At 41.8% G+C, this 72,089-nt stretch overlaps 1 protein-coding gene across 2 annotated transcripts; it reads right to left on the reverse strand.

The window, feature by feature from the left end:
• Nucleotides 1-16,253: 16,253 nt before the first annotated feature.
• On the reverse strand, nt 16,254-41,590 carry FASLG (Fas ligand). Of its 2 annotated transcripts, XR_010840217.1 has the most exons (5): nt 40,741-41,586; nt 40,118-40,163; nt 35,831-35,887; nt 33,669-34,368; nt 16,254-16,321 (listed from the first exon to the last, which is right to left on the reverse strand). XR_010840217.1 is itself a non-coding variant. In XM_059079658.2 (4 exons), exons 1-4 carry the CDS (start codon nt 41,029-41,031, stop codon nt 33,974-33,976), a joined length of 789 nt encoding a protein of 262 aa, XP_058935641.1. In that variant the 5' UTR covers nt 41,032-41,590; the 3' UTR covers nt 30,211-33,973. The 2 variants fall into 2 exon arrangements, 1 of the variants encoding a protein (XP_058935641.1); XM_059079658.2 differs by lacking the exon at nt 16,254-16,321 and having other exon boundaries at nt 30,211-34,368; nt 40,741-41,590.
• Nucleotides 41,591-72,089: the final 30,499 nt, after the last annotated feature.

Here is a 72,089-nt window from a genome sequence, read left to right on the forward strand (position 1 = left end):
TTATGTTTTTAAAATATCACTCTGATCCCTAGGGTGAAAATGGAGGCGCACATGAACTATGTAAACCAATTTCTCTCTTAAAAGCTATTAACCTCTTTCAGAATGAATTTTGTTCAATTATATAGAGCAATTTTACTCTATCATATCAGTCTTCAAGGCTTGGGTGTCAAGTGTAAAACAAGGATAGTTCTCTACTAAATGAAACGGGTTTGCCTTTTTTTATCATTTCATTTTATCTTTCAACCTGAAGGGGAAAGTACTCAAATACTCTTGACTACAGAATGAAGCTTGTCTATTGGGAAAATGCAGCCCCAACTGTTGAGGTTGAAGCTTCAGGAGGGGTATACAAAGAGCCACTATAAACAAAGAAGTTACCCCAATCAGCCAGTCCCACCTGCTGAATCAGTGAGTCCCAGAATCAATGAGTATGCATGTGGGGAGAGGCACAGACTTCAAAGCCAGATTACCCTCTCAGGCATTCTGCAGCTATCTTTTAAAGGCTAGGTTAGCAGAAAATAAAAAAGCAATTTTCTCATCTCCTCTCCCCTGCACCTCGACCTTCAACCTCATAAAGAGGAGACAGCTCAACCTGCAAAACTAACATGAAAAATACCCATCAGATCTGCAGCTAAGGAGCCCCAGAGACACAGTTATTTTAATCACCAAGGACTCTGCAAACATTCTCAAGTTATCTGATTATGCAGTACTTGGAACAATGAATAAGATTCCACCCCCATGGGGTTGCCTGCTTAAACAAAAAGTAAAAGTTGACAAATAGAGGGAAAGAGTGACACACTTTTTATCTATCTGACACACTGCAGATAGATATCTTCTATCTGCAGTGGAAATCAATGCTCAGCAAACGAGGTGGGGAAATACTTCAAAATGGGAGCGATCAAAAGTAAAAGCTCCAGCGGTTTACTTTGTTTTAACCCTGTCAGCTGAAGCAGGTGCCTTCTCACTCAGAAATCAGTATAGAGCAGGGAATACCCACGGTGACCCCCGCCTCTTCCTCCTACTCGGAGAGAAAACTTTTACTTCAGAAGAAACAAATTTCCCCAATATCTTTAAAGCGCTGAATTGTTTTAAAAACAACAAAATAAACACAGGTAAAAAAGAAGATGCAGTCTAATCGAGTTATATGCAGGAAAATTTAAAAACTGACAAGTCAGAGAGAATGAGCTCTAATTATAGACATATTCGGAACCTGATTCCCATATCTCTGGCCAGGAATACTTTTTTTTTTTTTTTTTTTTTCGATAAGCCACCAACCAAGGATCTTCACTTACTCGTTATTGTCTGAGAGTAAGTCATTCAATGATAATTAAGTCCTAGACACAGTACTTGCCACTTTTATCCCTAAAGCCAACTGCTGATTTACTATTGAGAACTCCCCACCCCCTTTCTCACCTCATATACAACTCTTTTTTAATTTAAATGTTTTGCCGAAGTAAAGGATCTATACATTAACTATTGGTTCCAACAGACTCTTGAAAGAGCATTAAGTCTCTTCTAACTTAAAACATGAAGTTTAAACTCAGTGTACTTAAATTCAAAGTATTTTGAATTTACCTAAAGGAGAAAATAAATGCCAAGTGCTGCTTGTTTCGATTTAGAACCTAAGCATCTCCGTATGACTCTAAAACGAACAGACCGTAGTATTTTAAGTGTCTAGAGCAGCCAAACATTCAGGAAGCCTCCGTACCTCTTTCAGGAAAGGTGAAGCAGGCCTGCGACGACGGAGAAGGTCACGGAGGGGACTTGACCATCGGCTGATCTGGGAGGTAGATCCGGGCAATCAAAGGCTCCTCACCCCCTCCCCTGCCCTTGAAACCTATATCCGCCCACAGTTCCCACAGGTGGAACCGTTTTCAAGGACGCAGCCTTGAAAGGGTAAGGTGTTATTGAGACCATCTGGATTGAATACGTCACTGCACCTCATTAAGGCCTCATAAACTTTTATAGCACCTGGCAGGGAGGTGGGAGAGCTACTCAGTTGCAACCTTCCAAGACAAGCCTTGCAAGTTCCCTCGCTTATTAAATTAAACCTACCGCCTACCAACCTGGAGTGGTCTGCTTCTTCCCTCCGTCTCTCCTTTTCCAACGTGCAGGGGGCCTGTTTACAAACGAGCAGTTCATTAATAGCTCTCCTTGAAAAGAGGACTTTCTCGAAAGTGCTTGAATTTGAATCCTTGGGAAGAATGGGAGCAGCCTGAGGGGAGATTTTGCGGCACACTCATTTTCTTTCACTTTTAAAAATTTAGGGGCTTCCCTGGTGGCGCAGTGGTTGAGAGTCCGCCTGCCGATGCAGAGGACGCGGGTTTGTGCCCCGGTCCGGGAAGATCCCACATGCCGCGGAGCGGCTGGGCCCGTGAGTCATGGCCGCTGAGCTTGCGCGTCCGGAGCCTGTGTTCCGCTACGGGAGAGGCCCACGTAACGCAAAAAAAAAAAAAAAATTAATTATTTTTATTGAGGTATAATTGACATACACTATTATATTGGTTTCAGGTATACAACACAATGATTTGATACCTGTATGTATTGTGAAATGATCTCCATGAATTATTTATTTTATAACAGGGAATTTTGAACTTTGTGACCCCCTTCACCTATTTCATGCATTCCCTACACCCCACCCCACCCCACCCCACCCCACCCCACCCCGCCCCCTCTGGCAACCACAAATCTGTTCTCTGTATCTATTAGCTTGGGTTTTTTTGTTTGGGGGTTGTTTTTTTTTTTTCAGGACTAGGGCCTCTCACTGCTGTGGCCTCTCCCGTTGCGGAGCACAGGCTCCGGACGCGCAGGCTCAGCAGCCATGGCTCACGGGCCCAGCCGCTCCGCGGCACGTGGGATCTTCCCGGACCGGGGCACGAACCCGTGTGCCGGGTTCGTGAGAATCGGCAGGCGGATTCTCAACCACTGCGCCACCAGGGAAGCCCTTTTTGGGGGGGGGGGTTTAAAGGAGGCCTGAGAAGTCCTCACTGAACTGAGAAAGTGATGGTCAACACTTTATTTCAAAGATAAAGGACAACATCTAAGTGCTAGTTTTTATGGAATCTTGGGCGGGGGGGGGGGGGGTGTCTTTGAAACCATAGCTGAATTAGCAGCACGGGAGGCAGGGAGCGCCATGGTCAACGTTTGGAGCTATTTCTGCTCTGGAAGTCCCAAGCCTGCGTTCCCTGTAAAGTGTCCATGATTGTGGTCACTTCCTTCTCAGCCTGGCTGAGCAGCGAGGCAGACTCTGGGAAGTATCTGACAACCACACATGGCAAGTGACCCAAGAAGAAGCCCTGCAAGATAGGAAGCAGAGTGGAGAGGTCACTTACGACCCATATGGGCTGCTAAATCAAAACAAGTCTGAAGTCTGCCCTGACTCTGAACTTTCTAATATGTGAAAGAATTACAAACTGTATTTTAAAGGGACATTTGAGTCTGGGAATGCTGCTACTTGCTGGCAAGCCATCCAGATACAGAGTGTCAGCATGAAGCAGAAGATTTTGGGTTTTTTGGCTCCTCCTATGTGTCAGGCACAACCCCCAGGCACTGGATCCAGAGCAGTGAAAAGAAAAGGAACTCCCCTTTATGGAGTATACAGTCCAGTGGAGAAGACACAGTCTAAATACACAAACACAATTCAGAAGGTTCTAATGTGCAAATACTGGGGACTAGAGGAGCTAATAACTAGGGGGCCGAACAGTCTGAGGAATCAGAGAAGGCCTTCCTGAAGAAAGTGATGTTTAAGCTGAGCCCTAAATAGCAAATGGGAGTTATTTAAGCTGAGGGTGTATGTGCGTGAAGCTGAGGGGGAGGGAGTAATGGTTGATAATTTCCAGGTAAAGGGAGGCCTGGAGGCAGTGAGAAACTATCTGTCATCTGTCATATTTAAGGAATTGATAACCATCAGGTACTGCTTGGAGCAGAGAGCCTGGGAGATTCACCTGGGGCTGGAGGGTAATAGTCAGTGTAGCTACACAGGGAGCTGGAGACCAGAGCAGTAGGTAAGCCGTGTTAAGAATTTGAAGTTAAACCCTAAGTCAGTGAAAAGCCATAGTAAAGGAGTGAGTGGCACAACCAGGTGTGTAATTTTAAAAGAATGTTTCGGGCTTCCCTGGTGGCGCAGTGGTTGAGAGTCCGCCTGCCGATGCAGGGGACACGGGTTCGTGCCCCGGTCCGGGAAGATCCCACATGCCGCGGAGCGGCTGGGCCCGTGAGCCATGGCCGCTGAGCCTGCGCGTCCGGAGCCTGTGCTCCGCAACGGGAGAGGCCACAGCAGTGAGAGGCCCGCATACCACAAAAAAAAAAAAAAAAAAAAAAAAAAAAAAAAAGAAAGAAAGAATGTTTCAATAGCAGGGTGAGAAATGGCTTGCTGGAGTTCAAGAGTGCAGCAGAAGGGCTTCCCTGGTGGCTCAGTGGTTAAGAATCCACCTGCCGATGCAGGGGACATGGGTTTGAGCCCTGGTCCGGGAAGATCCCACATGCCACAGAGCAACTAAGCCCAAGCGTCACAGCTACTGAGCTGGCGCTCTAGAGCCCGCGAGCCACAACTACTGAAGCCCGCACGCCTAGAGCCCCTGCTCCGCAACAAGAGAAGCCGCCGCAATGAGAAACCCTTGCACCACAACGAAGAGTAGCCCCCACTTGCCTCAACTAGAGGAAGCCCGCATGCAGCAATGAAGACCCAACTCAGCCAGAATTAAGTAAGTAAGTAAATAAATAAATAAAAGAGTGCAGCAGAAGAGCAGGGGAAAACGGACCAGGAGGGGAAAGTATCTAAAGGGATGGAAAACATATAAATGGTGGACTTGATAATGGGTTGGATGTAGGGGTGATGGAGAAGTAGTCATCAGAAATGACCCCAAGATCTCTGGCCTGGGCAAGAAGGGAGAGGGCAAGGCCATTTACTGAAACTCAGGACAGGGAAAGTAGAGCAGGTGACAAACAGCTCAGTCACCATGAGATCAGTTAGAGGTGCATGAGAGACAGTAAAGTTTACTCTCTTTGTAGAAAACTATGTTGATCAAAGATTAAGGGGGCTCAGAAATCTGGGGACCTAATTTACAAAAGCGAATCTGGGCACTTGAGTTAGTCAGACACAGAACTGATCCCCAAAATCAACACACCCACCTGACCCTTGTGGATTTCCAGCTGACGCAGCAACTCAGCGGGGTATGGGGACCCATAGTATGCTGCACGTCCTCTTTCCTGAAGATCATCGAAATGACCATAGTACAGGGACCCTGCACTGCTGAGATGACTGCAAGTGATCTTCAATGAGGTCAAAAATTAAAAATGAACCTAAAAAGGACTCTATCCCACTGCCTGAGCTTCTCATGTTCAATACAGGTTATTTCCCTCCATGAAAGTCACATCATCTTGACAATTATTGTTTATTCTGTCCCAGAGGGCATCGCAGGCCATCTCAGCATGTTACCTTTCATTGGTCCCACTGTTAAGGTCCACACAGGAAGACAGAGCAGCCACAGAAAATGGTGTGGATACTTCACATTTTCTCTTGAGAGTGTTCACTGGCACAATTAAAGAACATGTCTATTGCATCAAAGAAATTCAGTTTCTAGAAAAAATAATTTCCCAAATTTAAAAAGAAATTTCATTTATCAAATAAAAGAAGCAAAATTGTAATATTTGACCATGCTAGTTTTGCATTACTCACATAATTATACATAGTTTTTCAGAAAAATGATTTCTAAGTTTAAATATTTATACCCAATTTCTATAATTAGTTTCTCTAAAGAAATGAAAGCATAAAAATTACTATTTCAAAGATAAATGTTCAGTTTCTAGTAACTAGACTTGCCACATCTATTCTGGCTGAGAAAAGGAAGTATAGATTAAACCTCATCTAGTTTTAACAGACTTTGTGTTTTAACAGCAGGTCAGTTTACTGGGATTTATTTAAAATAAAATTATCAGGACAAATCATTAATTTTATTTGCAAATCAACACTTAGATTTTTTTTTCCTGTGTGTTTCCAGAAGTATTATCTTACACAACCATTCAAAGCATCTTCATGCATAAAACAAAACAAAACAAACAAAAAAACATTACACTCTCAGCTGGGGAAAACCTATGTCATTTATATTTGCTGCTGTATATATTTAATAACTATTGATCACTATACACAAGTTACAGGGACACACAAATGACCTGAATTATGTTTTCCGTGAGAAGGAAAAAATTGAAAACAACCATCAACCATGTTAAAGTGTTACAAAATTCCTCTAATCTAGCCATCTGAAAGGAGTATCCTTATTTATGGCATATGTTACTTGGAATCTAATTGGGTTTTTAATGTGATATTGGTAGGGGAGGGTAGGAGGTTCTGGGTTTTGGTTTTTCTTTGGTCCTTTTTTATTCTTTTGAAGTAGATGAGGGGCACACAATGAGTAGTTGTGTTCGTGGGAGGAGAAATCTATCAAATGAAAAACAAACAAACATAAAAACCTCTGTTCACACTATCACATATAAAATAGATAAACAACAAGGACTTACTGTATAGCACAGGGAACTACATTCAATATCTTGTAATAATCTGTAATGGAAAAGAATCTGAGGAAGAATATATCCATATGTATACATATATGTGTGTATGTATATGTATATACATACACACATATATATACATATACATATCCAAATCACTTTGCTGTACATATGAAACTAATACAATATTGTAAATCAACTATTCTTCAATTTTAAAAAACGATTCATTAAAAATAACTCTCTTTTGTCCAGTAGCTATAGCCATAGCATTCATTATAAGACAGAGAAGATTGTCTGACTGTGATTTCTCCAATAATACTCACCATTTTCCTCTTTCTGTTTAATCTCTTGCAATTATGGTAAAACAGCACCAGAGCGGTCAAGATGAATCATCCATCCCCCTAAATGTCTATTTAGGAGTTGGCAGAAGTTACCAGAACCAACTCTGATCTAAGCCTATCTACTTATAGCCCTTGTTAGTTACAAAAATTTTTGAAACCTCATCCAAAACCTATCTTCTGACAAGACCACAGCACATGGACAGGAAATGCATTTTCACAGGAGGGGGCTCACACCAAAGCACTTTTCCTTTGCTCTGGAAGGAAAAGTGCATTTGGTCACTCAGAATGAGCTCAGAAAGGTAAGCTAGCAGGAGAAGGAGCGGTCAGGAACTAGAGGGTTGGTTTTGCCAATCTGCTCATCCTACATTAGACAAGCAGAGGCTAGTTTCCTGAAGTGAAGTCCTGAAGGGTAACTGAAAGTGGACTTGGAAGGGGTCAGGGTAAGGGGCATGAAGAGATCACGAAGAGTGCCTTCCAGGCTGGGAAAGTGGCAGTGGAAAGGGGCAAAGCCAAGGTCCTCTCTTTGCATCTTTATTCTGGACATTGTGCCCATGTTCCTTTCCTTCAGCACCTACACACGCCCATGCTTGTTCCTCAGGCTCTCCCAGGGCGCAAGAGCTTTGCCTGTGAATCACCTGGGTGGCTCTGAGCTGCGTGAGCCAGCAAGCTCCTCCTGTGTCCCTTCTCCTTATACAGTTATCAAAGTTACAAAAGTGGAGAGAAGGTGCATATATTGGTTACGCCATGGCTACCTTAATTAATAGGGGCATTTATACATTTGACTGACCTGCAAAAACCCCTTCCCTCTGCATGCCAGGCAGGCTGTAAGACAGCCCAGGACCAAGGAGCACTGTCTTAAAAGTCTAGGCAGACAGCAGGCTCTGACCCCGACTACCAGCCCAGGGCATCACCCTCTCTTTCTCTCTGCCCATCTCTGGGTGTGCCCTGTCTGCAAGTTCTGCTTACAACAGGGAGGAGCTGGCATGGTTGGCTTTGAAGGGATGAATGATTTCTTAGTTTTGTTTCTTCTTAGTGACTCAGTTAAGGGTTCATTGAGGGGAAATATCACAACTACTGACTCATATGAGATCCTGACAGGATCTATCAGCCTCACCTGTTAACCCGTGTCCTAACCTTTCCCTAACCGTGAAACATTGGCTCAGCCATAGTGAGAGAGGGATCGATTATTGGTCCTTGCACACACCAAGACCATTACTGTCCCTTGCCTTTGGCCATGTCTCTCGGCCAGGTCCACTCCTGTCCATCTTTTAAGGGATATGGGTACAGCTCTTGACTTATATCTTCTCTGGAAATGGCTTTTACCACCTCATCCCATTATGATTTCCCCTTCCTGTAATTCAGAGCAGGGCTGATCTAAAACTTCTACTTTTACATGGCCCTTAGCAAGCCTGGGACTGCCTTGGTTCCAACTATTTTGTGGTCATCTAACTTTTTATATGTAAATTCTGTCCTACCAACTTGGCTGTAAACTACTTAAGAATTGAAAGGCAGCACCTAGCACAGTGCTGATTGTTCTAATAAGGGTGTTTGGGTAATATTTAGAAGGAAATGATACTATGAGGAGGATCTTTAGAGATTATCAAATCCAGTCGCTTCATTTTACAAATAAAATGTAAAATGAGGTGATTTTCCCAAGGTCACAGTGACAACCAGAAGATAATCTTAAGCCTCCCCCTTTACCAATCCATGTCTCCATTCTAAATTTTTGAGTGAATTGAGTCCTTTTCTATCCTTGTACTCCATTACAAAGAACAAACACTCTAGAATGCAGGTATAAAGAAAGCTGTGATTCAATCCAGTCAGGATCCCATATTTGTAAAAGGTGACTAGTTGACCATCAGTTCCAAGTAAATGTGGAGAAGAACAAGGTGCCATCGTCCTGAATAACCAAGACAGTTTAAGGAAAGGGGCTGAGGAGCTCACTTCCATCAGTCAGAAACAGCTGTCTTGGGTTGGCTGTGTCCTGTCATATAGTTACTCCATTTACAGGAAAAGAAATGACTTCCATCCAATACCATTTTTGTCATTTTTGATCAAGTGTAAACATTTAAAGGTGCTTTAACACTCCTTGGAGGTGTGCAGAGGTTTGGGTAGGAAATTTTGTTTTGGTGTTTGGAATTACACACGGAAAGCTCAGTAAAATGATGCAAATATCACCTTGGCTACCTATTATTTTTCTGCCAATAAATAAATTTCATCAATTTCGTATTCCTCTTTACTCTTCATCTTGCCTTATAGCACTGTTTTCTTTTCTACTTCTCTCTCAAATTTTCTCACATGACAGTGTCTTTCAATAACATGCTATACTTTACTACAAAAGTCCTCAAGCAAGTCTCTGTATACTATCTCTAATTTTTCTTCTCTTATTCTTTCTTAAGCTCATTCCTAGACATTGGTCCTCATAGCTCCCCAAACCTGCTCTCATCAAGGTCCCCAGTGACAGCCACTTTGCTGGCTCCCTTGATCAGTTCTCAGCAATTAACAGTTCTCATCATATTTGACCTGTCTGAAGCATTTGACCTACTAGGTCATTCCCTACTCCTTGATATATTTTCCTCACCTGGTTTCTAGGATCCCACATTCTGTTTTTCTCCTACATCATGGGTCACTCCTTCTCCATCTCCTTTACTGGTTCCTTCTCTTCTTCCTAACCTCTTAATGCTGGAGTATCTCTCCCAAGATTGAGTCCTTGGTCCTCTGTCCTTCTCTATCAACAGTCACTCATCCAGTGTCATAACTTTAAATACCTCCTAAATGCCAGGCCTCTCAGATTTCTGTATCCAGCACAGCCCTCTCTCCTGAACTCCAGAATCACACATCCACAACTGCCTACTTCATATTTTCACTTGGAATTCAACAGAAACAGAACTCTGCATCACCTCTCAAACCTGAACCCCTGCTCCTTCCCCTCAGATGTTTCCACCTTAGTTAATTGTTACTCGATCCCTCCAGTTGTTCAGGTCAAAAACCTTGGAAGCATTTTTTGACCCCCCTCTTTCTCTCACAACCCACATCCTACCAGTCTGGGAATCCTGTCACCTCTACCTTCAAAATATGTCCAAGATCTGACTACTTCTCACCAAGTGTGTCCCTAACACTCTGGTCCTGGTCACTTGGATTATTGCCATAGCTCTTGACTGGTCTCTCTGCTTTTGCCTTTGCCCATCCACAGCCTATTCACAACACTGAAGACAGAGAGATACTTTTAAAACACAAATCAGATCATATCACCCTATGATCAAAAGTCTACAATGGCCCCTATTTCACTCAGAGCATAAGCCAAAGTGCTTACAGAGTCCCACAAGGACCTACCTGAATATTTCTTCACCTACTCCCTTACCTCTCTGACCTCACTTCCTATGACTTTCTTTCCTCATCCTTTATTTCACTCTAGACACACTGACCTCCTTGTTGTCCCTGGAGTATTCCAGCCACTCTACTGCCTCAGGTCCTTTACACCAGCTGTCGCCTCTGTCTGGCAACATGCATGCCCCCCAGATCTGCCTGGTTTACTCCCTTACTCCTGTCAAGTCTCTCCCCAAATGTCACTTTTTCAATGAGACTTGCTCTGACCACCCTATTTAATATTATAACCTGCTTCCACCTCATAGTCCCATATTTCCCCTACCTCATTCTACATCTCCTTTTTCTTGAGCCCTTACACACTTGTAGCATATAATATACTTATTTATTTAATTTACTATTTGTCTCCACCAGCTGCAATAAAAGCTCTATGAGGATAAAGGTCTTCTTTGTTTGTTCACCAATGTATCTCTAGTCCCTGGAATGATGCTCCCACAAATATGCTGAAGGAATGGACGAATGTGTTCAAGAACCCCCTCCATTCCAGAGCAGTAAGGAACTGTCTGCTGCATATGGCCCTAAATGAGAAAAGTCAAACCCAAAAGAGACTTGACTGTTAACCAAAGTAGAAGTTCAAGTCTTAGGATTTCATTTTCCCTTTCCTTCTCCTACATAGGTTGCCTATCACTCTCTTCATGTGGGTAACTATATAGAAAAGAATTTTCACTTTCCTGGAATATGGACTCCACTCACTTACCCCAGAACTGGGAAAGAATGGAAGACTGAGACTATGAATTCTTACCTACTCTCCCAGGCAAGGACCAATTCTCTTCCTTCAATAATCATTGAGCTCAAATCTGTGCCAGGAACTGGAAACATGTTGGTGAGAAGGATAGGAAAGGACCCTAATCTCCTGGAGATTAAATTCTAGTGTAATTACATATCCATACCAAGGTCTGTGCCCAGATGTCAGTTATAGAACTTATTTCCCTTGTTGGGGAGAGAAGAAAAACCTAGGTATTCTACGTTACATTCACCCTTTAGAACACACAGCTCATAGTGTGGTCCCCAACTAGCAGCATCAGCTCACTTGGGAGCGTGTTAGAAATGCAGACTCACAGACCCTATCCCAGGCTTATGAATCAGAAACTGTATTTGAATAAGAGCCCCAGGTAATTCTTATGCACAGAAATGTTCGAGATGCACTGCCTTGGAGCTCTCCACTGACTATGAGCCCATTGGTATCACGTGAATTGTGGCCAAGGGAAATTTGAGGCAGAGAAAGGAGAGAATTCAGTTCATTTTCCCTTTTGCTAATAAACAAGGACTATCACTTGACGCCATGGATGATAGTAGGAATTGTAGTAGAAGATTCTAGATTAATGTCCTGGATTATTTAAAATTCCACAGCACACAAAGCTGATCTGAAATAAATACATGAAAATCATCTGCTAACACTTTGAGCTTTCAAACACATTCAAGAGGCAGTATTTAAAAGTCTTAAGTAAATATGTTTGAGTAGAGGTTCTGAAGCCAGACATCCTGATCTCTAAGCTGTCACTCTATCACTAGTTGTGTTTCCTGGGCCAATTTGCTTAGCTTCTCTTAAGTTTCAGTTTCCTCTTCTATAAATTAGAAATAATAATAGTACTTACCTTCTACATTTATTATGAGGACTACATAAGGTAATGCACATAATGAAGTAAGCATGCAACACACATACAAACTTTCAGTTATAAGATGAATAATTTCTAGAGATCTAATGTACAGCATGGTAACTATACTTAATAATGTATTGTATACTTGGAACGAGTAGATCTAAAGTGTTCTCACCACAAAAAAAAAAGGTAAAGAAAAGAAAGAAGCATAATGCTAAGCATATAATAAGCACTCAATAAATTTTAGCTTTTATTATTATTATTATTTTGTTATTCTGATCAATGTTTATTCGATAAATATTTTAGGAATAAGATACAATAATAGAGACAATCAGGTTGGAGTATGAAGAGCCTACTTAGATTAGCTGATTAAATAAGACCTCTCTGGGGAAAGAAGGTTGACATGGAAACCTGGAGGATAAGAAATAGCCAGTCACATTATGAGTCATAGAGTCAAGCTGGGCAAGGGAAGAGCAGTTCAAGATAGGTACAGATCATATGGGGCTTCAGAGTCCAGAAGAGGGGGTTGGAATTTATTCATCATCAGTGGAAAGCTACTGAATCCTTTCAGACAAAGGAGTGAATTAAATAAACATAAATGTCTATTGGGGTGCCACTGGGGGCAAAGGTCTGGGAAAAGTCCCTGGGACATATGAAGATGAATCAAACATGGGGTCAGCTTCTAAGGAGCTGTCATTCTAATAGTCTGGCTGGAGACTTAATGCCAAAGACTCCTTCTCTCATGTCCTCCTGCCCTTCCTTTTGCTCCTGAGCCTTCCTTGTTGAACACTTCCAGGGACCCGCTCACACTTAGCTCCTTTCTGGAACTTGTGCTGACCTCTGTCCCCTGCACGCCTGGTTCCTCCGTCTGATCTCTCAGATCACCTGGCACACACCTGTGGAATAGAGCCTCTATCTCGCGTGGTTGTAATTAGCTGCATGCCTTTCTATATTTATTTAAGGCTAAATCTACGCTTTCCATTTCTGTAGTCTTACTACCTGTTATAATGCCAGCACGTTGGCACATGGTCAGTATGCAATAAATGTTACTGTGAATAAAAGAGCTAGCATTTGTCTGCCATTTCTTTCTTTACTGCAAAAAAAAAGTGTGCCAAATTCAGCTTCTGAATTTTAATGACAAACCAGAGACCCCTAGACTGGGGGTGTTCTTGAGGAGAATTACCTCTTTTAGTGACAATCCCCTGCAAGAGGAAAATCTCAATTTGAAATGCATTTTACTAATACGTGGATGTGTATTTTACTCACCTTGCAGTTTTTTTTTTTTAATTCAGCCGAGAATTATTGCCATAGAAACTACAGAAGAACATATCCACCACCAGTGTCTTGGTCTATTTTTTTTAGTTTTTCCTCCCCATAGCCCTTTGGGGTGCTTCTCATATTACAGAAGGGGAAACTGCAGCACAGGAAGAGCAGGCCACACAATGAATCAGTAATCAAATGAGCTCTTCCTGTGAGCGGGGTGCTTTGGAGGTATCTCTGAGGCGGCCACACTCAACCCTGGCATCACTCTCACCTCTCTGCACTGCTTTCTCTCCTGTGTCTCCTCCCAGACATAGCTTCAACTCTTCCCTTGTGCTGTCAGTCTGGGCCTGTGTCCCTGTTCAACCCCAGAAAACCCAGCCATGCCCACTCCAGACTCCTCACCTGGACAAAACTCCTTTGCTGGCCCCCTATCCTGCCTCAGAGCTGCTCACGTCCTCCCTTGCACCATTCCCTCCCTGCCACCCCTTCCCCTACCTGGTCACAAATACTCATTGGATCTTCCAGCTCTGCCTCCCTTACCCTTGAAGTCCTGCTCTTTGAAACAAATATAGAACCTCAGGTTGACAAAGAACTGAAGGGTCATCCAATCCCATCTACTAAGGCACCTTCCAAAGTAATAGCAGCTAATCTGATCAACCAGTTTGTGTTCATGGGAGGTTAAAGGAAAAGAAAAAAGAGCTAGCACTGAGAGGGGCTAAAATTAAGTAAGGTTTCAAGAATCAGGATAAGTTAACTGCTGCCTCTGCTTGGTCATGACCACCATGCTAACATGTTCACTGGACGATTTCATCTCTACCAAAACTATTCTTGGGTCCAAGAAGATGGCAGAGAAGAAATTCTCTTATTGATGAATCTGTTACATGAACTTTGATCCTTGCTGGAGAAGATCCAAGTTTGCGCAACCAGAAGCTTATATAATATACAAAATGACAAATATAAAAGTAGGTCCAAAAGTGAGCATTTCTTTAGAATGAGAAGAGAGATCATAACAAATTGCACATTTTTAAAAAGGTGATAAATATCACAAATATCGTAAAATCCAAAGCATCCCAGGGCCAGAGCAATGAGGAGCCGTTGAGTTTGTTCCACCAGCGTAAGTAACTCTGACTTTAATCCTGGATTTCTTTTTCTTCTTTGTTTCCTGCCAACATCTTTTGAAAGGTTGTCTGTCTTCCCCTCCTCCATTTCCTCACCAATGAATCCCTCCCTAATCACAGGCACTTCATTCCAGTCCACACCACTCCACTGAAACTATCTTCTCAAATGTCCCCAGTGGCTCCTCGTCACCAAATCAGACGGCTTTTGCTCAGCCTTTGTGCTCCCGGTCTCTTTGTGGTGGTGGACTCACATAACTGAAACCAAGTCCCCCTAAACGCGAATTCCCTTACGGAGTTTATGATTAATCTTTCTCTCCAAAACTTTATTCCCTTTCTTATACCCTCTGACCTCAATCCTGTGCTAACTGAACACTAATCAACCAGAGTCAGATGACTAAGATTGCTGTTGTCCCTAACACTGTTAATGTGCTAAAGTTGCTGTTGTAGATTTCATCACTAATGTACAAACTCAAGTTGCTTCTCCAGGACAAGGTGAGGTCACAGACCCCTGAGCCATGGACCGCCTGGCCAGAGAATCATAAACTGGAGACATCCTGACTCCTGAAACTATGATTAAGAAATGTCACAGAAATGTCACAAGAGGATGATTAATCCCAATTTCTTTGATTTTCCCCTTTAAAACATCCCTAACTCAAAGACCAAGATGGAATGGATCTGAGACTTGTCTTCCACTCCCTTGCTTGGCGCCCTACAAATAAACCCTTACTTTGCTGCAGATACTTGCTATCAGAATTTGGCTTTTGGCACTGCAGACACACAAGTCCTTGCCCAGTTACACAACCATGCCTACCTTCTCAGAATTCTATCTGCCTTGACATGCACAAGGCTATATTGTCACAATTTGCCTACCATATGTGCTCATCTTTTTCTTCATTGGTTTTACTTCCTCCATCCATGCACCAAATCGGGTATAACCCAAGCTCAATCTCAGCCCTTGCTTTTGGCAGTCCACGAGCTTCCCCATAGCCTCTCAAAGCTTCAAACATACAAGTAGTGCCCAGATCTGTAACTCTGGCCCTGACACCTCTCCTGTGTGTCAGTCCTGCCAGTTGGACATCTCCATAGGAAAGTCTCCCTGAACCTCAAACTCAACGTGTTCAAAGCCAAACTAATTACATGCACTTCAAAACTGGATTCTGTGCCCCCAGAACTCCCTAGACTCTGAAATTCAATATTTCTAAAATTAAATACATCATCTTCCCTCATAACTAGCTGTTTATCAGAACTTCCGCCTTTCTGTTAAAGGTCTGAACTAAGTGGATGAGTGTCAAGTCATAATCTCAGCAAAGGAAATGACACTATCTTTCTCCTATCTTGTCTGCATAAAGTAATTTATTCTGGTTTGTTCCTCATGAGAACAAGAAATTGCTCTGAAATGTTGGTTGGAAGAGAAAGCATGTGCAACCACTTCATGAAGTTTGGTTTACATGCAATTCTGTGTCTGTCTCTACCTAGACTTAGAGCAGAGGCTCCAGGCCCCAGTAGAATGAGAGCATTTTTGTGGTCAGTGATGCTACTGTGATTCTGGCAGTTAACAGAAACCATGGCATTTAAAAGATGAACACTGTATCACTATAAAAACAAACAAACTAAGAAGCAGAAAAACATGCCTTTATACTGTGGAGTTAGGACACAAGAGCAAAAACAACTGTTAACCCTCTTCTTATACCTCAAGAAATTAGAAAGTGTCATTACAAAAAGGAGCAGAATGGTGGAGTTCAGGCAGAAAAGTTCAAGGAGAAGAGAGAGGAAGAAGTAAAGGAGAGGAGAGGGAGTGGGGAGGAGGCAGAGAGAAAAAGAAAGAATGCTAAAATAAAACAGGAACCTCAGGGCTTCCCTGGTGGCGCAGTGGTTGAGAGTCCACCTGCCGGCGCGGGGGACACGGGTTCGTGACCCCAGTCCGGGAGGATCCCAAGTGCCGCGGAGCGGTTGGGCCCGTGAGCCATGGCCGCTGAGCCATGGCCGCTGAGCCTGCGCATCCGGAGCCTGTGCTCCGCGACGGGAGAGGCCACAGCTGTGGGAGGCCCGCGTACTGCCAAAAAAAACCCAGGAACCTCCAACCTTTGCAGAATAAAATAGATGTTTCAGTGCCCTAGAGCAAAAAAAAATAAAATCTTCTCAACTGAATATTGAGGAAAGAGAAATAGAAAGTGACTAATCAATCTCAAAGATTGACATACAGAATGGTTTCTAATGTAAATTGACCTGGAAGTCTGGAGAGATGTTTTGTTATAGATGCAAAATCCAGCCAAGCAAAGAAGCTGGAATCAGCTTCAAAATCAAAAGAAACAAGAGCAGGGCCTCCCTGGTGGCGCAGTGGTCAAGAATCTGCCTGCGAATGCAGGGAACACAGGTTCGAGCCCTGGTCCAGGAAGATCCCACATGCCGCAGAGCAACTAAGCCCATGTGCCACAACTACTGAGCCTGTGCTCTAGAGCTCACGTGCCACAACTACTGAAGCCGGTGTGCCTAGAGCCCATGCTCCACAACAAGAGAAGCCACCATAGTGAGAAGGCTGTGCACTGCAATGAAGAGTAGCTGCCGCTTGCCACAACTAGAGAAAGCCCGCACGCAGCAACGAAGACCCAATGCAGCCAAAGATAAATAAATATTAAAAAAAAAAAAAAAAAAGCAGCAAGAGCAATTTACCTTTAAAATCAAAATATTAAGACCTACCCTGGGAGAGAAAGTGTCTTATTCAGGAAAAAAAAAAAAAATTACAGATTGCTATTTTATGTGGGTAATCCAGAGTCCATGTGTATATTATAGCTCTAAGTGACTGGGTAGCATATACAGATAATTCTTGTAGTATTATATATCCTCATGTATGTTTTAAATTAGATAATATCACCACAGAGCAAAATATCAATACTCAGAACCAAGCATGTCCAAATGTCAAATTGTCAGTATGTTAATAATTCCCAGGGTTCTGTCTTTGGTCTTTCTTTTATTCTATTCTTTTTCCCTTTGTGATCTTCTCCTCATTTTGAGAACTGCATATCTACATCCATACTGTGTATTTTCATGTGGGTGTCCCTCAGGGTTTTTGTTTCCATCGTATTGCCACATAACAAACTACCATTCATTCAATGGTAAAGAAACATTGATTCTCAGACTCATGAATCTGCAGACTGACTGACTGCAGTTCAGCTGATCTAGAATGGGCTTGGCTAGGCAGCTCTGCTCCAAGCTGAGGGTTAGGCTCATATCTGCTCCATACGTGTTTTGTTCTGCGACCCAGAATGAAGGGGGTTTTTATTTTCATGGCAGGCATTAGAAGCTCCTTCTCTGAGTGGAAATATACAATGCCTCTCATGGCTTAGGATCTGAAAGGGCAGCTATCATTTTCATCCACATTCTGTCTGTCAAAACAAGCCATGCACCCAAGCACACCAACAAAGGCTCAGAGAAGAGCAGTTTTCTCATAGAGGTTGAGAAAGAGGAAGTGAATATTTGCTGAATGATATTTAATCTGCTAAGCTTCTCAAACTCAGTGTCTCAAAATCTCTCATCCTCCTTGTTGTTCTCCTCTATCTAATGACTGACACCATTATCCACTCAGTTAGAAAACCAAGAGTCGGACTTCCCTGGTGGCACAGTGGTTAAGAATCCACCTGCCAATGCAGGGGACAGAGGTTCGAGCCCTGGTCTGGGAGGATCCCACAAGCCGCGGAGCAGCTAAGCTCGTGCGCCACAACTACTGAGCCTGTGCTCTAGAGCCCGCGAGCCTGCGTGCCACAACTACTGAATCCTGTGCGCCTAGAGCCCGTGCTCCCCAGCAAGAGAAGCCACCACAATGAGAAGCCCACACACCGCAACGAAGAGTAGCCCCCGCTCACCGCAACTAGAGAAAGCCCGCGTGCAGCAACGAAGACCCAACTCAGCCAAAAATAAATAAATACATAAATTATTTTTTTAAAAAAAAGAAAACCAAGAGTCACTCTAACTTCTGCCTACCCTCAGTAACTGTTTATCAAATCTTATTGATTCTCATTTTTACATTTTTAAATTATCTGTACTTAATTTAGGCCTGTAGTGAAAACTATAATGATTTTTCTGATTATTCCTACTGTCTCATTCCATAGCTGGTTGTTCTATTATCCTAAAATGAAAAATATTAGAGAAAGCAAGTAAACCTAGATGATCATTAAAAGCTCTTTTTTAGAGAATTCCATCTAATAAATGTGGAAGAAATGATAAATTTATAAATCCTAATGAGCTATTGACTCAAGGAAAGATCATCAATAGTTGAAGCCATTAGATCAGGGGTTCTCAACCTCAGCACTACTAACATTTCTCATCATCAGACTTCTTATTGTCTTTTTTCAATTAACTGACAGCACTCAGCCATCTAAGTTCATTGTCCTTATAATTTCACATCCCTTGGACTTCTCAAATGCTTGAGATACTGCACCTGCCAGCACATTCCCTTCACCTGTATCCCATCCCAGCTCCCAGCAAAAGTTTTACCAATTGCATTACTCACCACATGCCAGAGTCTATCAGAACAGTAGCAACGGGATCCTCATTGCCAGCTGGTCGGTGGGCTGTAAATCCTATTTTGTAGTCTGCTTCCTCAGACCAACTTTCTTAGGTTGGGTTCTCTGGGAATTGACACCAAGAGAGAGATCTGTGGAAGATCTATTTATTAGGGTTAGCTCTCAGGAACACCACATTTGTGGGACTGAAAGAAGCAGGACGAGACAAAGGGAGAAATCAAACTGCAATGAAGTTGCAACAAAGGCCACTACCTATGCCATGGGAAGCTCTAGAAGTAGGATGGCCCTTCAAAGTTGTTCTAAATTGTGGCAGTGACATTGTACCATCACATCAGCCAGTCACTGGATGCAGGTGCCTACAGGGAGGGTGTGAAACCTTGCACAAGGGAGCTGCCTTCAGCTGAGGGCAGTTGCCTTCAGCTGTGAACCTTCAGTGGCCAACATTCTCACTGCTGGGAAATGAGTGCCTCGGTCCTGAAGGGAAATGTGGGCAGTGCACTGCATTATCCACTACACATGTAAGCATGCTCTAAGGTTTGGACAGAATCAGATTCAGCATGTTTTGGGGGGCGGGGGTGAAGGGCATATTACGTCAGGACAGCTGAGGCACATAATATCTGCTTGTTCTACCCTAAAAACCTTTTATCTCATGCACTGGTTCTCTACAGTCAATTTTGCCCCCACCAGGGAACATTTGGCAATGTCTGGAGACATTTTTGGTTGCCACAACTGGGAGGGTGGGAGTCAAGGTTGCTACTGGCCTCTGATATAATGCTGCTAACCACCCAACGGTAAACAACACAACACCATCCCCAACAAAGATTTATCATGCTCAAAATGTCAATAGTGCTAAGGAGTGAGAAAGTCAGAGAACCTCCTGGGCAACATCAAAGAGACTCTAACCCCTGAAGCTGGAGGGCAGAAAAATCTGAGAATCGGGTTCCAGACTTAATTAGTATGTTGCAGAGCAGTTTAAAATCTCTGGCAAGTCCACTATGCCAGAGGAAGGACGCTGATTAGAAAGAAATGGTACCTTGAGACTGGGAAATGTGACATTTGGGTCAATGCACTCAAAAGCCTTGAAACATCAGATACCCTTGACCTTTCTGGGCCTGCAGAAGAGGCTCACTCATCTGTATTAAAGGTTAACATTCCGCCTTGTTTGAAGATGACACAGAAGCCTCTGCCTTGCAAGAAAAAAATACTTTCGAAAATCAAAATTACTTCCACCTCCACCTCTTAGCCACCATCAACAACTAGGGTCATTCACAACATGGCATATTATGGTGGGAAGACCAAACTCTACCACCATCACCCTTCAGCCAAGATAGTAAATCAAAACAATCTTGTGTGCTAGGGGGTGGAATGGCAGGGGTGGCAGTCCTCATCATGTTTCCATTGAATTCACCAGTCTTACTCACAAAGAAACCATATGGAGCCTAGAGAATGAAAATGGACTGCTACAAACTCCATCAATACTACCTCTAAGTGCAGCTGTCGTGAAAGATATGCTATCTTTGTTAGAACACATTAGCACTGTCTCAGCTACAAAGTACATACCATTGATCTGGTCAATGAATTCTTTTCCGTCTTATCAAGACAACAGAGCAGAAACAGTTCACGTTCCTACGGAAGAGACAATAGTATGCATTTATGGTTTTCCTCTAAGGCTATATTAACTCTCGCTCTCTGTCATAATATAGTCTAAAGAGACTTGGACCACCTGAACACACATTAGTGCATTCTACAGATGGCACCATATTAATCAGCCAAGATGAGCAAGAAATGGCAAGTATTTTGAAGGCCTTGGTAAGATACATGCACTCCAGAGGGTGGGAGATGTATCCCATGAAGATTCAGAGGCCTGTCTCATCAATAAAAAATTGTAGGGGGGCTTCTCTGGTGGCGCAGTGGTTGAGAGTCCACCTGCTGATGCAGGGGACACAGGTTTGTGCCCCAGTCCGGGAAGATCCCACATGCCGCAGAGCGGCTGGGCCCGTGAGCCATGGCCTCTGAGCCTGCGCGTCCGGAGCTTGTGCTCCAAAACGGGAGAGGCCACAACAGTGAGAGGCCAGTGTACCGCAAAAAAAAAAAAAAAAAGAATTGTAGGGGTCTAGTGGCCTGTGGGATAATTTAAACAACTCCTTTACTAGGATCTTCATCTCCCCTTGCCCTTTTATCCTTCCACCACAATTCATGCAGACTTCCAGTCACCTCTGTTCTTTGTTTCATGAATGACACCAAAAGCTATGTATCCAAAACTGAACTCATAACTTTCCCCAGAGATCCTGGCTCCACTCCTGTATTGAATCTCTTGATGAATGTCTCTACCACCCATCCAACTACCCTATATGCCCCAGCTTTATCTCTCCCTTTACCCCAAATCCAATAAATCACTGAGTCCTAAACATCTCTCAAGTCAGGCTTCTTATCATCTCCTCCACTGTTAATTACTCTAATTCAAGCCTTCAGCATCTCTTTCCTGGTCTGGCACTGGAGACAAATATTAGAGTGGAAAGAAAACCAATTTTGGAAACCTGTTGGTCTATTGACCTAAGTTTTAATATTCATTTTACCCACTCTCTGCCTATATGAACTTGGACAAGTAAATTAACCTAACAGTTTCTTCATCTACAAAAAGAGATAATAAATGTCCACCTCATAGGTTGGTATGAGGATAAAATGAAACTAATGTGTAAATTGCCTGCCATAGAGGTCAGCACATTTTCCTAGAAGGGTACACTTCATAGAGTAAAGCAGTCATATTCCCCCCAAAATTAAATTATAATAAATTTTATGTAATTCTAATCAAAAGTCCAGTAGGATTTGGCAGGGAAGTGGGTGGGGGGAGAGGCATTGGAGGAGTTGATTATAAACTCTATATGAAGAGTATATATGTGTGTATATATATATATATATATATATATATATATATATATATATATATATATAAAGTGCCAACACAAAACATCATAAAGATGCAGTTATTAAAATACAGTGACTAGTCCAGTAACAGAAGAGAGAGTTTAAAACTGTTAAAAAATAAAATTCAGCTGAGTAAATTTTCTTTCTAATTAGCTTTATTCAACAACTCATGAATCGGGCAGGATACCATCTAATAAACAGAAGGATTCTCCAAGAAGCTGTACAAAATGGAAGGCTTTTACAGAAACAGAGTAGTACAAGGAGGTTATTAACAAACGAAAAGAAAGTTTCAGGCAAGGTTACCTCACTAGTACTGACCAAAAATTTCCAGAAATTCCACTCCTGGGAGAAGTGGAAACTTCAATTAAGTCTTGGTTTGCTGTTCTGGGGACAAGTGGTTCCACCTTGGGCCTATTGATTCTTTTTTCTTCCTTTTTATTTTTTTCTAACAGAAACAAACCCAAGCATAAAGGGAGCTTTGTCTAAGATTGTGCTGTCCCTTCAAATAAATGTGAAATTAAAAGATGGTGTTACTTATGTTATCCACTATCTATTTTGAAAAAGTTGTTTACTACTTATCTCACACTATATAAAAATAGATTTTTAAATACATTATGGAGCTAAAGCACAATGAAAGTTTTATATTCTAAAAAAACAGAGAAATATATACCTATAAGCATAGGGTGAGGGAAGTCTAAGTGTGACAAGAGCTATACAGGAAACAATAGATTTGCTTTTAAAAATTAAATATTTCTGCATGGAAAAAGTTAACAGACAGATGACACAATGGGAAGAGATCTTTGTAATACATGTAACTGACAAAGAGTTACGTTCATACCACATAAAGAGCTGCTATAAACCAGTAATAAAAAGACAGCAGCTTAATTTTTACGAGTAAATTATATTAGGTAATTCACGGAAGAACTACAAATTGCAGTAAATAAAACGAAAAATAAAAGTTTCAACTTCAAAAATATTTTAATGCAAATTATGGAGACCATTTTTTGCCTGCTGGTGTTGTAAAAATTTTTACAAATGATCATGTAAACAGGGCTTATAGTATAGAGAAAAGGCACTCTCACCTGGTGTGGGTAGGAGTGAAAATCAGCACAACTTTTCACAGAGCAATTTGATAATACTCATTGAAAGTCATAATATTTAGCTTATGCCTAGACCTTCCAATTCTATTTTTCTATCCTAGAGAAATACTAGCAGAAATACACAAACATGTATATAAACATAGTCATTATAGCATTTATTTTTGAAACAGCAAAACTTTGGGAACAAAGTAAATGTTCCTTCATAGAGAAATGACTGAAGATGTGCTGATGGTCTATGTACCCAGCCATTAAAAAGAAAGAGGTAGGTCTGTATGTATGGAGGAAGAGATGTTCATATTGTTTTATTCAATCATTTTTTCAGCACACTTTTATTGAGTGCTAGAAAAAAAGTAGACATGGATCTAATTGGAAAAAAAAACACAAAGGAAAAAAAGTCTAGGAAATCATTACAACAGGTGCTGTAAAGGAAACAGAGTAGAAAATAGTAGGTGTAATCCTTGATTCATCTCTTTTCCATGCACCCAACACCCAATCAACAGACCTGAAAATTCTACTGCCAAAAGTAATAGATCAAAATTTTCCACTTCTCTCCAATTCTCCTTCTACTATGCTTTTCAGTGGCTTCCACTAGAACTAACAATAAAATCTAAAGCCTTCACTGCAGTTTAGAAAGCCTTACATGATCTGAGTCTCTATTAACCTCTCTAGCATTATCTCTTGCCGTCCCCAGACTCCAGCCCTATGGTCTTTCATGCTATTCCTGCTACATGCCAAGCTCATTCCTGTTTTAGAGCCATCGCTTTTGATGGTGGTTTTCAACAAGCAGGGAGGAAGGAGCCACTACAGAGGGAAGTTTGGAAACATTGGGGGGCTATATTTGGTTGTGTGAAAGGATTTCAATCTAAAATGGAACTGGAGTGTATGCAATGAAGAACCTCACATATGCGCCCTCAAAGGAATGGAACTTAAGAACCGAGAGACTGATTTCCTATAAATGCCTGGCTTATGGAAGACTGAGTCTTGTCTCCTGACCGATGAACATCTGCCAAGAATCCCTCTCCATCCTCAAGCCAAAAAACGTATTGCTTGGACTCTGCCTGAACTTCCCCTCTTTGCACTGCTTGCTCATAAATACAGCCCACCCCAAACCTCCCTCGACAGACTTGCCTGTAACTTGCTACAGCACATGTTTCCTGAATAGCAGTTCCTCCACTATTCTCAAATAAACCCGATTTCTGGTAACTTGAGCTTGCCTCAGTTTACCTCTTTATTTAGGTTGACAGTCGTCACAGTGACTAGTGGACCTACTGGCATTTAAGCTCTTAAGAAAGCTCAGCATATTGCTAGGTGCATTATGGTTTCAAAATACCATAAGCAAGCCATAAAAAGTTGTTGCCTCTGCTTGCAATGCTCTTTAGCTTAATCTCTGCATTCCTGGCTCTTGTTATTTTAAATGGTACCTCCTCAGAAAGGCCTTCCCTCTGATTTAGACTAGTTTAGAATAGTTTTCTAGTCTCTCTTTACCTTATCACCTTATTTTAATTCTCTACATGGTGCTTATCTGATAACTTATATATTTAGTTGTTTGCTTGTCTATTTTCTCCACCACCCACATCCCCAATTCGGATGTAAGTTTAAAAGAAGCAAGGAACTTGTCTGTCGTATTCACCACTCTATCGCCTAAACAATGCTTGGCACCTAGTAGGTGCTTAATAAATGTTTGTTGAATGAATGAAGGGTATTGGTATTATAATGGGGTAGTATGACTTTGCTTTAGGTAAGAGTCCTTGGATCGTAAAAGCCTGGTCTTGAATCCTAGCTCTGTTACCCTGTGACTTTGGGAAAGTGACTTAACCCCTCTGAAACTAAATCAGTTTTTGGTCACTTTCAAAATGGACTTGTGGAGTTGTTGGGGGGATTAGTAAACATAAATGTCGGGTGCTTTGCATAATCCTCACAAAAAGGAGTCAATAAATTACAACTACTATGGCTATTTATGTACTTCATGGTTTGGCTTAGGGCAAGAATAAGTCCTGTGATAAGCATTCCATTATTTTTAAATAAAAAGTTGGGTATTCTTACCCAAGACGGGCATCCACCTTGTGAGCCATAAGGTATGACAGTGTGGACTTGGCTGTAGAGCAGAAAAAATCATATTCATCTCCTCTTCAAATGTTCTTCCAGCTACCTGGCCACTGAATGTATTCTGCTTCCTTCCCAGAGCAGAGCAATCTTTCCGTGTTCTTCTGGAAAGTTAGAAAGAGCCAATTTGCCATCCTAAACGAAGTATCAACCACCTCAGCCCCTGCATGGTGTTCTTCTCTTTGCCACCCTCCCAGACCCCTGCAGAAGCCTCCAGAATTTCTTAGAAGCCAGAACACACCCCACCAAATGATGCAAAGAGGATGCTGAGGTTTGAGCTGTCTTCCCTTGTAGCTCACACTTTAGAGTTCTGTTTAACACCTTTATGTCTCTTTCTCACCATCTGAGCCAAGGCTGTTCTCTCTTCTCAGTGAAGACACGGGGTGAGGAGAAAAAGACGCATTGCATGTTATCGGAATCCCCAGTTTCTTCAAGCTGCGGTCTTTAATCTGTTACGAAGGTCTAGAATCTTAGTTCATTTACTTAAGGCCAGAGACCTTTGTAGCTTCCTGAATCTTCCACCTGCCTTCTCTTCCAATCAGGAACAACTTATAGAAGCTTCCCTTCCGGAAAATGTGTACCAAGTTCCCTTCCACAGACTGGAAGTACTGCAGGCGTGTTGCTGCTACGGTGGGGTGTGTGAGAAAACTGAGACCTAAACCAAGTGAAACTAAAAGATCCTTTGCCCAGAGAAACTTCTGAGACACCAGTGATGCCTCTCCAACTCTCCAGTCTCCTTTGCAAAGGTTCCTGTCTTGCATATGGTGTCTTACATGTGCGGACACACTTTCAGAGTTCGATAATGTCAAGGGTGCTTCTTACTAGCTCACAGTCTTTGAAGTGGTTCACCCACAGAAAGCCAGAGCTATGACAGAAGAACCAAGAGGTTCTATCCCTTCTGTGATGAGCAGCCAGAGAAGGTGGGTTTCCTTAGCAGCTCACATCTCCTGAGGCAACCCTGAGTGAAGCAGAGGGTTTTAGCTATAGATAAGGATAGCAAAGACCTTATAGTGTTATATCTCACCAGTCAAAAGTTTACACATCACTCTATTTCATTATATTTCAGGATTTAAAAAATAGGCATCAAAATGGATCACACTAGGCTGTGAACATAATGAGCACAGACTATATTCGATATATTCAACTAACTTTTATAGAGAATCTGACACATGCCAACTGCTTTTATGTGTATTACATCATATATTTTTTAAAAACAATAAAAGCAAGAGGCATGTGAGAAAATGTTTTAAAGGCTATGAAAATGTAAGATATTATTTCATTTTTATACCTCAGAATGAGATTTACCTACATGTTGCTCCTCATTAGTATTTTTATGTGTGATGGGATTCATACAAAATATAGTAGGATTATGAATAATCGATTTTGTAAGCACGTAAGGATTTTTTTAACAGTGACTTTATCAAGAAAGTTGCCGAGGGATATGACAATTCCACTGACTTACTGTCAGGAGTGATTTTCCAAGTCACAAAGTAGCCTCACTCCATTTGCCATTAACAATATTCCAAAAAAATCATAGGAAAAGGAATTGGCATCCTTATTTTACAGAGGAGACAACTGAATCTTGAGATATTCATGTCACTTACTTAAGGGCCCACATATAGCTAGTTGAGTAAAAGAGGCTGAACTCAACCCAGGCTTTCTGACCCTAAGCTCAATCTCTTTCCTTCTCACCTTATTAAAACTAGGATGCTACTTGCTGGTAGAGGGACAATAAGGGCAATTCAGATGGAACACAGTAGAGAGAAGAAACAAAAGAAGAATCTAAGAGAAAGTCTCAACACTGAAAATCTGTGACCTCTATCTATAGAATTACATCAATATATACATATGTTATATATAACAATAAATATAATGCAGAGTATTGGTAATAGGCAAAGTGAGACTCACACTGAAATGCAAGGAGCTAAGAAAGCACTGAAAATTAATGGGATGAGGCTCATTTTGAGCGCCATTATATAAGATACAGTTCTAAGAAGTCTCTTTGCATGTGGAAAGAACGTAAGACATAGGGTTAGACAACTAGAGTTAAGTCCCATCCACCATCTTAGCCACATCACCTTGAGCAAGGCTCACAACTTTTCAGTGTTTCAGTTGTTTTTGTGTATAAAATGAGGATAACAATCTACCTTACAGGGTTTAGTGAAAATTAAACAAGATAATGTACATGAGAGAGCTTGACAAGCCATAAAATTCTATAGGCGTATTAAGCAGCAAAGACTTATGACAAATGTGTAGAGGATTTCAATTAAATCTAAGAAAGAACTATCTACAATGTAATGTAGGCCAGTACAGAAATGGGTTCCCTCACAGTTCAGGGAGCCCTCTCTTCCAAACATTTCCAAATAGAGAATATGTTGGAAATGGGTTCCACTTGTTGGAAATACGGCAAAGAGGAGTTCTACCTTAGAAGAGAGGTTGCCTTATATTATTTCTAAGATTACTTATAACCCAAGATCTGTGATGAGTAATTTTTGGCAACTGGGGCAGTTTCAGGTTTATATATGGCAATCTTAATACACACAGTTTCCTTCCTTCTTAAGGCTGGTATAGAGAACGTCTATCCATGAGAAGAACTCAAGCAGAACTCTAAGGCTGGTTGGTCTCTGTGCCTTTGGCTATTAGTGAAGAGTTGGCCCTTGTTGGTACAAACCCAAGGATGTGCAGCAGGAAACAAGAGTTTTCTTCCTCCGTCATAGACTATGCCTCTTACATGACAGCAGTAAAACTATAATACAGTAAATGGCACCACCAGCCCCCCAATTGCTCAGACCAAAAATGAGAGAATCATCATTTCTCTCATGTCCCACATCCAATCCATCAGCAAATCCGTTTAACTCTAACATCAAAATGACTCTCAATACCCTGGTTCAAGCCATTGCCATCTCTCATTTGGAGTGCTGAAGCAGCCTTCTACTGGTCTCCCAACTCAGAGGCTGTTCTCCATAAACAACTAGAGTGTTCCTTTTAAATTGTAAATGAGGTCACGTCACTCTCTGTTCTCTGTTCCCAGCCCTCTAGCAACTTTCTATGACACTTAGAAGAAAATCCACACTCCTTTCCGAAGCTTCCAAGGCCCTACATCATCTGACCTCTGGCTACCTTTCCAACCAGTTTTTATCAAGCTCATTCCACTCTAACCATATACCAAACATACTAACCTCATCTTTGCATTTTCATTTCTCTACTTGATGTGCTCTAAGTGGTGTGCCCTCACCACTTATCAAATAATCCCCTCCTTTTCACCACTCTCTACCACCTTACCTTGCTTAAATTTTCTTCATGAACACTTACTACCATATGACTAATTAGGTATTTATTTGCTTCTTTTTTGTTGTCTATTCACCATCTCTCCATTAAAATATAACTCCATATGAGGCTTTATTTTTCATCATACTCACAGTATCTAGGGTAGTTTCTGATATATGGTAGATATTAAATAAACCGTTTTTGAATGAATGAACTTATGCTTCCTTTCAAGTATTAGGGTTTTGGGTGACACACATAAGGAGATAATTGTGGCAAATTTGGCGGATGATAGTGATGTCTAACACTCAATTTTAGGTATAACTTACACTGTGTGTGTAATGTAATCTCTATCCATTACCCCCAAACCATCAGTAAAGTTTGTCTACACCCAGCAAGTTGTGAAAGTAGTGCCTTGAGGGAAATACAGGTATTCCACAATGGGAGTTCCTTAGAGAACATCCACTTCCAGAAACCAGGTGAGAGCCAGGAAACCCGTTATCATGTGGACTGCCCAAAGAATGGAGGTATTTCCTGAAATTTTCAGAAAACTTAGAGAGAAGACAACTTTCAACAGAATGTGATTGAGGTTCATGCCATTTTACTGAGAAGGAGGAAAAAAGGGTGACTCTGTAGAGCTGAAGGAGCCTCCGAATGAGAGAGGAGAGACATATGCATTGCACTTTTCTCTAAAGATTTATCAGTCAGAATGGTGAATAAATGTCTCCCAGCAAAGGGAAAGCTTTAGCAAAAGTAAGAAAATCATCACTGAGGTGATGCTTTTCTACCCTCTGGGTGAACTGCGAGGAGCAAAATACCCACGTAGCTGTGTATATTTCCAAGGCTGGTTGGCTTCTAGATGAATCCCAAAGAGTCCTGGCTACTCTCAATAGTTACAATATTTCTGAATAAGGTCCATTTTTGAGTCTGAAAACCCTAAGGAATTGGCTTTAATTTGGCTCTCCTAGGATCACCTCATTCTGCTTCTGGATGATCCAAAACCAGGGGAAAGAAACACACACACACACACACACACACACACACACACACACACACACACAAAGTAAAAAATTTATCTCTACTAACATCACAACTTAACCAAACTCCTATGAAAAAATGTTATTTAACATGTGTAATTTAACATGTAATTTAACAGCACACTTTCTTAGATAAGGACCAGGGAATGTCTATGGCTTAACTTCCTTAAGGAAATCTTATAGTCTGGCTTTGAGGAACCAGGCTTCTCCTCCAGTTCAACCTTTTCCAATGATCTGTTGTTTCAAATGAGTCATTCTCACAGTGATGATTCCAGTAAAGCTTTTTTCCTGTTAAGCTGCGGTAAGTCAAAAGCTACTTCAGAGAATACAAAGTCACCACTCTGGAGGTGGGGGGGGGGGGCGGCTAAGAAAAAAACATGGTTTTCTGTGTTTTCAGTTGTTTGAAAAGAAAGTAAACCTCAACATACTAAACCAGAAGTGAACCTTTTTTTTTTAAAGTGCTCTACTTTGGGTTTAGCATTTCATAAAGGAACAATGATTGACTCTACTTTTGATGAGCACATTCAAAAGGTTTTGAGGTTTTGACATTCCTTGTGTTCCTGCTTAAAGAAAAAGAACTAATCTTCCCTGAAACCAGTACTTAAAGCATAGTAAGCTACAACCCTGTCTTCAGAAAATCCTGAAGGCATCCTAGCAGAGCTCAGACTTAGATAGATAAAAGTACCAGTAGTATCACAACTAGCTAATGGCATCAGTCATCTCAGGATGCCCAGCACCATTCCTACTCCTCTTTGCTCTAATACCATTATCTAGAAGGGCCCACTGACCCAAAAAAATGGTCCAGCAAACTTCCTGTGACCACTAGAACTGGTGTACTTGGATGGACGGAGTCATATGAAGAAGAAATGGATGAGGAGAATTTCATTGTGAGGGTTGGGAATACAGACCATCAGCCAAAGGAAGGGTGACTACCTCTCTGACTTTCTCTATGAGGTACCTGGTCAGAAATCTGACCACATAGAGCAGATTAATCAACAGAAGAGTTTCAAGGAGAGCAGGTGACACATTCCAACATGGACTTTTAGTTTTGTTCATTAATTTATTCAACAACTATGTATTGTATATCTTCTAAATGACAGTTTCAGCTTTAATTACCTAGAATTTTTCCTCACCAGTCTCCCAAAAGCTCCTAGTAATGCCAACGACCAAATAGATCTTTCTTGTTTTCTGATTCTATGAATTAGGGTGCACTATTTTTTTTCATCTGTAGCCTCAAACTCCCATTGAATAATCTAGTCAAAGCTAGATAAACAAACACACACGTCCTTGAGGCAACACAACTATAGATTCACTACTCTGAAAAACATACCCACTGAAAGACTTTTGCCTTATAATGAAAGTTATTTAGTCAACAAATATTTATTGAGCACCTAATATGTGCCAGGCACTGGGTTAGGTAATGTGAATACAGTGGTAAACAAGGCAGAAAAGGTCTTGCTTTTAGAATTTTTTTCCTAGCAGAAAAAAAAAAAAAAAAAAACAGATAATTTTAAGTGGTTAAATAAATAACAGGCAGATTCCTGGCTTAAAAAATGGAGCCCATGTGTGTGGAGAAAACCTTCTCAGATGTTTGTCTCTATGGGGAAAATGAGAAATGCAGCCATTTCTGGAGGAAGAAGGCTAAAGAAAGGTTTGGGGTTTTTTTTGGTTTAGTTTGGTTTGGTTTATCTTTCACTGACAGGGGATACTTGACTATATGTACATGCTGGTGTAAATTATTTCATAGAGCTAGCTTGAAGATTTAGAAGAAAGAAGAAAATTTTTAAACAGGTAAAGTAGGGAAGAGGAAATTAGTGCACACAGAAGGTCCTCTTCCTCCACTGTATCAGATGGAAGAAAGAGATCATTCAGACACAAGTGGGTTTGTGTTTTGGTGGTAAAAGTGAGGTTCCATGGTGGGAGGAGGGGATGAGGTTGGTTTATAAAAGGAAAAGACATGATGTAGTTGTCTCAAACAGTGAAAAAAACATGCTTACCAGGGAACTGAAGAAAAAGTGCTGGGCTGTGTTGAATGCCTATTTGAAATCTGTGATCACTAATGTAAAGCAGTGGTTCTCAGCCAGGAGTGATTTTGTCTCCCCACCTTCAGCCCGGGGACATTTGGCAATATTTGGTGATATTTTTGGTTATCACACATGGGGGCAGGGGCATGGTACTGGCATCTAGTTGGTAGAGGGCAGGGTTACTGCTAAACATACGACAATGCACGGGCAGGACAGCCCTCACAACAAAGATTTGTCCAGCTCATAACGTCAATAGAACCAAGGTTGGAAAACCCTGATGTAAAGTGATGTCATATTTATGTATAGATCATCTCGGAAAAGCTACAGAAGGAGACAGTGATCCTCCTTGTGGGCAGAGATGGAGCCACAGGACAGGATGAGAAGAGGACTTATTTTCATCCTATATCGTTGTGTACCTTTTAAAATTTGTGCTATGTGCATATATTACCTATTCAAATCTATCAAAAGACAGAAATAATTCACTGATAAATAATTGATTTGGCCTTCCCTGGTGGTGCAGTGGTTGAGTCTGCCTGGCAATGCAGGGGACAAGGGTTCGAGCCCTGGTCTGGGAAGATCCCACATGCCACGGAGCAACTAAGCACGTGCACCACAACTACTGAGCCTGCGCCCTAGAGCCCGCGAGCCACAACTACTGAGCCCATGTGCTGCAACTACTGAAGCCCGCGTGCCTAGAGCTCGTGTTCTGCAACGAGAAGCCACCGCAATGAGAAGCCTGGGCACCGCAACGAAGAGTAGCCCCCGCTCTCCGCAACTAGAGAAAGCCTGCGCACAGCAACGAAGACCCAACACAGCCTAAAATAAATAAATAAATAAATGTATTTTAAAAAATTGATTGGATGACTTAAGTAGATGATAGATAAAAATAAAAATAGTCAATTGGTTTGTGTCATTTTTCTCCAGCAACATCTGGTTGCTAGGATGCCAGCATAAAGAGAATGGGATTTTTACAAGAGGAAAACAGGGACGATAATAGAGTATTTTGGAATTTAGGGTCTTTCCAAGGTACTTATTGTAACGACAGATCGTGGAACCGAAGCTGGATAGAAAAAAGAGTGAAGATAGAGAAGGAGCTGATGGATATATAAGAAGATGATAGCATGTATTAAGTAGATGTCACAACACAGTAAAATATATATACATATTTTTAGGAGAGAAAATGTTGGACCAACTGAGTTGGAAAAAGGACATGATGTTGTGAAAATAAGGTGTCTGAAATCAAACTTCAGAGGAGATGTTGTTATTTTTAATGATGACAGAGTCTAGGGAGAAGTCATGGTAATGAGCATTTGGAGAAAATAGGAAGAGGTTATTGTGAGACCAAGGTGAGAAGGCAAGAAACCAGGTGTTTGAATGGATCCCTCAGATCAGTGGCTTCTTCTAGAGAATGAAGTGCCTCCTACAGATTGGCTTATTAATAATGGCAGACACTATTGTTTGACATTCTATGATGTGTTACATACTATAAGTACATATCAGCCCCTTTTTGTCCAAAACAGTCAAGTGATCTGTCCAGTGATTGCATAGTTAGTAAGTAGAGGAACAAAGATTCAAATTCAGGTTTTTTAGTCCAAAGTCTATGCCCTTTCCACTATGCCACATCTCTGCCCCCAGGAAAAGACAAATTGTCATCAGATCTATGAGAAGTTGGGTGAGCTTAACACTGGCAATAATATTGGTAATGGAAACTCTGGATAGTGGGAGATGGAGGGGAAAGAGAATATAGTGAGGAGAGGAGAGCCTGGCAAAGATGCAAAGATTTGCCTCACAGCTCTTCTCACCCTAGTAAATTCTTCTTAAAGTGGACTTAAGTCATAACGAATGAGGAAGCTATGGAAGAAAAAAATAATAAGGAAAAAATCCAGATCTTAGTGATTTCCAAAAAGGACACTCAATGTTTATCTGTACTCTAAAATAGTTTTTGTTACATGTATTCTGTTCATTAAAAATGCACAAAATATATATAAATATTAGTTATATTATGGGAAAACAGCTTTAATAACTGACAATCAAAGAGTTTTGAGGACTATTAGAGTCGGTTGCCCAAAAAGCATTCAAAATCTACCACCAAATGCAACCCATATTTTCCTAACGTGTCCTTCCCAATCTCCACGTTCTCTCTACTTATGTAACTCTTCTAGTCATGTGCGCACACACACACACGCACACCCCTACAATTGCACTGGAAATATACATGCTATATAGGGAATGGACTGAGTCCTCAAAAGATCTCCCTTGCTTCTCTGTTAGCATCACCTGATGACTCAGGCTATGCATTTAGAAGTAAAGATGCTGCCAGTGGGACACTGGTCTTTTAGTCTCTTTAGCTTATCATGTAAGCTTAGTCCTCTTTTCCCACCCCTTATACATTCATGTTGCATCCATATACGTGAAAGACAGCCTCCCCTGAGGTAGACAGTAGACCCACCCCAAGAGGTGAGTTAAAAGGTGTCATTTTCAGTGTACCAAAGTGTGCTAGGCCACTTAAGATGAGTGTAGAACACCCTGGTAGCTGCTTTTCCCTGCCTCTGCATCTTCACATGGCAGCCCAGAGTTTCATGTTCATTACTCCTAGTCTTCCTCCTGTCTGGCTCGTGGACCTTATGTGAGATAAGGAACTGTAGAACCGCTGGACCCTGTGGTCTCAAGATCCTCTTGGTTCATGTCTTCTCTCTTGACCTCAAGTGGACTTAAGAAGACCCTCATTCAAGACAACATTCTCAGTGCCTATAACAAGAAACCATAATGGAGAGAATCCCAGAGTGCTTTTCTTAGAGCTTATATAAGCCAAAAAATGTCTTAGATTCCTCAAAACTGACCAGAGAGAGCTCAGATACATTGACATATAAATGGTCAGCACTGGTGAGATTGAACACAGCCCCCAGGTAGCTGCTGCGGGCCCACATCTGGCCAGTAGTGCAGTAGTTCATCATCTTCCCCTCCATGAGCACCAGGTCCTGGGGGTACCTAAAATTCCTCGTGTAGACCTTGTGGTTCAGGGGCTGGTTGTTGCAGGACTGACCCCGGAAGTACACTTTGGAATACACAAAATACAGCCCAGTTTCATTGATCACAAGGCTGCCCTTCTTATACTTCACCCCAGAGACCAGGGCAATTCCATAAGTGTCTTCCCATTCCAGAGGGGTGGATCTTGAGTTGGGCTTGCCTGAAACCAAACCAGAGAGGAGCTTTCAGCCAGGAATGCTCATGTATCAACAAACCAAGCTTCCAAGGCAAAATTGTGGACCATTCCTTGAGCAAATGCTTTGTACCCCAAATGACATAGCCCATATTGAACCAGGTGATGGATCAGGCCTGACCTGTTACTGAATTTCTTCACACATTTATCAAATTGACGTCTTCAATGTTATCATCCACACAGCTGGGACAATAGCATATACCCCTAATCAACTGCAGTGAGAAATGACTGGGATGATTTTAGCTCTCTGGAGCAAAGGTTCAGAACTAGTACCAAAACTACTAGGGTTTGAGGTCCCTTCATGAGGTGAAAAGTCAAATCCAAGGAACTCTGAAGTTCTTAAGTTGGGAAGGACATTAGGGATCATCTAGTTCGATCTTTACCTGCACTAAGGATTCTTCAGTGTGGGCGAAAATCCCCTTTCGTTTGTATCCCCACAGCATTATGTACATTCTTAAGCAGAGAATGCTGGAATTATTGCTTATGCACCTGTCTTTCCCTGTTAGATTGTAAGCTCCTTGAAGGCAGGAGCCATGTGTGGTTCATCTCCATGTCCCTCAGGCTTGGCACACAGCATGTGCTCAAGAAATGTCTGTTTATCTAAATTGAATCATTTTGGGCTTCCCTGGTGGCACAGTGGTTGAGAGTCCGCCTGCCGATGCAGGGGACACGGGTTCGTGCCCCGGTCCGGGAAGATCCCACGTGCCGCGGAGCAGCTAGGCCCGTGAGCCATGGCCGCTGAGCCTGCGCGTCCGGAGCCTGTGCTCCGCAATGGGAGAGGCCACGACAGGGAGAGGCCATGACAGTGAGAGGCCCGCGAACCGCAAAAAAAATAAAAAATAAATAAATTGAATCATTTTACAGCCCCTGCTGAAATAAGTTCAGGGACAGCAGCATACCACTTTCCGTGATACTTATCCACTTTTCAGATATTTGTGGACTTTACACTGGGAGTGCCCATACCACCTTGCTATCAAATCATTTCACTCCACTACACGACCACTAGTGCCAGGACTGGGCCTCCCCTCTCCTTTTTCTACTCATGGACAAAGCAGAGTAAAGCTCTTACAGAAAACCAGGGAAACACGTACTAAAATAACTCATCATTCCCCATCTCCCCAGCTCTCACCTCTTGGATCTGTGCCCCAAATTACCTAAGGGTCATTGGAGTGAGTGAAAAGAATGAGCTCCTTATGGGCAAGGATCATGTCATAAGCAGCTCCATTTCTCCAGTTTAGAACAGGGCCCTGCCCAGAGTAGGGGCTCAATGTGTGTGTGAGGTTGACCTGACTAGAAAGATGTAACTACTCTTGGGTTTCAAATACTGTCACTGTAAAGTATCAACTCCTGCAGAGCACAGTCATGGAGACCAACCAGCTCTTCTGCTTTCTGCCAAAGGCTTTCTCAAGCCCATCTTCCAGATACAGACCTGTTAAATGGGCTGCCTTTCTCAGCTCCGTTTTCTTAGAGGACGGATTGGGGTGACCTGTTTCATAGAGAGATGAAAGATATATGTAAAAAATGACATAACAACTATTCTTTTTGTGGGACTCTAAGCAGGGCACTTAAATAAAAGAGGTTTTATAAGCATAAATGGCAACAGTCTAACATAGCCAACTCATTCAAGTCCAAATTGTAGGAATTACAACAGCCTGTATTTCAGAAACAGAGAGGTAAAAAGGAACTAAATTAAAATAGACACATGCATAAATTATAATGTTACAATAAAATAATAGAAAGGTTAGTTTATAAAGATATGTCATATAAGTTATTGCATTTATAACTGGCCACAACTCTTTTAGGTAGAGATTACTGTCCCATCTTACAGATGGCAAAATGAGCTTAAAAGTTGGGTGACTTGTATACGTATAACTGAATCACTTTGCTGTACACCTGAAACTAACACAACATTGTTAATCAACTATACTCCAATATAAAATAAAAAGTTATTTCCTGAAAAAAAAAAAAGTTGGGTGACTTATCCAAGAAGACCTGTTTAGTCAGTGTCAGAGTGGGACTGTCACTCAGGTCTCCTGAGTCCAAATTCAAGGCTCTTTCCTCTTTGGCTCAGCTGCTCTTAGGACTCTGCAGGACAAAGGCTGAAGAAGACTGCTAATCTCCAGGACACTAGGTCTTCCCCAATGGCATTCTACAATCTGCCCCAAATAAATTATCCTAAGATCTCAAACACCTTGAATGATCCTCATTGAACGTGTAATTATGTACAAGTGTCCCCCACCATGTGATCTCTGTCTATCTGTCCAGGCTTACCTTGCTTACTCACCCACACTAGACATAGCTGCACAACACTTCTGAACACACCCAGCTTCCCTGCCTCTGTGCCTTTGCCCATGCTGTTCCTCCTGCCTGGGATGCCCTCCCAAACAGATCTCTGTGCTAAATTCCTATCAACCCTGCAAATATCATCTAAAATACCTCTTTTCTTGTAAAACCTTCCCAAGACTTTCTAATCAAATATGCTTGTTCCCGCCTTTGAAACCTAGAAGCACTCTGTCTTCACCTCTCTTGTCAGTTTTGACTCCCCTTTTTCTGTGGTAACTGTATAATTCATCTTACTCCCCAAGTAAATGGCAAATTCCTTACTATATGTTTAATTCACCAGAGTAATTAGCTCAGTTTCTACCCCAAGGCATGTGATCAGTACATGTTTGCTAAATTAAATTGAAAGATTTAAAATAGACAACAGTTCTCAAAACAGGTATTATTTCTCTGACTTCAGATATTTCAGTGGCATAGCTCTACCACTTAACTAATGAATTTAGCTAAGACGTTCAAGAAAGTTTCATAAAAAGGCGCTCACCCACATCAGGCTCCTCATGATTAGCCTGTAAAACTCTATATGGCGTGAGAATGCTCCAATCAGCTGAGAATATGATATAAGCAATTATTACCTCTGTAGGCACCCAAGACCACCCACCATGAATGAGGTGAGGTGTTAGTGAACAGGAAAGGCAAAACTGAGTCTCTTCTATATTCCTACACCACAAACGATCTGTGCAGCTGATCTGTCATTCAGCCATGAACTGACAGGAAATGGAACAGAGAATCACATGTTGCATATCCCTAGCAGTGTTATTCTCATAGAAGGTACTCAATAAAATATCTGCTGGATAAATGCTGGAATAAATAAAGTAGAAATATATCCTATGTTTTGGTGATGACTGTATCCTGCTCCAGGGTCTTTGCACATGCTGTTCTCAGTGCTGGAATGATGTTCCCAGCCTCCTACCCACCCACATACATACACACATCCACATTAACAACACCTCCTTAGAGGGGTCTTTCCAGACCACTCACTCGTAGGTCACACTTAGTACAACTTAAAAGTATGTTGTCTGTTTGCTTGCTTTTGTTTATCTTCTCTAGCACGCTAAGAGCTCCATGAGGGCAAGCCACTTGTCTCTCGTTCTGTCATCACCCACTACCAAACACCCAGCCTGGCACACAGGAAACACTCCAAGAACATTTGTGAATGAATAAAAGATTTAATGAGTTAACTGTGGAAAAATGAAAGTGAACCAAATAAGAAAGTTTAAATAACCTACAATAGCACCTTCCAGAGAAAAATCACAGTTACCTGTTGGAGTATAAATCCTTCTAGATGTTTACTAAGAATATAAAAATATGCATATGTCAATATTAAATGAAACACACGGCTTTAGAATTTGTCTTTTTTCCAACAATATAGAATGCACAATCTCTATGGCATTAAATGTCCTTCTAACATATAGCTTTTAGTTGCTGCGTATTATGCTCTCATCTGAATACACTGTAATGTATTTAACTAATATCCTATTAAGAAGCATTTAATTTTCTTCTGACTGGTTTATTATAAATAGCCTTATAAGGAAGTGATGAGCATCCTTATTACAAATTTTCAGGCACATTTTGATTATTTTCTTAAATAATAAAGGCTTAGTGATGAGATTACGAGGTAAATTAACAGATTTAATCCTTTGATATCTTTTTCCCAACTGCTCTTTAGAAAAGGTGCAGTAATTTACATGCCCACTGACTCTCAACTGTTGAAGCAGACTTCTCTCACATTTTTGCCAATCTGGGTTTGTTTCTTTTTTTTTTTAAACTTCACTAATTTGATGGATAAACCTGGGTATCCCCCTTTTTAAATTTGCATCTCTTAGCTCATTAGTAAAGTTGCTAATTTGATTTCTGTGTGATAATTCACCAATTTCTGGTCCATCTGGGTTGATCTAGGAAAGATACTTGATACTTGTTTAGTGGGACAAGTGGCCCTGACTCATCTGTTCACTTGACTTTTGATTACTAAAATGACTCCAGAAAGTGGGTGAAAGATGAGTAATTAGGTACCCATCTTACCAGCCACATTCCACTGATTTTCAAAGCTATCTTATTTTAGAAATCCTCCAGAGGCTTTATTTTTCTAACAAATGTTTTTACTCTGCTTGGGTACATCTGAAATTTCTAACTCTTTAGGGACTCAGACCCAGAACTAGAAACCAGAGGATCCTATGGATGGCTCCTACAAGAGCCTACCTGCTACGGCAATAGGGTGACTTGGGTTTCTCAGGCATATCCTGAGAAACTGGAACAGGCTCCCCTTACTGGGTAACCAGTGCTATCTACTGTTTTCTTCCCAATTTCTAAGGATGAGATTTAACTGTTGTCTTTGCAGAGGCATCGTGCTTGTCATCTTTATTCTCATTCCATGGCCATCAGAAAGAGACAGGAGTTTCCCTATGTCATGAGGCACCAGAGCATGTACTGGGAAGCACTATAAGTGACAAAGCATTAGAAGCCTATGTTCCTTCTCACCCCAGTAGTCTTGGGCACATCACCTAATCTATCTGGTGTTTTGTTTCTCTTCTGAAAAATGAGATGACTGGACCAGATGTTCTCTAAGCTCCCTTCCAACTCTTACCAAATCTAAAGTTCAGTGAATCTTAGTTTAATGAGTTGCAGTATTCTAAATCTATCTGTCCACAGTTTCCAAAACTATGTCCTGAAACTTTAGAAGGTCAATGTTCAACATTTTCATCTTCCTCCTGTCCTGGATCTCACACAAAGTTTTTTCCTTTATTATCAAAGGTAGCTCACCATTACCTCTGTGAGTGAAGTGGGACTACCCTTTGAATAATGGCAAAAGTCTTCCTCCAAGCTTTCCAGAGGCTGCAAAAGAACCATCCTAATGTGGATGATTGGATGCCCACTTTTTAAAAGCTTAAATATGTACTATGAAAAAATTTTAAATAAGGTCTGACTCTTAAGTAATCTCTTATAGAGATTAAATAGGAGAGCACAGGTCTTTCCCAGCAGCAGCTATCTCTGCCTTTACCTCCCCTTCTCTCCCGAGAAGTTACAGCCACAGCCCTGTGCATGGGAACCAGGAAGCCTGAGGAAGGGGACAGGCCTTGAGCCAACTGCTAAGGGGCAAAGGTCCAGGGTTGTATATGTGTGTTGCTCTTTCCAAATTCAAGCAGAAATTATTTTTACTTTTGTGTGATACTCAGCTACACTAATTTTGAGCAATTAAATTCACTTCCTATTTTAGGGCAGCTCAAAGAACCAAAATGACCAGAGATTCAGAATTGGTTAGGATTCCTCTTCCATAGTATACATATGCCCAAGAATGAGATGGAATTCAAGGCATTCCCCCAACATGGTTCAGCGCTAAGTACTATCTTTCTAACTCATGTACACACATGAAAGGACTCACCTATTTGCTTCTCCAAAGATGATTCTGTATGCCTTTGGCTGGTGGACTGGTGAAACAAAAAGAGAAAAGGTATATAATAAATATGAAGTTCTTTAAGCAAAGGAGGCAGAACTGTCAAATAAACTAAGCACTGAAAAGGGAATCTAAACACCTTAGAACCTCTGCTAACTCAGACTCCGGCCAAGTTGTGCCTCTCCATGCCTCAGTTTTGTGATTTGGAATAGTTCCAATATTTTAAAGTATTTTCAAGGAAATTTAGTTTGTCCATTTGAACAAATTCACTTGTAAGCAGGATTCCAAGTTCCTTTTCTTTCTTGAATCACTGAGTATAAGGTAGGCAGCAGCCAACTGAGAGAAAAAGAACTCTAGTTACCAGTCCTAATTTGGCCCTGATCCTTCCCAACATAGATAATATTCCTTTCACTCATTTGAGCCCCCATTTCTCTACATATAGAACAGGATGGCTAGAGTGATTCATTTCTAAGACAGGAAAAAAGGATTGTGAAGTACTTTGCAAGCAAGACTGTGGTCCATATGGATCACTGTCACCTTCCTCCCTCCACTACAGCAGGGCTGTCTCACACCCATGCCTTCAGGGCACAGCAATCCATAGGGCAGCTTACCTCTCTGAGTTCGGCCAGTTCCTTCTGCAGGTGGAAGAGCTGAAATAGTCCCATCCCCAATCCAACCAGGGCCACCAGAACCATGAAAAACATCACAAGGAGACACAGGCCTGTGTTGTGGTCCCTCCTCTTCTTCAGAGGTGGTGGTAGTGGTGGTGGCCTCCTTTGCCCCGGCCTTCCTGGCACAGAGGGCGGACAGGGGAAGACTGACCCTGGAGAGGCCCAGGGAGAGCTGGCACTGCTGTCCACCCAGAAAATCTGGGGGTATGGATAATTCAAGGGCTGCTGCATGGCAGCCAGTGCCTCGGGCCAGCGCCCAGCCAAGGGTTTTCCGCCTTGTCAATCCTGGGGAGTCCCGGGTGTCAAGGATGGGACTCCTGTTTCTGACTGCTTGAGAGAAAGGAGCCGGCTCTCTCTTTATAGAGTTTCCAGAACCCAGGGAGACACCTCTCTTTCGTTCTTTCTTTCCCTCTTTCTGCTTCTCAAAGAGACACCCACTCACTTTGCATCTGAAGCTGAGAAGCCTCAAGAAGCTCAGAGCAAACCCGGGGCAGCTTCCGCCCACAATCTTCTGATGAAAGCTTTCAAAACCCCAATTGCTCCTGCCTCGCTGCCTGAAAGGCTGGTAGGGCGGGCTCATCTCCTCAGGCCCAGCGGGAGCAGGTAGCAGCAGCACAGCCCTGTGGACTTTGGCCATTGCCCAGCTATGGGGAGAGTGGCCAGTGGGGCACAACTCAGGCACTGAGGGGCGAGAGCACAGAGTCGTGGCTAGAGAAGCCGCTTCTATGTCTCACCTTTTGCAGGAGGGAATCGTCCCCCTGCTGCCATCCCTTCCCCACACCCAAATACTATTCACCCTGACATAGCAAAGCAATATAATTTACAGGTTACAAACCTGCTCCACCCACTTTGTAGCGGTCAGATCAGAGGTTACAAACCCGTCGCCCTGTGCCTTACGGAGCCCACAGACCTGCTTTGCTTGTACCTCACAGTGTTCTTTATTTCTACTGATTGTCCCCTTTAAAAATTGGGATATTCCATATATTTTTAAATTTATATTATCTTTATATTATGTCTTGAACCACTAGACTATTGGACCATCTGGAGATCCTCTCTGCACACCCAAGCAGCTGGAGCTGGGCAGCAGCTGCTCTTGGGGATGGGACACAGATGTTCCAGGCTGCGCAGCCTGCACACCCTCCAATGTACTTCTCACGCACCTTACTGTGTGAAACGGCTTTCCTGGTCCCTGTAGGCCTTTCTGTTTGCCATATCTGTTATGGTTGTCAGATGGTGCCCAGTTAAATTTGGATCTCAAATAATAACTAGTTTTTAGGTTAAGTACGTCTTAAACATTGCATGGAATATAGTAAAAATTACTCATTTTTTATCTGAAGTTCAAATTTAACTGGTTATCCTAATTGTTTTTTTTAACTAAAGATGGGACTCTACCTAAACTTATTTCACATTTTCTCTGGCTTCAAATACCATTTACAGTAATTTCCAAGTGCTCAGCTCCACATAAATCATATAAACCTCTCATAAATCCCTATTTTCCATTTTACTAAAGGGTTCTGCCTTTGGAGTTCCATTAGTTGTTATATCATGTTTTGGCATTTCTATGGCTATCATCTGGCTCTCCACCTGAACCAAACCAACACCAAACTTATTTCCCTGCCCCATTCTGCCCTCCCCCGTTCCCAATACAACCTGTTTCACCTGAGGTCACTCTTTCTGGTGACAAACTCCACTCCACTTCTTCCCCTCCTCCAGCATTGAACTAGTCACCCAGGACTGTCGATTGTACCTGAGTCATGCTTGTCACATGAGCACTGCTGCCTCCCTACTGTCATTGCCTGAGGTCAGACTTTTATTATCTCACCTGAAATATTGCAGTGATACTCTGGTTTCCAGGCCACCAGCCTTTCCCAAGCCCAAGTCACCCTCCATAATGCTGCAAGAATGATGTTTTTAAAGACAAATTCAGGGGCTTCCCTGGTGGCGCAGTGGTTGAGAGTCCGCCTGCCGATGCAGGGGACATGGGTTCGTGCCCCGGTCTGGGAAGATCCCACATGCTGCGGAGCGGCTGGGCCCGTGAGCCATGGCCGCTGAGCCTGCGCGTCCGGCGCCTGTGCTCCGCAACAGGAGAGGCCGCGACAGTGAGATGCCCACGTACAGCAAAAAAAAAAAAAAAAAAAAAACAACCCCACAAATTCAGTTATCTCACTTCCTTGCCTAAAACCTTCTGTCGGAAAGTTTGATTCTGGGAGTGACTCAAATGCCTTAGTGTGACACACAAGGCAGTCTGTTGAAATCAGACTCCAACAGCTGGCACTGCCCCCTCTCCAGGCACTTCTGCCCCCATCCCAGTCTCCATGCATGAAACAGGGAGACAGATAAAATCATAATGACAACACAATGTTCTCACTCTTTTTTACAGATGGGCAGAGGTAACGTGCTTTAGAACTCACGTACGGATTTCTTCATAGTCATGAAAAATGATGTTTATAATTAATAATCAGAAAATATAATTTTAAGAATTCCACCATATGTACAACCAAAATCACAACCCTTAAAGTATCCTGAAATAACTCTTCATAACAATTGAATAGAATCATATTTTTTAAACTATAAAAATTTTCCTGAAAATGACAAATATTCAAATAAATGAAAAAAATACACCATACCCTGGATGGGGAGGATAGAAAGAAAGTGTCACCTGTGGTTATGGTGTGTGCTTCTGGAGTTAAACTGCCTGGGTTCAAATCCCAGTTCTTCCATTTATTAGCTAGGTGAACTGGACAGGTCATTTTCCCTCCTCTGTGCCACAGTTTTCTCATCTATAAAAATGGGCATGATCACAATAGTACCTATTTCATAGGGCATTATGAAAATTAAACGAGTCAAAACATTTGATACACTTAAAATAGTCCTCAACATCAAAGTAAGCACTCAAAAAATGTTGCTGTTCTTGTTGTTGTAAATACAGTGTATCTTCCCAGAAATGATTCATCTGTAGACTTAATGTAATTTACCTTCTTTCACTAAGGATAAAAGAAGGTAGAGGGGGTGGAGATGCGGGGGAGATGTTGCAGGGAAAAGTACAAGTCAATGTCTGACATCAGTATCTAAGTGGTTGAATCCCTTGACACCATGATGATCTTACCCTATGTCCTCATCTCTACTTGGTATTATTCACATTTCTAATTTTTACCAAGTGCTAAGGATATAAAGTCATATCATACTGACTATTAATTTTTTTTTCTGATTTCTTGTGAGGCTGAACATCTTGTCATATTTTTGTTATACAAATGTTTTCCCTTTTGTGTATATTTCCTGTTTTGTACACCATGCCCATTTTTCAATTGGGTTTCTTATTTCTTTGTGTTTATTCACAGGATTTCCTTGTTCTTTATATTCTAGATATTAATCTATTGTTACTTTTAGACATTGAAAATATTTCACACCATCGCAGATTTCATGTATAGGCTTTAACCTATCTGGAGTTCATCTTTGTTTGTGGTATAAAAGAGTTCATCTTTGTTTTTCCTCCATGTATGAACCAGTTTTCCTAACACAATCTATATTTTCCCCAACTGAATTACAGTGGTATATTTATCATATATGAAGTTTATACATGTAGTCGGGTCTTTTTCTTGGTTCTTATCTCTGTTTCATTGATTTATTTCTCTATTCCGGTACTAGGGTCACACAGTTTTCACAATTATGGCTTTCTAAAATGTCTTGAGAGATAGAATGGTAAAATTTTCCCTCTTTGATCTTCTTTTTCAAGATTGATGTAACTATTTGAGTATATTTAATCTCTCCTATATGTATTAGGCAAAGAAAAACTATCATGGTCTTAAAATGTTCTACTGGACTATTACCAGTAATTGCACTAATTTAGGGGAAGTGTTTTCTTTGCAATGTTTTTGCCCTATCCACAGTTTTCCATGTGTTCTTTATGACTTTTAAAATTTTTCTTCAGGATGGTCTTATCCATTCTTTCTTAGATTAATTGCTTGATACTTTGTAATTTTGTTGTGATTATAAATGTTGTAATTTTCTGTGGCATTTTTAGATTCTGCAGTAAGCAACCTCTAAGATGACCCCAATGACTCCCCACCACCTGGTATTCACGCCCTTTCATAATTCCCTCCTCTTGAGTGTGGGCTGGACCTACTACTCACTTCTAACTAATAGAATACAGCAGAAGTGTTGGGATAGCACTTCCCAGATTAAGTTATAAAAAGACTGCAGCTTCTGCATTGCAGATGGCTGACTTCTCATTGTATCCTCACGTGGCAGAAAGAGGGAAGAAGCAAGCTCTCTCCTGGCCCTTATAAGGTTAATAATCCCATTCATGAGGGCCCCACCTTCGTAATATCATCTAATCCTAGTTATTTTCAAAAAACCCCATATCCTAATACCATCACATCGGGACACAGAATTTTAAGTTATGAATTTGGGAGGGACACAAACATTCAGTTCCATAACACCCACCTAAACCAACCTTGAATTCCTGACCACAGAAATTTTAAGATAAATATTTTTTATTTTAAGCCATTACATTTTGGGGTCATTTGTTATGCAGCAATAGATAACTAATACAGATGACTATAACTGGTTTAAATAAATGTTCTTCACTTTGTAACAAATAATCTTGAATCTTACAAACTTGTGGAACTCTCTTTTTATTTCTGATAGTGTGTCTATTGATTTCTCAGTTTTTTTCTATATAGATATACATTATCAGTGGACAAAATGAGAAGTTTTAATCTTCCCTTCCAATCGTTATGCCTCATTCTTTTACTTTTGTTTTTGTATTGTCTCAAACCTCAAGAACTATATAAAACAGTAACTGTGATTGTGGGTATCTATGTCTTGTCCCTAATCACAAAGAGACTGTATCTAAAGTTTCTCACAGTAAGTATGATATTTTCCTAAGGTTTTTGTTCTTTATACATCACTTTTGTCAATAAAAGTTTCCTATTGTATCATCAGCATCTCATCAGCACACAGATGAAACACAAATTAGGATAGCTTGAGAAGGGCTTAATAAAAAGGACTGTTTACAAACATAGAGGTAAGGTGTAGGGAAATCAAAAAGGATAGTATAATATTCTAGCAATATTATAAGGAACAGGGTCATTATGACCACTAGTCAAGGGGAAAGGTAAGCTATTGTAACCTAAGAAGGAGAGAACTGTGTGGAGAAGACAGCCTAAACAGGAATTGTGACTTCCAGTCAAGAATTGCAGCCAGCCCTAGATGAGCCTGGAGAATAAATATCCTGTCCTACCACCTTCCCCCTTCCCTCCTCTGGGGGCTCCACACTAGGCAAATTCATCCCGAATCCAGAAGGTGAGGAAGTCCATTGATGTAGTCCATATGAGTAAATTCACAGGAGAGAGAGCGAAATATAGTCGCATTCCCCACCATCACCTTCATCATGTTCGTACTGCCTAGAATTCTAATTCTGGCTTGTGATAGAGTCTTACGGTTCCTTTTTACCAATATTTAAATGGTAATTTAGTTGGATATACATTTCCAAATCTGATGTTCTTTATCTCTCTTTTTTTCAAAATTTTGCAAATATTACTCTTTGTATTCTCACATCCAGATTAGTGAGAAGTCTATGGTCAAACCAACTCCTATTCTTTTTAGGCATTTTTCTTTTTCCCCTCCAGAAAGTTTCAGAATATTCTCTTTGCATTATTAATTTCACTAAAATGAATATATATCACTTGGTTTTTCCAATATAGCCTATGTGGTACTTTACAAGCCTTTTCAGACTAAGGTCTTTTACCTTTCTTTAATTTGGGGAAATTGTTTAAATATTTCTTTCTCTAAATTTATTTTGTTTTCTTCTGGAACTCCTATTACGAGGATGCTGACATTTCAATTTCTACTCTCCTCACCTCTAAGCTTTTCTTTCTAAATACTTTTCTACTTTTTTGATGCTTTGCAGCGTTCAGAAATCTCCCAGCTCAGTAATACATTCTTCAGCTGTATTGTTTCCACAACTTAACATATCCATTAAGATTTTTATTTCAACTATTACATTTTTCAAACCAATATTTCCAATTAGTTCTTCTTGAATTGTTTTTCTTGACTAATGTTATCAGTATTTCACCTTTAGATTTTTTGAGGGTATTTCTCCTGCTTATTTTAAACTTATTTTCTCTGGTCTGTTCATTTTCTCTGCCTGGTGTATTTTGTTCAGTATGTTGTCCTTCTTATAGAGCAGTGTGTTCCTCGTGTGTCTGATCACTTTTCCCTGCGAGCCTGTATTCACTCTCCTGGGAATGTCATCTATCATGGAGGATAATGTGCAGCATGTATGTGGGAGTTGGAGGTCGGGAGAGGTGAAGGTGGCTAAAGCCCAGGGATCCAGGAGTACCTTGTGCCCTTCCTAGAGAGCTTAGGGAATTGGCAGGTGGTCACTCCTTCGGAGGAAGAGCCTCTGGCATTGTACCCTGGGGTCAATCATCCCCTGTTTGTCACCTACCTACCTTACCAAGTAAAACTTCCCAAGTTTCTGCCTGGCATTGCTCTTTTTCAAGAGATTTCTTCCTCAGTTGGAGTCACCTGCCTATACCTGCTGTTGACTCTTCCCCATCTCAGCCAGATTCCAGCACTATCTTGATAATCCCCCCCCAGTGCTGCTGGGCAATCACTGCTGTTTATCTGCCTCAAAGTGACAACCAAGCAAGATAGGAAAGAGAAACACACAGAACCATAAACCTCTGGCCCAACCTATCTTCCTATGGCATCTGACCCTCTTCTCCCATGTGCTGCTGTAAACATATACCCACATGTACACTGAGAGCCAACCACCACCCTTTTCCCCTCACGAGTTTCTCATGTTTATGTCAGTTTCTCAGGCCCATTAAGACACATCCTGTTTCTTGGAGTTGTTTCAAGGGACAGAGTCAGAAACTCATGTTCATATGCCAACTTGTCAGCCCTGCTATGTTCTTTGCATCCATTGCCTCTAGCATTACTATGGGGATTAATTAAATGAGTTAATTCTTGTGAGGCACTTTAGGAGAGTGTTTGGAATATAGTACATGCTCTATACCTGTTAGCTGCAATTATTATTTATCATCATCATTATTAATATGCATAATAAGTCTATGAAAAATGAGTCTATTATCTTCATAGATGAGTATTTGGATTCAGAGGAGAAAAGTAACCCCGGTAAGTGTTTGAACCAAGGTTCAGTCACATCCCAGTCCATTGGATCTCCAAAGAGTGTGCTCTTCCTACTGTTCTTTTTATAGATGGCCCTTTTCTACTCCCACCTCACAAGATCTGATTGGCTCAGGAAAATTTGCAAGATGTTGAAGCCTTTTTAATTCACTTTACTAGGTAGATGACCACAACTTGCTTTGTGCTTCAATTTGATCTCTTGTCTCCAAGAGAAAGGCAAGTTTGATGTTCTTTTCTAGTATAAGAGAATGGGTTGGGGGATAAGCTATCAAGGGGAACTCTTGTTTCTCCAGGCCACAGCAAGTTGAAGGGGGAAAGTCAGGAAGCTGTGGATGACAGTAGCAATGGGGCTAAAATTATCCTTCAGCCCTGCCACCCCCATGCAACATTATTATTGGATGTCAAGACTACTCTCATTCTTTCCCTGTCCTTTGTGTATCAATTGGAGTCTGGTCAGGAAAACAGAAGCCACTCTTAAGTATGCAAAGTGGGGAAAGGATTAATACAGGAATTAAAGACTGGACAAGCAAAGGTCGGGAAGGACACTTTTAGGAAAATTTGAAGTGCAAAACCTATGCTACAACCAATACTTTCAGCTTCCAGTAACACTGAAGCTGGTGATTCTTAGGAGGACAGCAGAAAGCTGTAGGAAAACCCCACACTACCTCTGTTGTCCCCATACCACACCACACATCAGTAGCTGCTGTGACAACTAATGGCTTCTCCTTTACCACCTTCCAAATCTCATGCAATTGTTTCTCATTGGTGGAATCTAATTGGGATCCCACTTGCAATGGAGTGTAGGAATTGTAATTTCTAGGCTTTATGCTCCTAGGAACAGAAAAGAGGGTAAAAAGACAGGGATAGTACTGAGTATTAACAACTTAATGTGGTACACTGTGTCTATCTTGTTCAACATCACTGGGTAAAAACTCAACAAACATATATTGGCTGAATTAATAAGTGCAGGAGGGTCCCAGGTCAGGAAAAGCACTCTTTGGTGAGAACTGAGATTCTTCTGCCACCTCATTCAGTGATGCTATGTGCTCCACGTCCTGAAGATACTCTGCAAGTGCTATTGGCCTGCTGCTGACTTATTGTAGAAGCATGGCAACATTGTATTTCTTCACCTTCCACTGAGGTGGGCCATGTCATTTCTTCAATTGTCACTGATGCAAATGTAAATCTGATCATGTCAATTTGCTGTTTAAAAGTATCACTTCAGTGGCTGCCTTTCAGTTCATCAAATATGGCCAGTTCTTTCCTACCTCAGGACCTTTGCCTGCGATGCTGCCTGGAAAGTTCTTTGCCCCACTTATATTTGACCAGGTGCTAGAACGCTTCAATCCTAAACTAAATATCACTTCCTCAAAGAGGCCTTCACTTGTCACTCCATCTAAATTAGATAATTACTATTTTCTTCATAATACTCTGGGTTTCTTATTTCCTCTTCTGGTACTTATCACAATATCATAGGTATAGATATAAAATCCTGTCTATACTCTGCACTTGATTGTATACCCAGCCCAGCACAGAGCCTGACAACTAACATGCACTCAATAAATAAATGTTGAAACTCTTTGCAGGCTCCTCATAAAGTAATTTTATAGAACGCTGAAGTTATAATTTACTTCCTCAATTCCTCTTCAATTGTTGGCTTTTAAACCCTGAGACAAGTCAGAAGGCATTTGAAAGGAAATACAGACTTACTCCTAAAGTCATCTACTACCATTAATAATCCAACTGGATCCCAAGCATCCTTTGGTCTTTCTTGCCTCCAGATGACCTTCCTCACACCCCAAGTATGTCCCAAGAAGCCAGGAAAATACTCTGTCCTCCCTCCTGGCTCAAACGTTTTAATACCATTCAGTGCATTACATTTCTCTCAGGAGCTTCATCATGTTCTCCTGCAGTTAGAACCGGGTGGCTGACCCTGATATGGTAAGTTAGGTATGGCTTTGCAGATTGACCATCTTTTATTCTCAGTCCTTGTATGCGAGCATGATAATACATTGTGCACAACAGGGAACAGTGTCAGAGGTCATACACTGGTTACCTAAATTTTGTCAGTGACTAATTGTTTTAATTTCTCAAAGAGAAATGGCTAAACATGAATTCCAAGCCTAGAATAGTGCCTTGTATTAGAGGCATTCAATAAATATCTATTGATTATATGAATATAGATGAAGAAACTGACACTTAAATAGGTTAAGTGACTTGCCTAAAGTCACACAGACTGTTGGTATTTGAGCCAAAATTCTAATCCAAAAAGGACACAATGTGAGAGGGATTATGAAACAAGGATGCTCAAGACTACACCGTGAGCAGTGTTCCCAAGTATATAGGGCTGGGAACCCACTTCCTATAGGGCAGTAAGTAGGCAGGATAGAGACAATATCTATTAAGAATTGAAACGTCTGAAGAAATATAAAGATCAGAGCAGAAATAAATGAAATAGAGACTGAAAAAACAATAGAAAGATTAATTAAGCTAAGACCTGGTCCTTTGAAAAGATAAACAAAATTTATAAACTTTTAGCCAGACATCAAGAAAAAAAAGAGAGAGGGCCCAAATCAATAAAATCAGAAATAAAAAAGGAGAAGTTACAACCAATACCATAGAAATACAAAGGATCATAAGAGATTACTACAAACAGTTAGACACCAGTAAAATGGACAATCTCCCAAGATGGAACCAGGAAGAAATAGAAAATATGAACAGATCATCTACCGGTAATAAAACTGAATTAGGAATTTTTAAAAAAACTGGATGTGATGGCTTCACAGATTAAATTTACCAAGCGTTTAGAGAAGAGTTAATGCCGATACTTCTCAAACTATTCCAAAAAGTTGCAGAGGAAGGAATGCTTTTTAACTGATTCTATGAGGTCAGCATCACCCTAATAGCAAAACTAGACAAAGGTATCACACAAAAAAGAAAATACAGGCCAATATCACTGATGAACAAAGATGCAAAAATCCTCAACATTGGGCTTCCCTGGTGGTGCAGTGGTTGAGAGTCTGCCTACCGATGCAGGGGACATGGGTTCATGCCCCGGTCCGGGAAGATCCCACATGCCGTGGAGTGGCTAGGCCCATGAGCCATGGCTGCTGAGCCTGTGTGTCCCAAGCCTGTGCTCTGCAACGGGAGAGGCCACAATAGTGAGAGGCCCACGTACTGGAAAAAAAAAAAAAAAAAAAAATTCCTCAACATAATTCAATAATACCTCAAAACAAATTCGACAATACATTAAAAGAATCATACACCATGATCAAGTGGGATTAATCCCAGGGATGCAAGGATGGTTCAATATCCACAAACCAATCAATGTGATATACCACATTAACATATTAAAGAATAAAAATCATATTTTCATCTCAACAGATGTAGATGAAGCTTTTGATAAAATTCAACATCTATTTATGATTAAAAACTCTCACAAAGTAGGTATAGAGGGAACATACCTGAACATAATAAAGGCCATGTATGACAAACCCACAACCAAAATCACACTCAACAATGAAAAGCTGAAAGCATTTCCTTTAAGATTAGGAACAAGACAAGGACACCCACTCTTGCCGCTTTTATTCAACATACTACTGGAAGTCCTAGGCACAGCAATCAGACGAGAAAAAGAAATAAAAGGAATCCAAATTGGAAAGGAAGAAGTAAAAGTGCTACTGTTTGCATATGACATGATACTAGACACCACCAAAAAAATACTAGAACTCATCACTGAATTTGGTAAAATTAATATATAGAAATCTGTTGCATTTCTATATACTAACAACAAACTATCAAAAAGAGAAATTAAGAAAACAATCCCATTTACAAGCACATCAAAATAATAAAAATAAATCTAAGGAGATAAAAGAACTGTATAAAGAAAACTATAAGAAACTGATAAAAGAAACTGAAGGCAAGACAAACAGATGGAAAGATATCTCATGTTTATAGATTGGAAGAATTAATATTGTTAAAAAGAGCATACTACCCAATGCAATCTACAGATTCAATGCAATCCCTATCAAAATATCAATGGCGTTTTTCACAGAGCTAGAACAAATAATTCTAAAATTTTTATGGAAACACAAAAGACCCTAAACAGCCAAAATTATCTTAAGAAAGAACAAAGCTAGAGGTATTGTGCTCCCTGATTTCAAACTATACCTCAAAGTTAGAGTAATCAAAAGAGTATGTACTGGCACAAAAATAGACACATAATTCAATGGAACAAGATAGAGATCCCAGAAATGAAACCACACTATTATGGATAATCAATCTATGACAAAGGAGGCAAGAATATATGATAGAGAAAAGACGGCCTCTTCAATGAATGATATTGGGAAAACTGTACAGCTACATGCAAAAGAATCAAACTGGATTACTCTCTCACATCATGCACAAAAATAAATTCAAAATGGATTAAAGACTTAAAAATAAGACCTGAAACCATAAAACATCTAGAAAAAAACATAAAGCACTAAGCTCTTTGGCATCAGTCTTTTTTTTTTTTTTTTTTTTTTTTTGCGGTATGCGGGCCTCTCACTGTTGTGGTCTCTCCCGTTGTGGAGCGCAGGCTCCGGACGTGCAGGCTCAGCAGCCATGACTCACAGGCCCAGCCGCTCCGCAGCATGTGGGATCTTCTCGGACCGGGGCACAAACCTGCGTCCCCTGCATCGGCAGGCGGATTCTCAACCACTGCGCCACCAGGGAAGCCCTGGCATCAGTCTTAGTGATATATTTTTGGATGTGTCCCCTCAGGAAAGGGGAAAAAAAGCAAAAATTAACAAACAGGACTACACCAAACTAAAAAGCTTTTGCACAGTGAAAGAAACTATTGACAAAACAAAAAGTCAACCTACTAAATGGGAGTGAAGGGGAGAAGATATTTGCAAACAATATATCCAATAGGGGTTAACAGGCAAAATACATTTAAAAAAAAACTCATACAACTCAACATCAAAAACACAAACAACCCAACTGAAAATGGACAGAGGACCTGAACAGACATTTTTCCACAGAATACATACAGATGGCCAACAGGCACATGAAAATATGCTCAACATCACTAATCATCAGGGAAATGCAAATCAAAACCACAACGAGATATCATCTCACACTTGTCAGAATGGCTATTATCAAAAAGACAACAATGGAGAGATATACCATGTTCTTGTATTAGAAGAATCAACATTGTAAAAATGACTATACTACCCAAAGCAATCTACAGATTCCATGCAATCCCTATCAAACTACCAATGGCATTTTTTACAGAACTAGAACAAAAAATTGCACAATTTGTATGGAAAGAAAATACAAAAGATCTCAGATAGCCAAAGCAATCTATTTTTGAATTTTTTTCGGTATGCGGGCCTCTCACTGTTGTGGCCTCTCCTGTTGTGGAGCACAGGCTCTGGACACACAGGCTCAGTGGCCATGGCTCACGGGCCCAGGTGCCCCGTGGCATGTGGGATCTTCCTGGACCGGGGCACGAACCTGTGTCCCCTGCATCGGCAGGCAGATTCTCAACTACTGTGCCACCAGGGAAGCCCCAAAGCAATCTTGAGAAAGAAAAACAGAGCTGGAGAAATCAGGCTCCCAGACTTCAGACTATACTACAAAGCTACAGTCATCAAGACAGTATGGTACTGGCACAAAAGCAGAAACATAGATCAATGGAACAGGATAGAAAGCACAGAGATAAACCCATGCATATATGGTCACCTTATTTTTGATAAAGGAGGCAAGAATATACAGTGGAGAAAAGACAGCCTCTTCAATAAGTGGTGCTGGGAAAACTGGACAGCTACATGTAAAAGAATGAAATTAGAACACTCTAACACCATATACAAAAATAAACTCAAAATGGATTAAAGACCTAACTATAAGGGCAGACACTATAAAACTCTTAGAGGAAAACATAGGCAGAACACTCTATGACATAAATCACAGCAAGATCCTTTTTGATCCACCTCCTAGAGGAATGGAAATACAAACAAAAATAAACAAATGGGACCTAATGAAACTCAAAGGCTTTTTACAGCAAAGGAAACCATAAACAGGACAAAAAGACAACTCTCAGAATGGGAGAAAATGGTTGCAAATGAAGCAACTGACAAAGGATTAATCTCCAAAATTTACAAGCAGCTCATGCAGCTCAATATCAAAAACACAAACAACCCAATCCAAAATGGGCAGAAGACCTAAATAGACATTTTTCCAAAGAAGATATACGGATGGCCAACAAACACATGAAAGAATGCTCAACATCACTAATCATTAGAGAAATGCAAATCAAAACTACAGTGAGGTATCACCTCACACCAGTCAGAATGGCCATCATCAAAAAATCTACAAACAATAAATGTTGGAGAGGGTGTGGAGAAAAGGGAACCCTCTTGCACTGTTGGTGGGAATGTAAGTTGATACAGCCACTATGGAGAACAGTATGGAGGTTCCTTAAAAATCTAAAAATAGAACTACCATATGACCTAGCAATCCCACTACTGGGCATATACCCTGAGAAAACCATAATTCAAAAAGAGTCATGTACCACAATGTTCATTGCAGCTCTGTTTACAACAGCCAGGACATGGAAGCAACCTAAGTGTCCATCAACAGATGAATGGATAAAGAAGATGTGGCACATATATGCAATGGAATATTACTCAGCCATAAAAAGGAATGAAATTGAGTTATTTGTAGTGAGGTGGATGGACCTAGAGTCTGTCATACAGAGTGAAGTAAGTCAGAAAAAGAAAAACAAATACTGTATGTTAACACATATATATGAAATCTAAAAAAAAAAAAAAAGGTTCTGAAGAACCTAGGGGCAGGACAGGAATAAAGATGCAGATGTAGAGAATGGACTTGAGGACATGGGGAGGGGGAAGGGTAAGCTGGGACGAAGTGAGAGAGTGTCATGGACATATATATACACTACCAAATGTAAAATAGCTAGTGGGAAGCAGCCACATAGCACAGGGACATCAGCTTGGTGCTTTGTGACCACTTAGAGAGGTGGGAAAGGGAGGGTGGGAGGAAGACCCAAGAGGGAGGAGATATGGGGATATATGTTCATGTATAATTGATTCACTTTGTTATAAAGCAGAAACTAACACACCATTGTAAAGCAATTATACTCCAATAACAGTGTTAAAAAATAAATAAAATATTAAAAAATAAAAAATAAAAATAAATAAAGTTTGGAAGAAAAATAAAGCAGGTATAATTAAATACGTAAAAAAAAAAAAAGACAACAAATAACAAGTTCTTGCAAGGATGTGGAGAAAAGGGAACCCCCCACCATGCACTGTGGACAGAAATGTAAATTGGTGCAGCTTCTATGGAAAACAGTATGGAGGCTCCTCAAAAAGTTAAAAATAGAACTACCATATGATCCAGCAATTCCACTGCTGGGTAATTATCTGAAGAAAAGGAAAAGACTAATTTGAAAAGATATATGCACCCCTATATTCATTGCAGCTTTATTTACAATAGCCAAGATATGGAAACAAGCTAAGTGCCCAGCAAGAGATGAATGGATAAAGAAGATGTATATAATGGAATATTACTCAGCCATAAAAAAGAATGAAATCTTGCTATCTGTGACAACATGGATGAACCTGGAGGGTACTGTGATAAGTGAAATAAGTCAGACAGGGAAAGACAAATGCTGTCTGATTTTACTTATTATGTGGAATCTAAAAAACAAAGCAAATGAACAAACATAACAAAACAGAAACAGTCATAGATACAGAGAAAAAAACAGGTGGTCGCCAGAGAAGAAGTCAGTTGAGGGCTATGGGGGAAGAAATAGGTGAGGGAGATTAAGAAGTACAAACTCAGTTGCAAAATAAATGAGTCACGGGTATGAAATGCACAGTGTGGAGAATATAGTCAAGAATTATGCAATATCTTTGTATGGTGACATATTGTAACTAGACTTACCATGGCGATCACTTTGGTATGTATAGGAATACTGAATAACAGGCACTGTCATAATGTTGTAGGTCAATTATGCTTTAAAAACAAACCAACTCATAGAAAAAGAGATCAGATTTCTGGTTACCAGAGGCAGGGGAGGTTGGGAGTGGAATTGGATGAAGACAGTCAAAAGGTACAAACTTCCAGTTATAAATAAGTCCGGGGGATGTGATATACAACATGATAAATATAATGAACACTGCCATATGTTATATATGAAAGTTAAGAGAGTAAATCCTAAGAGTTCTCATTGCAAGGAAAAGAGCTTTTCTATCTCTTTAATTTTGCATCTACATGAGATGACGGATGTTCACTAAACTTACTGTAATAATCATTTCATGGGGTGTGTAAGTCCAATCATTATGCTGTACAGCTTAAACATATCAAGTGCTGTATGTCAATTATAATTCAATAAAACTGGAAGAAAAAAAGCCTGGAAAGGCCTGGGTCTTGTGGGCTCTTTTACGAACCCCTTATTGATGTTTGAAATGCTTCTTTGCAAAAACATGTGTCATGGTGGGTTTGTGGGAAAGTCACATGCACTAAGGACTGACGTAAATGTCAAAGTCGTTGTTTTTGTCACCCACTGTTTCCTTTGAGTGTCTAGAAGATGTGAGTCAGGTCTATGCAGCTGGATGCCTCCAGAACCTCCCATCATCAGGGTCTCATGAGAAGAAACTTTTGAGCACACAGCCTCTGATCCTGGGATGTGGTTCACTGTCTGTTACAGACTTTGAGAGAGCCCCAGCCCAGTGAGTGAAGAGCCCTAGGCCTTGTACCAGTTCATTATTTGACAAATGAAGCTCTCCCCGCTGAGCTTTATTTGCAAAGTAGCTGCAGTGCTGTCTTACCAACCTAAAACCTTACAGGGCTCTAGAATCTCAGTGACAGAATAGGGAAGAGATCACTCTGTCATGTCCCTAATTTTACAGATTCAGACCTGGGCTCCAGAGAGGTGAGAGGATTCTCCCGAGGCCACAGCCAGTGTGTGGAAGAGTTGGGAAGAAAACCTGCCCTGTCACCTAGTGCTTCTCCACCACAACTTTCACATCTGGAAATGAAACACAGTAAACATTTGTTTCTGTTCAATTCCATCCATACATGTCTTGAGCACCTAATAGGTGCCACGCAGCATAGAAGGTACAAGGACACAGCCATGGTCACACACAACTCCTTTAGGAGCTCTTAGTTTGGTGGGCCCTGTCCCTGGTGTCGTCTTCACATCCCCTGAAATTCATTCAGTCTTTTCTGTCCCACCCGGGTCAATCACTGACTAATGTTCTGCTGGGATGGGTGGGAAGGAAAAGGGGAAGGAAAGAAACATTTACGTAGCAACTACACTGAGCTAGGAACACTATACGTTACCTTATTTGATTCTCAAGCAGCCTTCCATGATTCTTATCTCCATTTTACAAGTGATTTGGAGAAGCTGAAGAACCCAAGAGGAGGCTGAGCTTGGCTTTGAATTCAGGTCTTCCCACCAGACCACACTGTCCCTCTAGCTTTTACTTCACCTCACAGCTGTCTCCTCATCCCTGAAAATTCTCACGTGTCTTTAGAACTCCTTCGACAAATAAGTTCCCCTCCCCAAACACATGCCATCAAAATCCCTACTTATCATTCTAGGGAAACTGAATTCCACGTGGAAGCTTCTCATTCTCACTTTCAAACCCCTACACTCCCAGCCCACACTCCTCCATGCCTCCTGGGTTTATAAGGTCTACCTGCCTCTGAAGCCACACTCTCAACTCCTAGCTCTACTTACCTCCCTAAATGCACTGTATTCTAGGACTGAGACCTGGACTGAGCTACTCAGACTCCACCCCCTACCCTCCCTACCCACCACCACAGGACAGGCAGCCCAGTATTGTCACTTCCTCTATCAACAGAAGAGGTAATGGGAGCCCAGCAAGGCTGTGTCCTTCCACAGCAAGAACTCCTGGACCCCCACACCTCTACTCCTCAGAGTTCCTGCTCCCAGACCTCCCTGGCCCACCCTGTGGGGAGGGGTCCCATGTCATGTTGCATGTGATCTTTTTTGCATCTCCTGGGGAATCTTTCTATCATTCCAGCCCATTTCTTCATTCCCTCTATCCACAGTTAACTCTATTTTATCTTAGGTCTAGCAGCCTGGGTTAGCTCAATATCCCTGAGTTATGCCTGGTGAACTCTGCCTTCCCAAGTCAGCTCAGACATCACCTCCTCTGTGAAACCTTCCCAGGCACAGCAAATCCCTCCTTCTTCAAGCCTCCTGTAGCCCGTTTATTACAGCACTTCACACACCAAGTCATTAGAAATCTCTTTTATTTCCTAAACTCAAGCATCTTAACTCCTGGGACACTTTCATGTCAACTTCGCAACCTGTAATCTCTAGCCCAGAGGCTGGTACACAGAAATGTCCAATAAATATCCCGAGTATTGCTTGTCTAAATAGACCCTGTGGAGTAGAAGTAGACCCAGATAGTGGAAGGTTCTGCTCTACTAGACTCCGAATTCCTCAGAGGCAGGGGGGAAAATCTTCTTCCATCAGTGGGTCCCTACTGTGTTTACAGGCACAGCGCTGCAAACGCAGCACGAGCCACCCTGGGCTGGGGTCAGTTCCCAGTTCAGGAGATGCCTAAGCTCAGGTTAATGATACATCGGCAGAGATTTGGGGCAAGGGCTGCACTAAATGTTGTGAGGTTCCTTCGAGCTCCAAAACCATGGTTCCATGGTGAGGGAGAGGTTGGTTAAAAGATCAAAAGACAGATAAGAAAAGTGGTGGACAGAGGAAGGTCGAGGTGAAAGAGGCACAAGGCAAAAAATAAGGGTCGGTGAGGAAAGGGAGGCTGAAAACTGGAGAAAGAGAGGGGACTGGAGGGACTAGGCAAGAAGGAGGACAAAATGAGGGAGTGGGGCCTCACTAACCGCAGGTAGGTGCTTGCACACTGGGCACGATCAGATTCCCGAGGTCCCATTGCCTATAGGCACAAAGTCATAGAGAAAAGCTGAAATGCTGAAAGCTGCAGCACTTGGAAATCAGTCTGAAATGGACTTAATGTCTCTCCCACCCAAGCGAGAAGCTAAATCCTAAGAAAATCAGCTTCAATTGACAAAAACCAAGCCACACAGGAACACAGTTAAAGCACTTACTGCCCTGCGCCATCTGGCCCCTCTCCATGTGTCGCAGCCTGGCCAGCCCTGAGTCGTCAGCACGCCGGGAGCACCAGTCCTCAAGCAAGAAGGCCGCAGGGAGGGCAGCCCACTCCGCCAGCTCTGGTGACCCACTGGCTCCATAACCCATCCATTCTCTTTGCCCAAAACTTATTGCACGTTACACATGGTGACACTGCAGGCCGAGCTCTGGGACCAGACTGATTTCTGAACAGGAAATAACAGACGCCCTGCACTCTGGGTCACCTTGGGGCTGAAGGTCCTGCTCTAACTTCATAACCTGGTTCTTATCAACAAGCAACCATCTGGTGCCCCCAGGAATGTTTACCAAGTATCATGAGTGTCAATATTTACAGAATACCCATCCCATCCAGATACTGAATCAGATCTTTTATGTGGATTATCATGTCCATTCCTCAAAATAACCCAGTGAGGTTAAATATCCCCATTGGCAGAGTAGGACACCAAAGCTCAGAAAGGTTAAATAATTTTTCCAAAGTTACACACACAATTATTACGTGACAGAGCCTGGATTCAAACCCAGGCTGTTGAGCTCCTGTGCCCATAACAAACTGCATCTAGCAATAGGATTTTGTTCCTCTATCCCTGAGGCCCTGCCCATGTGCCTGTTCCTCTCATACGTGGGCCCTGCTTTGCTCACTACTGTCTTCCCCAGGCTTGCTCCCCTGCCCCAGACTCTCCTCCCTGGGCCATGAGCCTGGCACCTGTGCTTAAGACCCCTGACACAGCCCCGTGACAGATGCCCCATCAGCCTACCGAGGCACCTCCCCGGCTGTCTCCTGTCCCATGCCTCACTGCATGGAGGCCAGCCTGCCTGCAGGCCAGCCTGCCTGCCTTTTTATTGCCAGCTTCAGAAACCCGCCCCCATCACCACTACAGAGGTTAACCTCTGCATCTTCCTGTCCACAGCAGGTCTGTCCTTCCTCTGACAGAACTGGTTTTCACATACACTGAGACACCTAAATGCATCCCCAGGACAGTGGTTGACAGCCGGCTGAATCAGCTTCCTCTCTGCAGATATCTAACCCACGAGAACCCCGATCCTACAATGCACATCATCTTTATACATCTCATTGCTCACACATCAAGGTAATCTGACTGTAAGGAAAGGGAGATCTCAGCCCTGGGTCTGGCACTCCTCAGGCTCCAATACTCTGAGGGTGGGGATTTGGGCTGAGAGAGCAAACGTGTTGGGGTTTCCTTCATCTCGCAGCTCTGTACCTTCCTTATTCTTGCACGGCAAGTACTGATCTCACACCTGCATCCTTACCTGTGTGTGCAACCTACATCCTGACATATGTGTGTGTGCACACGTGAGTGTGTGTGCAACAGCCTGCAAAGGCACTGCTCACTCGCCCTGGGCTCATGTAACCCACACCACCACACAGGACAGAGGGAGGGCCCAGAGAGGGTCGGGCAGAGCATAAAGACACCGACAAGGACCTAGTGACTATGGCCACGAAAGCAGTTTCATTTCCACGACATTCTTTCAGTTGATTCTGTTTCAGCTCCAACTCCATAGAGTGAAGAGTGGGGAGCAGTGGGGCGGGTGGTATACTAAGGAAGTGGTCAGAGCGGCAGGAAGCATTGCCTTTCACAGGCCTTGGGGGCAGAAGCTAAGCATCATGACCTCTTGGTTCAAAACTCTCTTCTCGGGCTTTCCTGGTGGCACAGTGGTTGAGAGTCCGCCTGCCAATGCAGGGGACACGGGTTCGTGCCCCGGTTCGGGAGGATCCCACATGCCGCAGAGTGGCTGGGCCCGTGAGCCATGGCCGCTGAGCCTGCGCGTCCAGAGCCTGTGCTCCACAATGGGAGAGGCCACAACAGTGAGAGGCCCGCGTACCGCAAAAAAAAAAAAAAAAAAAAGTCTTCTCCTGCCCCACAGCCTCTTTCTCAAGTTTGTAGACACATATTTTCTGTGTTCTCCATTTCTTCACATTTTCCTGGACCTAGGTACTGTCTTCCCTCCTGAAGAGAGACCCCTGTGTTCATGGTCACAGAGTTGCAACTGAAATTAATCTCAGCTCTCAGCCATCAGTTCATTCATTCATTCTTTCTTTCACTCTGCGTCTACCATGTGTCCCTGTGCCAGGCATGGACGCTGCCTTGGGTTTCAACACAGAGTGATCATCCATTATAACTTCCTCATTGTCCAGTTTGAAATCTGAGATGAAAGACCTTCCCAAACTGAAATGAGCATCATGGTTGGCAGCATATCATTTACATTAATTAAATATCTCAGAGCGTTTAAATATGATATATGTTGAATTCAGAGGTTTCCTGTACACAGATGTCTCTCTCCTCCCCTGCTTCATGTCCTCCATGCTTCAGGCACACAGGAGGCATCTGCTTATTTTTGTGGGCAACTTCATGTCACAAGGTCAGTGGAAAATTAAGAGTTGGTTGACTGTGTCCCAGAAACTAAGTCTAGTCCACACTGGATCTGAAGATATACATGACCTAGTGACATCTCTTGTCCTCAAAGAAGGGTTGAACATTATTGTCACTCACATTCCTCTTCTTGAATCAAGCAGAAAGGTCTTTTAAAAATTTAATCCTACAGTGCCTAAGTTTTGCCATCTACAAATATGGGGGATGTGCAACCCAGAATATTATGGATTTTGAGTGTCAGACAAAAATCAAATACTTTAGAAATAAAATGGAGTACACTAGAGAAAAAACATCTAGTTGTCCAAACCTAACATTAAAGATGAGAAAACTGAAACCCAGGAAAAAAGTGAATTACTCAGTCTCACCCAGGTTATGAGTGGCAGAGCCAGGGCCAAAACCTCCAGTCTTCCAGCATCCATCAAGGCCAGGTGAATCCCACTGCAGGGTCCAAACACTCTGATGGCCCTGGAGATAGGGCTCAAACCACATGATGTATGGGTCCCATTCAGATAAATCTATGATACTCTTTTGCCTCCAGATAATTGGTTTTAGAAACTTTGTGTTTGTCCTCATTAAGGAGCAGAGATTGTGCTTTTTGATTGTTTCACTGGATTGAAAAAAAAAAAGAAAATGTTATTTTTCTTCTTGATGAATGCCCTCCACTAGAAAATATTCAACTATCTAAAAAAGAAAAAAAGAAAAAAGAAAAAAAAAACAGCTCCTATATGGATCCAGGAGGGTATTGAGGAGGACGGGGAGACCCAATTTTAGGAGCCCAGTCCTTAAAGCTTAGATGGAGAGAAATGTTTCTATATGAACACTCTTGCTTGTAGGAAGGATGCAGAAATCCTTATAAGAGTGACTGTGCTTGTTCATTGTAAAGTAAATTTGCCCTGCAACAATCACCCCATTTTTGGTAACCATGTTCCAATTTTCTTTGAGAAATTTTCCTCCCTCTCTGTCCATGTGGTTCAGTTGCAGCTGATCTCATCTAGATGCCATCCTGCTCCAGGACTCTGACTCTGTCAATAAAACCATGAGTCTCGATGGCCTCAGTGACTGGGTCAGAGCTGGCCAAGGGCCCCAAGCTAGGCCATTACTGAGCATCTCTGGAAACTTTGCTGGTGCTGCTGGGAAAGAAGCGCTCTTGTTCTGCGGGGCTTGTTAATAATGCAGAGGGGAGGCCTGGCCCTGCTTGTCTAGTCATCTACATGGGAGTGTCTAAGATAGCTAAGCTGAGAGATGGGCAAAGATAGGTACTTGACGAGATCACCTGAGTATCTGATTCCAGCGGGGCCTAAATTTTATAAACGGTGTGAGTCAGAACATTTTCTTTCTTTCTTTTTTTAGTGTAAGCCTATTTGAGTTGGGTTTCTGTCACCTGAAACCAAAAGAGACCTAATAAAACCCACAACAAGGATACTGAGGGGGATGCTTAAAGAGAGTAAGAGTTTTAACGAACGGGCACTGACAATATTTGGGGCAACTGGCCTGAGTCTGGCCAGCCCCGAGAAGAGGAAAGATCCACCCCACTCAAATAATCAGGGCTGCCGGGTGGCAGAGCAGAGCTCACCAGGAGAGAAGAGCTCATCTTGGGCTGACATCTAGACCTCCACCCACCTAACCTTCCAGTGAAATTCAATGTGAGAATATGAAACTGCTCTCGATGAGGTTCACCTCCTCTAACTCCCACAATGCTTTCCAGGTCCTCAGAACACAATTTTTTACTTTAGAGGCACCCAAAGATGTCTGATTTATTAAGAAAAAAGCTAAACAGTGGAAAGGGGGAAAGACTGAGGAAGAGCACTCGTGTGTGTGTGTGTGTGTGTGTGTGTGTGTGTGTGTGTGTGTGTGTGTGTGTGTGTGTGTAAAATGAGGGTGGTGGTGAGGGAATCCCTCCCAACCCTAAGTTCCATGAATAAGAGGGGGGCAAGATGCTGCAGCTCTCATGACCCTGGTCAGACTGGCAGTAAAGGAACCGCTAAACTGAAGACATATGGAGGGCAGGGGTCAGGTCTACCTTATTCACTGTTATATCATCAGCACCTAATTAGAGAGTTTAGCAATCAGTAAATGTTTGTTGAAGACAGGAAGGCAGAGCTTGCTATATGCCAGCCAATGATGGGGGTGTGGGGGGTGAGGAAAGAGAAAGTCGAGACAAAGGGAAGGAGATAGGAATCTGAGAAAGAAAGAGAACCAAGGGTGGTGGCAAGGAGAAGACATCTATCTGGTGGGTTAAGGTGTTGAAACATCAACACCTGCAGCTGAGTAGGTGTCAGGGCTGGGACAGTGCTGGGGAAAGATGACCCAGTCTTTTGAGGCAGCAGGAGTCTAGGAAAGGGCTGAATGAACAATGGAACAGGGCAAAGAAGGGCCAAGTCTCTAAAGCTTGTTACAGAAAGATGAGTCACTGCAGCACACAAAATCACCAGCCACAGTTTCTGTATTGCTCAAACCCAAGTATTTTTGGTTGTTTTTTTATGTTTGTTTGTTTTTGATCATATCGATAGATATCCCAATCTCAAAGGCCTTCCTTTTCTGTGACTTCTGTCACTCCCTGTGTTCACCAGAACAAACAAGGTGGACATTAGTCCTTTAACAAAAGCACAGAATTAGACCTTCATGATTTATTGCAATCCTACTTCTTGAGCAGTTGCCTTGATTTCTCATTGCCTTTCTGGTTGATTTCCTGCTAATCATCAGTCCCTCTTCTCCCACACCCCAGCATCTGGAGTCGGAGAGAAGAGGTAAATTACAGACTGACGCGCCACCACAAAGCCAGGAGCTGATCAGTCATTCCACCAACACCCCTGAGAACCAGGCACCACATACCACTGTGGACGGTACAGTGGAAGACAGGATATCACTTGTCCTCAGGAAATTTACACAGCAAACCACCAGTGGGGATCTTGTTCGTAGCTCTCAGATTATAAAATGGCTATTAAAGCTATGAGCAGTCAAAAGACATAACACGTTTCTGAAGCTCATGCCATGCTGTCTGTTCTACCAACCTGATTTATTTGAACCACATTTAGAACATCTCCTGGCCATCTCCTTCCCAGAATGTGGTCAAAGCTGGTAGTCAGTCACCAGGAGTGGGCAAGGGACAGGAGTGAGTGTAGGAGCCCCTGCATTCTGCCACCGATCACTGAGCTCCTGTGTGCTACGCCCTCACTACCCACCTCTGGGAAGCAAAGAGGAGCAAGCCAGTCCTCAAACTCAGGTGGTCCGCGGTTAGAAAGGCAGCGTTGAAGCAGAGAAGTCCTCATGGAACAGTAAGTGCATTACAAGTGTGATAAACACTCTCCACACCTCCAAATCAGTATTGCGTTAAAAGAGAGAGAAATCATACTTGGACTGAGGGTGGAGGAATGGACAGAGGTGGGAGCAGAGGAAACATTTCACTGAGAAGGTTGACTGTGAGATGGGACTTGAAGAATTACCGCCACTCACTTATTTTAATTGGATGTCTTTAAAAAAAAGTTTGGGTCCATTCAATCGAAAGCTCATATGAAGCAAGTAATCAATTCAAGAGAAATTGCAAATCTGATCTGCGACCTGAATCCTTCTTGCTTCATGTGATCAGAATCCCCCAGGCATTCCTGCCAGCCTGACTCAGCCTGTTTCCCGAGCAGCGAGGTCAGCTGTACTTGCATCTCTGACCATCCTGTCCACGACCAGCCCTCCTCCTCCGAGGTGAGGCACACATGAGTGATGCCCGTCGGTGGGCCTTTCCCCACAGCCGCCCTTCCAGGGCACAAGCTTCCCAGACAGCCACCTGTTGCCCCTCCCTCCTACCGCCACGCATGGGTCAAGCTTGGTCACTTTCTTCTGGAGCAGCTCTGACACAGCTTGAAAGTCAGGGTTTCCAGAGATGAGACACATAAGAGGCTGCTCTGCCCACAGCCCTCTGTGGTCTGAACTCCAGATCTCAAGCGTTCCAGAGTGCAGTGGAACAAGTGTGTGCTCCGCCCGAGAAACAGAAAATCAGCCCTCATCTTGTTCCAGGGGGTGGCAACACATGGGCAAAGGGAGCCCCAGCTCTGGGTCCTCTAGAAAATGAGCCAGCCTCCAGGCACACGGGCCAGGGTTCTCAGAATGTTAGACAAAGGAGGCTTTAACCACGGAAACTCAGAGGGCAGGAGCCGTATGGAACCACAGTGGCACAGCAAGTCAGAGATGCTGGTCAGTGATGGGGCTGTGCCAGGAGCAGCTTTTCGTGTTTGATGCTTGTCAATCATAAATATGCATCCTGTTTACCTAAGCTGTGTAGTGTAAGTTCACATGGTTAAGTCCCAGACTGTAGGCACAGGAGACATATTCCTCATCTTCTGATGTGTGCATGAATATGCAAATATGCAGATGGCATGGGTATATCAGCATCTGTTTCACAACCAGGTAAAGTCAGCTTTGGCTCTTTTGACCCACTGATAATACAAGGCAATATTTTACACTCACTAATAAGCTGTCCCTAAACCAAAAGACACAAACAATGTCCTTTAAGTTGGTTTTCCAAGTAATCACATGCACTGTTCTGTGTTTTGACAACAGAAGAAAGTGCTTTTCTTACTAGGAAAGGGCATGAAGAAAACAGAGCAGGAGAATTCCCCTCCCACCCAGTGACTCCCTCACTAAAGATCTTCACAAAGATGTCCCTTTGAGCATCAAAGATTTATAAAATTTTAAGGAAATACAGAAGCCCTCGATTTACTATACACTATCTGGTGGGAGATATCGAAAAGTAAATATAAACTTAAAAAACAGTTATAACCTCATGGTGAGAGTAGGCACAGTGCCATGGAAGCCAGGAGAAGGGTCACCAATCTTCCACAGGCAGGGTGGGGGTCAGAGAAAATATTTCAGACGTTGTGATGCTCAAGTTACGTCTCAAGCAGCTAAGCTGCAAGGGAGGGAGCATCATTCCCAGCAGACAAAAGAGCAGGACAGGAAAGCAAGGCATGTCTGCAACCCGCCTCTCAAGAGCTCGCCCTGCTTTGTTTTTCTCTATGGTACTTAGTGTCATCTGCCATTTTATACCTTTATTTGTGTATTGTCTGTCACCAGCAACTAGAACATAACTCCCCCGAGGGCAGGGACTTCGTTCTGTTCTCTGCGATAATCCCTGCACCTAAACATGTTTAGCATGTAGTAGGAATCAAATACTTGCTGAATGCATGGATGTTGGCAGGAGTGAGAAATGAAGCTGGACAGTCAGGCAGGGTAGCCTCGCCATCATGAGGGCCTTGTGTGCTCTGCTAGCGAGTGTGGACATGAACTTGGAGACTTAGTGCAATATTTACAAACTGGCAGCCCATAATTTACAAACAGCTCATGCAGCTGAATATCAAAAAAACAAACCACCCAATCAAAAAATGGGCAGAAGACCTAAATAGACATTTCTCCAAAGAAGACATACAGATGGCCAAGAGGCACATGAAAAGGTGCTCAACATTGCTAATTATTAGAGAAATGCAAGTCAAAACTACAAAGAGATATCAACTCACACCAGTCAGAATGGCCATCATCAAAAAGCCTACAAACAATACATTCTGGAGAGAGTGCGGAGAAAAGAAAACCCTCCTACACTCTTCGTGAGAATGTAAATTGGTGCAGCTACTATGGAGAACAGTATGGAGGTTCCTTAAAAAACTAAAAATAGAGCTACATATGATCCAGCAATCCCACTCGTGGGCATATATCCTGAGAAAACCGTGATTCAAAAGGATCCATGCACCCAAATGTTCACTGCAGCGCTGTTTACAATAACCAAGACATGGAAGCAACCTAGATAAATGCCCATTGACAGATTAATGAATAAAGGAGGTGTGGTATATATATATATATATATATAATGGAATATTACTCAGCCATTATAAAGAATGAAATAATGCCATTTGCAGCAACATAGATAGACCTGGAGATGATCATACTAAGTGAAGTAAGTCAACAGAGAAAGATAAATATCATATGATATCGCTTATATATGGAATCTAAAAACATGATAAAAATGAACTTACTTACAAAACAGAAACAGAGTCACGGACTTAGAAAAAAACTTATGGTTACCAAAGGAGAAAGATGGGGGGAGGGATAAATTGGGAGTTTGAGATCGACATATACACGCTACTATATTTAAAATAGATGACCAACAAGGACCTACTGTATGCCACTTTAAAAAAAACTGGCAGCCCTTGGGCCAAACAAGGAGTGTTTTGCTTGACCTATACTGTGCTTTTTAAATTAGGGTATTTTTAAAAATTTGTATTGGAGTATAGTTGATTTACAATGTTGTGTTAGTTTCAGGTGTATAGCAAAGTGAATCAGTTATACACATACATATATTTACTCTTGGACATATATATACTACTATATATAAAATAGATAAGTAATAAGAACCTACTGTATAGCATAGGGAACTCTACTCAATACTCTGTAATGGCCTATATGGAAAAAGTATCTAAATTAAGGTATTTTATTTAAAAATAAAACCTAGATTTCTAGCTTCCCTTTAAAAATCAGAGGGTGCAGTAATATGGGGCCTGCAGTCTTTCCAGGCAAAGTCAGCTTGTGCTGATAGCAGGTAGCCTCTTAGTAAGACCTGTGCTCTCAAGTTCACCAGGGTCTTCTCCAGTCTCAATTGTCTTGCAAGGGCTTCCTTCCTCACATGTCACCTGCTGTTCCATCTAAATAAATGAGTTTGCAGCCTCTAGCCTGAGTTCAGAAGGTCTGGTTTAAAAATCCCAACATGATAGCAAGTCTCCAAAATAATTCCCAATGGCCTATGCCTCCCAGTATTTACGACCTCCCACAGTGAATCTGAGCTGATCTTGTGTAACGAATAGAATGTGATGGAAGCAACACTGTGTGGCTTCCAAGGACAATTCATAAGAAGCTAGTCACCACACAAAAAGTTGGACTACTCTGAGGCTTCAATGCTGTGAGGAAGCCCAAGCTAACAATGGGGAGAGGCCATGTACACAGAGAGAGTCCCCAAGTGTTCTAGATATCCCATCTGAGATGCCAGACATGTGAAAGCCATCTTGACCAGACCAAAGCCATCTCACCCAGGCCAGAACCCATCTAGCTACATACAAGCATGTCCATCGTATGAGAGGCTCCAAGAGAGAACCATCCAGCTGAACCCTTTCAACCCACAGAACCATGATAAATATTAGTAAATTGTTTTAAGCCACTGTGTTTTGGGTGGCTTGTTACAGAGCAAAAGGTAACTGAATCACATACACTACCACTTATTCAGAATGTGGCCTTAAGCATATTATTTAGCATCTTTAAGCCTTAATCTCTTCATCCTTAAAATAAGGAAGATAATAGTACTGACTTCAGAGTTTTTGAAATTTGAATTATATTATGAATGGGATGTACTCAGCCTTGAAGCTAGCACATCAGAAGTGCTCAATGAATACTAACCATTATTTAATTTTACTTCTCATTATTACTGTTGTTGAAGTCTGCCTAGTGGGTAACATATTTCAAAACCAGAATACTGAAAAGGGAGGAGACAGGGAAGGTATAGATGGGCAGATCAGGGTCAAGGAAGTGTCATGGAAAAGACATTTCTCAGTGTGGTATGTAAGTCTTGCTCTCCCAAGTCTAGAGTGCCAGGAAATTGGCTATTTTCCCCATTTGGGTATCTGCAGTAAGTATTCTGGAAACTCCTATCAAGTCAATTTATTAATTCATAACTCATTCAAAAAGTTTACTGAGCACTGACTCTATATGTCAAGCTAGGTACTGAGCATACAGCAGTAAACAAAACAGATAAAGGCCCCTGCCCTCATGGAGCTTCCATTCTAGTGTAGGAGAAGATATCAAACAAATAAATAAAAGATGTAGTATGGCAGATGGTGATAAGTACAATGGAAAAAAATAAGTAAGCTAAGGTGATAATGAGTGTGGGGTGGAGGAAACTGGGTTGTAATTGTAAGTAAGTGGGTCAAGGAAGGGCTCCCTGAGCATAGTACAAAGTGAAAGAGGTATCTGGGGTGGGGAGGGGCTATCATACAGAAAGATCCATACATAAAAATGAGCTGAAGTCTCATATTGTTACATCTACTATCAATCACACTGATGAATATATATGTCTTCTCCCAATAATTCTGTGAGGCAAATGTTAATATATGTTATCCTTAATTTACTCAGTTACTTTTTTATCCTATTGTGCTCTATTTCTCTTTAAGCTACTTTAACTTCTTCTTGGAACAAGGTAAGATGATGTATTAGTCACGTTAAGTTAGGTTAAGCAACAAACAATCCCCAAATCTCACTGGCCTCACACAACAGCATGAGTCCACAGTGTCTGGGCTTCATCATGTCTTCATTCAGGGACTTTGGTCAGCTGAGGCATCACCATCTACACTGTCAATCACAGCACCAGGGAGAAGGAAAGATGGAACACTGGCACCAGCTCTTCAGTGCTTCTGCTGGAAGGGACACAAGTCATCACCTCTCCTCATTTTTCACTGGCCAGAGCAAGTCATGTGTAGCTGTGTATGAGTGTGTGTGTGATCGTCCTAAATGCATAGAAGTAAAAAGAAATAGATATTGATGAAGTTTGTCTACCATAGATAGATGGAAATGATAGATGATAGCAGGTAATAATTGGTGAAAGAAAGAGAAGAGAAAGACAGAGAGAGAAAGAGAAAGATAGAGAGAGAGATAGATAGACAGATAGATAAGTAGATAAAAAAAGAAAACCGAGGCTTAGAAATGGTCAATCACTTGCCCACAGTGAAAAAGTTTGTAAATAGCCAAGTCAAGATTGGAACCAAAATCTACCTGGGTTTCATACTGGTCTTGAAGACAGACTACCTAGATCTCTGGTGCTGAGCAGAGCCCTTTGGTATAGAGTCAGATGTTTTTTCATATCAGGTCAGGCACTGAATGTGCCTCTCTGACTGGGCGTTAAATGTACTCTGAATTTTGCTTTCATGAAGCACAATTTGAGAACCTCTGCACTTTTTTTCAGCAAATTTTAAAGACTATCATTATTCAATAACCACCACAAAGGACCTCAGTCAGCTCCACAAACACTACTGTCCCATGGGAACACGGTTTGAGAATCACTACAATGAAAGTCTCACTCTAGGGTATTTTCTAACACCAACAAGCAATTCTCTGAATCTCCAGACACCAACTGGATATTCAACAATTCAGTCACATTCTGACACTAACTTCCCAGAGTGCCTCACGGTTTAAGGTCTCCATCCCACAGACTGCCCCCCACTTCAGGTGCCAGTCAAAAGTCCTGGGCCTCCCATAATTCTGACTGACTGGCTATAAATCAGGGGTTCAAGCTTCCATGCCGTGTCAGGTCACACCACCCTCCTAGTACCTTGATGTGTTTACCAACCTGCAAGCTCTCCAGACTGTTGTTTAGGGGTTTTTATGGAGGTTTCATTACATAGGTGTGATTAAGTAAATCATTGACCACTGGTGATTAATTCAGTCTCCAGCCCCTCTACCCTCCCCAGAGATTGGGGGTTGTCTTTCTGGCACCAGCCCCCATCCTGAAGCTATCTAGGGGACCCTAGGCAGAGTCACCTCACTAGCATACAAAAGATACTCTTATCATTCCAGCGATTCCAAAGGTTTAGGAGCTGTATGCCAGGAACTTGGGATTACACCAAACATTTATTTTTTTATTATATCACATTCACCATGCTCAGACTAATTTCATTCTAGAATAGTCAAAACTTGCAGCTTTGAATGTGGAGACAATTTGTAACTCTCAAGAAATGGAAACTAGGAGTGGGAGACATCTGAGAGAAACACATGTCCTCAATATTTTAAAAATTGTTCAATTGAATTTATTCTGGATATTAGTGAAACTATATTTCAATATCTAGATGATATTATTTTATTAATATGTGGTGTGTGCATGGTTTCTAGAAAATACTTTATTTGTTGAGTTGCAGAGATCTGTGTATATATATGTGTGGAGATATATATATATAAAATACAGATCTACAATCCTTCTCCCATAAAGGCCTGAAAACCAGAAGTTTTTCATAACTCACTTGGCAGTGGGCCCTACATTGAATTCATTTGGTGACAGTATTTGACCTGAACTGCCATGAGGCTATTTAGAGTCTATATATAAAGTCTTTGTATAGAGTCTCTTCTCTCAGTAGTGTGAATATTCATAGAACTGTCAAAATGTGAATTTTGATTAAATGAGTTTGATCATGGAAACCTGATCCTGATTGGGGGTGTCACCTCATAGCAAAATACGTACTATGTTACCTTTCTAAAATGAAAACATTTTTAAATTTTGAAATACTTTTGGCCCTACAGATCTGAATCAGAAATTGTAACCTAGATTATCATCTTTCTTGCTGATAAAAATCATCGAGGTATTTTGCCCATTGAACCAGTTTGAGAGCCATACTCTCCCCTATGTAGGGACGTCTTTTCTTACCTCCCCAGGCTGAGACAAGACACAGTTTTTCTGCCGGCTGTCTGCCACCAGTGAGCTATGTCACTTGTTGCTGTTGTCCTGATCTTGTTTGTTTATCGTCCTTTAGGAAAAAAAAAAGAGGTCATTGCAGTTTGATGTTGAG

Source organism: Kogia breviceps, chromosome 1 (assembly GCF_026419965.1).
Source record: "Kogia breviceps isolate mKogBre1 chromosome 1, mKogBre1 haplotype 1, whole genome shotgun sequence".
In the NCBI taxonomy this organism is placed as follows: Eukaryota; Metazoa; Chordata; class Mammalia; order Artiodactyla; family Physeteridae; genus Kogia; species Kogia breviceps.

What these genes read in the sequence shown, in the direction of transcription:
- FASLG (XM_059079658.2), bottom strand. Translation starts at nt 41,031, where the DNA reads ATGCAGCAGCCCTTGAATTATCCATACCCCCAGATTTTCTGGGTGGAC. An exon ending in ATCTTTGGAGAAGCAAATAG is followed by an intron (nt 35,888 to 40,117) that starts GTGAGTCCTTTC and finishes TCTATGAAACAG; the next exon opens with GTCACCCCAATCCGTCCTCT. An exon ending in AAAGGCAGCCCATTTAACAG is followed by an intron (nt 34,369 to 35,830) that starts GTCTGTATCTGG and finishes GTTTGGTTTCAG; the next exon opens with GCAAGCCCAACTCAAGATCC.